The sequence below is a fragment of the Carex rostrata genome, chromosome 3 (assembly GCF_964058835.1).
Source record: "Carex rostrata chromosome 3, lpCarRost1.2, whole genome shotgun sequence".
Taxonomy (NCBI): Eukaryota; Viridiplantae; Streptophyta; class Magnoliopsida; order Poales; family Cyperaceae; genus Carex; species Carex rostrata.
Genome location: NC_135920.1, coordinates 12,541,643 through 12,613,731, shown reverse-complemented (window position 1 = coordinate 12,613,731; position 72,089 = coordinate 12,541,643). Strand labels below are relative to the sequence as shown.

The 72,089-nt window shown below is 33.5% G+C and overlaps 3 protein-coding genes across 6 annotated transcripts; 1 reads left to right on the top strand and 2 right to left on the bottom strand.

Moving 5' to 3' along the window:
• Positions 1-20,866: 20,866 nt before the first annotated feature.
• LOC144551567 (rop guanine nucleotide exchange factor 2-like) lies at positions 20,867-26,655 on the top strand. Its single transcript, XM_078299593.1, has 8 exons — positions 20,867-21,086; positions 22,891-23,205; positions 23,718-23,834; positions 24,159-24,313; positions 24,390-24,464; positions 24,924-25,214; positions 25,549-25,884; positions 26,247-26,655. The coding sequence occupies exons 2-8, from the start codon at positions 22,935-22,937 to the stop codon at positions 26,361-26,363; spliced, it is 1,362 nt and encodes a 453-aa protein (XP_078155719.1). The 5' UTR covers positions 20,867-21,086; positions 22,891-22,934; the 3' UTR covers positions 26,364-26,655.
• Positions 26,656-27,149: 494 nt separating this feature from the next.
• On the bottom strand, positions 27,150-39,691 carry CCT (RNA polymerase II transcription mediator). Of its 2 annotated transcripts, none has more exons than XM_078299587.1 (13): positions 39,489-39,691; positions 38,863-39,214; positions 38,543-38,602; positions 38,344-38,449; positions 37,790-37,861; positions 37,068-37,121; positions 36,884-36,991; positions 36,585-36,734; positions 36,154-36,495; positions 33,772-36,050; positions 29,927-32,551; positions 29,247-29,577; positions 27,150-28,058 (listed from the first exon to the last, which is right to left on the bottom strand). In XM_078299587.1, exons 2-13 carry the CDS (start codon positions 38,979-38,981, stop codon positions 27,591-27,593), a joined length of 6,714 nt encoding a protein of 2,237 aa, XP_078155713.1. In that variant the 5' UTR covers positions 38,982-39,214; positions 39,489-39,691; the 3' UTR covers positions 27,150-27,590. The 2 variants fall into 2 exon arrangements, with proteins under 2 accessions (XP_078155713.1, XP_078155714.1); XM_078299588.1 differs by having other exon boundaries at positions 36,154-36,489.
• Positions 39,692-61,122: 21,431 nt separating this feature from the next.
• LOC144551566 (uncharacterized) lies at positions 61,123-66,977 on the bottom strand. Of its 3 annotated transcripts, none has more exons than XM_078299589.1 (7): positions 66,615-66,977; positions 65,021-65,200; positions 64,515-64,576; positions 63,123-64,317; positions 62,628-62,758; positions 62,195-62,438; positions 61,123-61,929 (listed from the first exon to the last, which is right to left on the bottom strand). In XM_078299589.1, the coding sequence occupies exons 2-7, from the start codon at positions 65,157-65,159 to the stop codon at positions 61,424-61,426; spliced, it is 2,277 nt and encodes a 758-aa protein (XP_078155715.1). In that variant the 5' UTR covers positions 65,160-65,200; positions 66,615-66,977; the 3' UTR covers positions 61,123-61,423. The 3 variants fall into 3 exon arrangements, with proteins under 3 accessions (XP_078155715.1, XP_078155718.1, XP_078155717.1); XM_078299592.1 differs by having other exon boundaries at positions 66,619-66,907; XM_078299591.1 differs by having other exon boundaries at positions 65,959-66,625.
• Positions 66,978-72,089: the final 5,112 nt, after the last annotated feature.

The following is a 72,089-nucleotide window of genomic DNA, read 5'->3' as shown; positions in this document are numbered from 1 at the left end:
GAAATTCACACAGTAGTCGTATTTTTGGAACATCAATTATGGTCATGGATCTCCAAAAATTTTCTAAAAAAATTAAATGAGAAAAGAAAAGGACAGTAGAATAGAATAAATATATTTGCTAAAAAGAAAAGCATAGAAAAATCAACAAAAATAAAAATAAAAGCGCACAGGGTCAAAGTTTTAATATTTGTAAAGTTGGATCTTATACTAAAAATACCTTTGTACAGAAATTCATCCAGTAATCGTATTTTTGGAAAATTATATATCTCGAACTTTGCCCCCTTTTCTAGAATTTTCTTTGCTCCGCTGAAGTTTTAATTTGTTGTTTGAGTTAAATTTATATTAAAAATTATAAATTTTTTGGGAATTTTAATTGATAATTAGAATTACAAGTTAAAACATTGAAAATTAGAGATTAGAGTATTAGAAATTATAAATTAGAGTATTTTTTTTTATTTAGTACCTGATTAGCTAATGGATTCAAATTCAATTAGCTATTTAAACTCGATTCATAATTTTATTTTTTTGCTCCTGATAAAAATTCTGAATTCACACCTGCCTAAGGCCTAAATCCAATAAACACGGTTAGGTAAAACAAAAGACTTCGTTTTTATTATAAAATATAAGCGATTACTTTAACATAAAAGGTGATAAAATTTGCTACACTCTGTTTTTATTATTATTATTTATTATTGTTTTTGTTTTTGAAAAGACATCGTCCATATAAACTACCATAAATTAAATGGTCCATATTTTAATATCAGGCGCAGCTAATTTTTATAAATACTACCATATGCAAAATATTCTAAGTAGCTCACAGAATCAAGCCTTATTCAGAGATTATTTACATGAAGAAAGGCCGAATTCTAATTTCTCATTTTTATGGGCTTGGTCAAGTTCTGTTGTTAGGCCTCCTGTAATCATATTAATTCTAGCCCACTGTTATATTACAATACAAAATAAAAATTTGAAAGGAGGATCACTTGATAATAATTTTCGAAAATAGAATTTAAATTTAAAATTTAATATTATAAGTATGATATATATTATTCGTATTTGTTTTGAGTTTAAAAATCATCTGCATACCTCATGTTTGAGTTTAATTTTGAACTATTTAATCATAATTCAAACCAATTCAAATCAAGCCTTTAATGCAAGGATCCTTTAAGATTCGTGCTAATATATAACAAATGGACCGGATTCAAATTCTAAGAATAAGATACCTTAGGCGATATGAATTCCCTAGATCCTGGAATGTGGGGAGTGCATGTGCATCTAATCAGAATGGTGAGACATAAGATATATTAAAGATTTGCATATGACATAAAATGCATCGGACTTTTATACAAACCTAATTGAAATTAAAAGGTATAAACTTGTACAATTATGATATTCACGTTCTTGGTTTTCACTTAAACTTGACAATTGAAAAATTGTCCGTACAAACCTAGTGGTTTGCTGTCGGGTAGGGGCCGGGCGGTCCGGGCAAATCCGAGTACGGGCACAGGTATCACGGGTACTACGGGCCGGGCATCACGGTTTTTTTTTTCAAAAACCGTGTCATGTCCGTCTTATACTCGTGCCCGTTGTACCTTCGGGGGACAGGGCGGTCTGGTCCGGATTTTTTTTTTCTGTTTTTTTTTTAAAGTGTCGTATGAATATTATTACGTGTTTATATAATAATTGCATTTTGAATTATATATGTACACTCGTGATATTATAATTGCATTTTGAGTTAAGTCATTAGCATTTTGAAAAAATTATAATACATATAAGTCTGTGCCCATTTTTTTTTTCTAATGAATGCAATGAAGAGAAAAAATTGTATACGTATACATATACATATACATGTATAATATATGTATATACATATACATTTACATATACATATACATATACATATACATGTATAATATATGTATATACATATACATATACATATACATATACATATACATATACATATACATATACATATACATATACATATACATATACATATACATATACATATACATATACATATACATATACATATACATATACATATACATATACATATACATATACATATACATATACATATACATATACATATACATATACATATACATATACATATACATATACATATACATATACATATACATATACATATACATATACATATACATATACATATACATATACATATACATATACATATACATATACATGTATAATATATGTATATACATATACATATACATGTATAATATATGTATATACATATACATATACATATACATATACATATACATATACATATACATATACATATACATATACATATACATATACATATACATATACATATACATATACATGTATAATATCTGTATATACATATACATATACATATACATATACATGTATAATATATACATATACATATACATATACATATACATATACATATACATATACATATACATATACATATACATATACATATACATATACATATACATATACATATACATATACATATACATATACATATACATATACATATACATATACATATACATATACATATACATATACATATACATATACATATACATATACATATACATATACATATACATATACATATACATATACATATACATATACATATACATATACATATACATATACATATACATATACATATACATATACATATACATATACATATACATATACATATACATATACATATACATATATGTTTATTTGTTTACATATTGAACATATTTATTAAAAAAAAAATTGTATATGGAGAATTGGAGGGAAATTTGATTTAAATTTTGATTTTTTATTTTTTATAAAAAAAAAGGTATCACGGGCACGGGCACGGATACACAGGTACAGGGGCACGGGCACCAAGGGCACGGGTATGGCGGGCACGGGTACATTTCGATCCGAGTATGGTCGGGTTTTTTCCCGAAAAGCCGTGCCCTGCCCGTTTTATATCCCTACCCGTGTACCCGTTTACTCGCCTATACCCGGGGCTGGGGCACGGGCTCCCCCCGGTAGTGTCAAACCACTATACAAACCTAAGTGCGAAGCAAAATTATGTCATATAACGGTATCAAATTTGTCTGATTAACAATACTTATTACTTCATTAATTTAGTTTTTTTTTTTAAATTGTATCTTATTCTGTTTCATAATGAAATGGGTTTAGGAGCCTACTATTTTTCATGGAAGATAAAAATATTTTATTGGATAAAAAGTATATTATTTTTGTATAATAAAAAATTATCATACGGACTCAATACTTAACCTTCTGACAAAAAAAAAAACATTTCCTCGAACTAATCATTAGTCACCTCGCCGGGTGCATTAACAATAAATAGATGTGTTAATTGGTTAAACGTGCCTAGCATGTCTACCAAACCCAATATTCCAAAATCCAAAAAAAAAAAAAAATGAGAAAAGAGAAAAGAGAAAAGAGAAAAGCGATAGAGTGGGCAACCACGAAGTGGTCACCACTCACCACCATTGTTTTCTTACTTAAATAATACACGATCTCTTCTCTCTATTTTTTAGACACTAGAAAGAGGTCAAGAGGAGCCTATATAACCTAAACAGATTAATTGGGGTCAAACTCCATATCAAGATACACGCTGACAGCTTTAAAGATTCGTATGATCAACGCACACAGATCTTGATGAATATTGAACGACTCCGACTGGATGTCGGACCGCCCCTACTCCAAATAATTTTATAGAAATATGCAGGGCCGGTCCTGAAGATTTTGAGGTCCGGGGCGGAATAAAAGTTTGAGTCCTTTATATAAGGGTGTAAATGAATAAGATATTATCCGATTTCGTTTGGATCTGAATCCGGAAAATTACTTAAATTATCTGATTTGTATTTGTATCCATATACGAAAAGTTATAACAGATAAGGATATTGTTTAATAATTAACTATCTGTATCTGCATATATATTCGTATCCGAAAAGTTACAACGGATAAGGATACGGTTTAATAATTAACTATCCATAACTATATGTATCTGACCGTTTACATCTCTACTTCACAAGAAATGATTTGTTAAATATCAATGATCTATTACTTATATTTTAGTTGCATGACATTGATAAATGATCCTTAATGTAGCTGGTTCAAGACTCTCTTTGTTTTTTTGTCCTATATGCTTAGAAAAAAATATTATTGATCTTGAATTGATATATTCTAATTAACAATATAACATTATGAGATGAACAGTGACTAATATTTTAGTAATATGATATATGTTTTGTATCCAACAAATTTATTATGAAAAATATTAGATCTAATTAATGAATGAAAAAAAAATTACATATTGATATTATACTTTACTAGAATGTATATTAGTATTTTTTTAATTATCCGAATTATATTTATATGCGTCTGATATCTGATCCGTATTCGTATACATTTAATATCAATTCCGTATCCGTATCCGGAACTATCCATATTCGCATCCGTATTCGAAAAATTATAATGGATAAAGACACGTCTGATCCGTATCCGACCGTTTACACCGTTACCTTCATATACATATATATGTATGTATAATTGTGTATATATATATATATATATATATATATATATATATATATATATATATAGAGGTGGGCTACGGTGAGTTGCGAAGTAAAACGCGTTTCTACTTCATGCCGTATTTTTATTTTGAAAGTCCAAACAACCGATCCGAACCGTTAGATGTTTAATCCATATTGAAATGTGCTTGGAGACCAAATTTTACATTTTTTGAAATTTTTTTACTATTTATTAAGCATTTTTGAAAATTGCTGTTTTGCTGTAAACAGTAAAATTTTCTGGACCATCAGATCAGCGACTTTCAAAATTGCTTAATAAATAGTAAAAAAATTCCAAAAAATGTAAAATTTGGTCTCCAAGCACATTTCAATATGGAGAACAAGATGAACGGTTCGGATCGACGTTTGGAACTTAAAAATTGCAAAATATGAGCGTGAAGTAAAATAGTCACTTTACTTCGCAACTCACCGTAGCCCATCTCTCTCTATATATATATATATATATATATATATATATAATTTTATTAATATGTCAATAGATTATTCCTATTTATAAAAAAGTTTAGAGCTTTTATATATACAAAGTTTGATTTCTAACATTTTATTTATTTTTAATATATACAAATATTTTTTTTTGTAATATATACATACTAAATTTTTTTTTGGGACCCTTTGGATCCTGGGGCCCGAGGCCATCGCCCTGGGTGCCCTGCCCCAAGACCGGGCATGGAAATATGTTTGTGTTTGAAATAATTTTACAATTACGTACTATTGTGAAAATTGTCCAATTAATTCTATTTTATTCTTTACTACTTTCTAAACTGTTGATTTTGTAGAACGAGAGAGCGCGCACACACACATATAGGTTGGCTACTCTACTTACATATATAAGCATATGAAGGTATATGCTTATAAGTCATTTTTTCGTTTTCAAAATCTAAAAAGTCGATCTGAACCGTTAGATGTGATCTCTATATTGAAATGTGCATGGAGACCAAATTTTATATTTTTCTGAATTTTTTTACTATTTATTAAGCCACTTTGAAAATCATTGATCTAATGGTGACTTAACAAAATAGTAAAATCAGAAGCCACCCTCATATGCTTATGTAAGTAGAGTAGCCAACTCCTGGAGAAATGCTCTATATTAATACAATGAAAAATGTGTTGGGTGGCTTGACCCACAATTCATATTTAAAAAAAAAAAAATCAAAAACAAGGTTGATAGCACAAGTACATCAAAACAAAAATTGTTAACAAACATTTTGCACTACATAACAAAAAAAACACAACATCACTCTTCATCATATACCTCCTAGGCATCCTTGGTTCATTCTCAGGATCCAGCATCACTGTGTCTTGACGATAGATGCTCAAAGTCACATCCAGAGGATTTTTATTTTAAATATAATCAATTTTAATTATTTTAATAGAACAAACACCATTGATTTGGTTTTCATAAAAAGCAGCTCCACCAGTTCTAGAGATTAGTGGATGGAGAATTTGAATTTTATTCTAAGGAATTTGGGTTAGTAATTTCTACTTATTCCTCCCTCCACCGATCCCTAGGATCGGTGGAGCTGTTTTTTTTATAAAAATCAACTCCATGATGCTTGTTCTATTAAAATAATTAAAATTGGTTATATTTAAAAAAAAAAATCCATCCAGAGTCCAGACTCCTGTCCGCACATAAAAAGAGATAGAATGTTAACAGTGATATCCTTGATGCTGTAAATATTTAGATCTGTACAAAAGCAAAATACTTTAGGACAGAGAATAATTGATGCTGAATAGATTGTATAATATCAAAACATACACAATTAACATAAGTGATAGTTTTTCTGATATAGCCTGTATGCTGAACATTAAGCACCTGAATCAATTTAGAGAGAAAAAAATGTTAATTAACAACAAGAACACAGTAATATCACCAAGTATTGCTTAAACTCAAATTGGATTAAGACATATACTAGACAAAAAAAAAAAATTAACGCCTTGCTCAGACAAAATATATTTTTTAGATTTTAGACTGCACGACATTGTTATTATTTTAGAAAAAGATGGAAGTTTAGTCTTCCAACTTTTAATATTTATGAAGCATCTTCATTCAGGTTTCAAATTTGTGACCTTTCACACCGAAGACATTATCTTTCGCAAATATAAAAGCCTAAACTAATTTCCTACAAAAATAACCTTTGAGCAAAACAAAAATTGTACGAGGAAAAAATGGACTGTGCTTTTGTGTATAGCAATGGAGAGGCGGATGAACCAGGGAAGGATGTACATAACAGTAATCTGTATTTAAATAAATAAGAGAGACATCTGACCTTAATCCTGTCCAGAATTTATGCTCCAAATTAAGAATTAAATGGAATTAAGTTGGGGCAGTTGTGCGCTGTGCGTTTACTTCAATTTCTAGCATTGCAAAGAAGAAAGACAAGGCCAAAAAGGACAAAGTGGTCCTCAAATTAATTTGCAGTGTATTAGTTATTAATATTTTTTTAAAGAAAACTTTTAGTGAAAATTAAATCTTGTGTAATTTATATTTTAGAAATCCAGCTTTTGTTATGCTTAGTAATTATGTTTTTAAATTAGACTCCAGATTATAGCAATTGAACCAAACCTAGCACATGGTGCCTAGTATTAGAGCAATTATGCTCTTGCCTTGCTTCTCTCAAGCTAGTCATTGTTTATGTTTGAGTAATGCATTGTAGATTGTAAGAGAAGTAATGAAAGATGAATCAATTATTTTTACATTATCTTCTTTTACAGTACCATAGTTATATCTTTCTCTTTTATTAAATACAATATAAAATATAATCTATCTTCCAACCACCAAAAATTCAACTACACATCTTCCAACCACCAAAAATTCCTTTTTACAGTACCTTCATTTCTCTGTTTTTACTTTTTTTTTTTTATGGTTAGTGGTTAAAATTATCACTAACAAATATTTGGATAAAAAATAAAAGCTATTTACAAAACTGTTTTTACTTCTCAACTCTGCATTAAAACAAACATATGCTGCACTTGTGTCGGCTCCGCAAGTCCGCATACATTTTTTCATGAAATTAAATCCGGATCTCCTCAAATTCATCTAACTAAGAGCATCTACATCCCAGCAACTCAAATGAGTTTCTAAATAATTGTTAATAACTTTATAAAAATTAAGATATCTAAAGTTTCTAACTCTCGTATTTCTGAAATTAATTTTAGAGTTTCTATTAAGCCACGTCAGCAACAAATTAAAGAGGAAAAATAATTTGAGCCAATAATTTGGTCAGCATAGAGCACTTATAAATAATTTTTGATAAGAAATTTTACTGCATAGTTTCTAAATAAGAACTCTTTCACATCCCTGAAACAGAATTAAAAACTACCACATCAGATTAGAAACTCTAATAACACCAGAGATGTAGATGCTCTAAGATCCTCAAATTCAGCTTGGACGGTATTTATTCTCTCTTTTTTGTTGTTCTTGGTTGGATGATGAATTTACTCTTCGCATTGATATGATAAATTTGAGAAACTTTTTTCTTTGTTTTTCCTGTGGAACAAAGATTAATTTAACATTTTTTTTCATATATATAAACATCAAAGGACGATCAAAGCCACAGTGGAGCGCAGGTCCAGATCCTAATTGTAATTAAATTTTGAAACTAACTGATTTGAAAATATAAGAAGAGATTTTTTAAATGTTAAGTGTTAGCATTAGAATCCACCTAATTAAAACAATTTGGGCAAAAAAAAAATGAAAAAAAATAGAGTTTCTTTCAGCACATGAAGAATCTAGCACAATAAAATATATTTTGAATTTATAAATGAATAAAACATTAAAAAAAAATATACGAGTTGTTTGATATCCAAATTAAACAATTAAGCACTTGATTAAATTTTATTACGGCCCACAGAAAGAAAAGCAGGCTACGATAATATATTATCTTGATATATATATTTTTTTCTTTATAATTGACCAACTCATTTTTGATACAACAAGTGGTATCATGCTATCAACCTTTGATGAGGTAACAAATACCTAATTTTTCTTCTTCGTTTCTATGATTTTAAAATTTTAATTATATATATGGAAATTTAATTGAGTTTTATTTTTTATTTTTTTATATAGTCTAGCCACCCTCAATAAATGACAAATATTTAGTTGCAGTCTAGTGGTTAAAATTTTATTTTGTGATTGAGAGGTCTTGATTTCAAATCTCATTCACTACAATTGTGCATTTTAATTTTCAGCCACCTTTATTAAAATTTTCTAGTTCGGTCTCTGTTTTTATGCTCATCTTTCATGTCAATGTTATTGATTTTAATCTACATTATAACTATGCATCCATATTGATAGTTATCAAAAAAATTATTTTCCTCAATATTAACAGATAAAACAAAATGTCAACGGTTACATTCTAAATTTCTAATTAAAACAGAGCTTTAGTTCTTTCAAGGTTTTCATTTTTTTTTATAGAACGAACTCCAAATTAATTTCACAATTATAGGTGCATTAATATGACAAGATCAACATTTAAATTTTTTTATTTTAAGTATTAAATACCGAAGCAGAATAATCCTTTTAACATTTTTTTCAATTAAACCAAATAAAAGATCCAACTGAACCATGGACAAAGAAGTCAAAGATTGGAAATTTGGAATTTATACTTCAAACAAAATACATTCCGTTATTATTCCATTGTATATAATTCAGTCAAATTTTAATCAATTTTAATAAATTGTGAAAAATTAACATTAAATGATACGCTTAAGAAATATTTTGAAGGCAGTCTAGAAACATTGTAATATCCGATACATAGCGGATACAACAATACTTAATTTAAAAAAAAATCAACAATAACATGTATTTTTATATTAATTTATTTTTAATAGTATACAATGTTTTGTAAATTCTAACAATATTTTTCCTAATAATATATATAAATACACAAGTTAAACACACACACACACACATATTTATATATTGTATGTGTATGTTATACACACGCACGCACAAATTGAAAGTTAAAAAAAAAAAAATACATGTAATTTATGATTTTTTTTAGGTTTTTCGTGTATAGATATACACATGTACATATGGGGTAAGTCAATTATTAAAAAATGAAAGAAAAAGATACATTACGACATATATCATAAAAAATTTATACGGATATCTGTATCTAACAATATGAAGTATATATATTACATAGCTCGCCTCAGATGATCATGCCATAAAAAATCTTCAAGGTACATTTTTTTTTTTTTTCGAATTGGAGATTAAATTGCGCTAAATCCGCTTTAGTCGCCGACAAGAAAAATTATGCGTAAAGGGTACGGAGTCATTCATTAAATCATTAAATGTGGATGTGAATTTTTGTCTTGCATAGCTCTGCCTTTGAGCATAAGCCGAAAGCTAAAAATATATATCATAGTAGTAAGACCGATTTTTTTATTTATATCCAAAAATTAAATTAAATTTCAAAAACTAACCGAACCGGATGTCAAATTTTAAATCTACCCAAACCGGTTAACCGTTAACCGGACCAAATTTCCGGTTAATGGTTAACCGGACCTTTTGAAATGGTTCGGTTAACCGTTAACCGGACCCAAACCATGGGTCCGGTTAACGGTTAACCGGATTCGTTGGTTCGCTGAACCGTTAACCGAACCCAATTTTTTTTTTTTTTTTTTTTATACTTTTTATACTTTTTTTTAAAACAGAAAATTTTCAATTTTTTTTTTCTATTGAAAATATACATGAAAATTCGTATTTAGATTTATCAAATTTACACCAAAAATTTTTGTAAATCAAATATGAAATTTAAAATTATAGAAAAATACACATACACATACACATATACATATACATAAATAATATATAGTTACCAATTTTTTTTACTTTTTTTTTACTTTTTTTTACTTTTTTTGAAATTATAAAATTATTTATTCTGTATCATGGTTAATTTTCAGATTTAATTTACAAATTTTATTCGTAAATTTGATAGATATCAATACGATGTTTATTTTTGTAAATCGTATTTAATTGAGATTCATTGTTTTGGAGATTTTTTAAATGTATCTTTTGGAGATGCATTGCAAAACAATAATCTTGTATAGGGAAATGGGAGATGCAAAGCAAAACCATGCATCTTTAGTTGTTTACGGATCTTATACAACTGGGTTGGACATTTATTTGCTCCAAATTAATCACAACCATTCAAAGAACCATTTTTTCTCAAGAATTCTCAGAACTTTTTTTCGAATTTGATGGTTCATGATTAGTGTTTTTCGGATTTGATGGTTCATGATCAGTGTGCACCATTTTTATACTTCTGGATTGTACATAATCCATTTCTGGTTCAAATGGAGGCAATAGACATGTCCATTACTTTAGGAATGGAGGGGTCTATGAACCGGTTCAACCTAAATAGACTTGGTCCATACCTTACTCATGAACTGCGAAAAAAGAGAACTTTTTTTGCTCCCACCGGGGCTTGAACCCATGTCACTTGGGTGGGAGCCAAGTAGCCTAACCACTATACTAGATTAACTTTCTTGTTACCATCTTGATTCTTGTTTATTATATATACGACTTGTATAAATTTTCTAGTCTATATAGTTTCAATGTTTCTTGTATAGTGAATAATTTTTTAATATTCTGTCGGAATATTTATTTTATTAATATTCTATATAATCTATATACACTAACCCTAAACCCTAAACACTATATATTCCAACATATACATATAAAATAAAATTCGTATTTAGATTTATCAAATTTACACAAAAAAAATTTGTAAATCAAATCTGAAATTTAAAATTATAGAAAAATATACATACACATATACATATGCATATAAATATGGTTATAAAAAAACGAGTTTAAAAAAAAAAAAAAAAAAAAAAAAAAAAAAAAAACCGGTTATTGGATAACCGGACCAAAACCATATTTCCGCTAAGCCGTTAACCGAACCCATACCATTGGTCCGCTAAACGGTTAACCGAACCCACCGGTCCGCTAAACCGTTAACCGAACCAAGGGTCCGGTTAACTGTTAACCGGAAATTTGGTCCGGTTAACGGTTAACCGGTTTGGATAGATTTAAAATTTCAGTGTCAAACCAGTTAATTTTTGAAATTTAATTTAAATTTTGGATAAAAATAAAAAAATCGGTAGTAAGAGTTGTTTGTATTTTGAAAAGCTTGACTTAATTTGTTTTCCTCCAATATTCTAACTTCCATTTTTTTTTCGAAATAATTATTTTCACTTTTCTTAAGTGACTTTGGTCAAATAAACAAGCACATGCACATTTCACCATTAAATTTAATATATGTTTCTAACCCTTCGTGAATAGATACTTGGCAGCCGCTGCCAAAGTTTCAAAAAAAAAAAAAAAAAAAAAACCCTTCGTTAATAGTAGTATAATTACTCTGTTTTTAGAACCAAAACTAGAAAATTGAGATTAGAGGAACTAAATAAGTAAGAGTCATATAATTTTGTTTTATGAGAATGACTAATAGTATTATTTTTTTTTTCTAAATATTAAAATTTTTAAAGGATCAAAATAAAAAGAATTTAATGGTTATGCGGTTTAGGAGAAATTAATTATAAATCATAATGATTGTTTGGAAAAGGATTGGTGACCTAATAGCAATACTAAATAATATTCATAGCATGATGGTGATCAATCAAAACTAAGTATTAAATGTTTATACAGTTACAAGTAGGGCTGCTAATGAGTCGAGCCGGCTCGCGAATTAATGAGTTGAGCGGCTCAATATTTCATAACGAATTGGACTCAACACTAAAAAATGTCCTAACTCGACTCGGCTCACTTTTGAAAGAAAAAAAACTCAGCTCGGCTTGACTCATGAGCTCGCGAGTCGGTTCGTGAGCCAGCTCATATTACATGTTAAAAAAATGATCATTTAATTATTTTAAAGAAATGATTGAAGTGGGATAGAGATATTCTTGTGACTTTAAATTACATGTTGAAAAACTTTGATTATTTTTTAAAGAAATGATCTAAAGAAATTTGAAAAAAAAGATCATTTTTTTTTAAATAATTCCAAAATGCCGACTCATGTTACATGTTGAAAACTTTGAAATTTGAACAAATTTGAAATCTGAAAAATTTTGAAATCTGAAAATTTTGAAATCTGAAAAAAGTTGAAATCTGAAAAAAATTTGAAATCTGAAAAATTTTGAAATCTGAAAAATTTGATATATGAAAAAATTTGAAATCTGAAAAAACTTTGAAATCTGAAAAATTTTGAAATCTGGAAATTTTGAAATCTGAAAAATTTGAAATCTGAAAAATTTGAAATCTGAAAAATTTTGAAATCTGTAAAAATTTGAAATCTATAAAAAATTTGAAATCTAAAAAATTTGAAATCTGAAAAAAATTGAAATCTGAAAAAAATTGAAATCTGAAAAAAATTTGAAATATGAAAATATTTAAAATCTGAAAAACATTTGAAATCTGAAAAAATTTGAAATATGAAAAAATTTAAAATCTGAAAAAATTTGAAATCTGAAAAAATTTGAAAACTGAAAAAATTTGAAATCTGAAAAAATTTGAAATCTGAAAAATTTGAAATCTGAAAAAATTTGAAATTTGGAAAAAATTTGGAATTTGAACTTTTTCCAAATTTCAACTTTTTTCAAATTTCAACTTTTTTCAAATTTCAATTTTTTTCTAAATTTCATTTTTTTCCAAATTTCATTTTTTTTTTGAAATTTCAAATTTTTTTCAGATTTCAAATTTCAATGTTTTTCAACATATAATATAAGCTGGCATTTTGAAATTATTTTAAAGAAATGATCGTTTTTTTTTATTTCTTTGGATCATTTCTTTAAAAAATAATTAAAGTTTTTCAATATGTAATTTAAAGTCACAAGAATATCTCTATTCCACTTTGATCATTTCTTTAAAATAGTTAAATGATCATTTTTTCAACATGTAATGTGAGCCGGCTAGCGAACTCAAGAAAAAAAAAAGTGAAATAAATTCTATCTAAATTGTTTTTTTATAAAAAAATAAAATTAAAAAAAATATGAATATATATTTAAGTGGGATAGAAATTGAATTGAATATATATTTAAATTTTATAATTACCTTATAGGATAATGTGTACGAAATAGTCATTATTCATACTCTTATCTATTTAATTAACGGAAAAAAATCTTATTCATATCCATATCCAATATGTTAAAGAAAAAAAAATTATCATACCCGCCTTATCAAATACAATATGGATCAGATAAACGACTAAAAAGATACCATTGATACCCCTACTAATACTAATACAAAGAATAATTGCTCTGCAAGTAGCATTAATTGCGTTTTATATTGAGCACTAGCTCTAGTGAGCCGTACCGCAACCGATCCAACGGCCATCGAACTACCTCACTTTTTTTTTAATGCAAATGAATCTCTCGCTTGCACGAACTCTTAATTCAATATCAATGGTATTATATCCAAGAAAAACAAAAAGAAACAGCTGGCAATTGGAAGTCTCTGTTCGTGCAAATTAGTCAGCGCAACAATTGTTAAATTGAGGAAAGTGATAACGGGTCGGGTTTATATCCCACAGGTAAATATAACCAAAAGTCGACAAGAGGCTAAGGAAACATTGGTGAAAACTAAGCTAACAAAACTGAAGCCAATTGGAATTTGGTTCAAGTATTTTAAGTTTTAAGATTCAAAAACCCGACAAGATTGGTGGGATTTGTGTCGTGTCGCTGGCCTAAATGTCGTACAGTTGAATTTTGAAATATTCAACTGGTCGAATTATTTTCAAATATTTTACAAGACAATCTTTATTTTTCAAACTTTTTATCAGTTGAATTTTGAGATTTATCCAGACTTAAAAAGGAAAATCTAAGCTAATAAATTTAGTAATCCACTAGATAAAAATTAGTATAATTAAGTTAATATATAGACCCGCCATTTCCAACCCAAGTTTGTACTAGAATATTGAACTTATATTAGAAGGAAACAGCTAACAGTTTCTGGCCCTCAGTCCTCCGAAAATTTCTGGACTTTTTATACTAATTCTATAAACAAGTTAATTAGATTTTGTAATATTATGAAAATAATCATATAAACAAGTTCAATGGATGTTCTGCAAATGAAACCGCGTGGTCCCAGATGAAAACGCGTGAAAACTGTTGAAAACGCGTGGTCAACGAACAAAGTACAATTGAAGTACAATCGGCAGTTAAACTGGGAACCACCTTCTAGAAGATATTTAACGATCACCTTCTAGAATGTATATATCGAACCGGGACCAAATTTAAATTCTACAAATATACCCATTTTTTTTTTTAAATTATCTTTTTATTTTAATTATTCGATAAATTTTTTTTGGGCACCTTCTAGAAGGTCTCTATTCAACAGTTTGTACGTACACATATTATCCTGTGAACATACACATATTATCCTGTGAACATATATATTGAACGAGAAATGACCTGCAGCTTTCAAAACTTCGATGTTGTTCATCAATGCTGATGCCCCTCAACGATGATATTAAATAGACAAACGACACTAAAATTACAACAAGAGGAGACGCTGATCGTCGATTCTGCGACTCAATACTCGATTGAAACAAAGAAGAAAAAGAAAAGAAAAAAAATCAGATCAGAAAAGGAAAGAAGGTTCAAAAAACGATTCAATTTTCAAAAAAAAGGAAAGCGGTAAAAAAAGGAAGGGCTTAAATAGGAAAAATGGCGGCTGTAGTAGTGGGGACTGCGTCGTTGCCAGTTATGGCAGTTGAAAGCGCGTTGCTGAAAAAATGCGTCGGAACTAAGCTAAAAATGAAAGGTTTTTATACGCGAGGATTTTCGGGAGAATGTAACCCAAAGGGCGTTATCTTTTCTCTATATTAGAAAACAACATATGAATCATTTTGTAAAATAAGAAATATGTTATGATAATTTGTAAGATTTTCGATTTTTATTGCAAAAGTCTTATGATCATTTAAAAATGTTGATTTATATTAAAGTAGTCTTATATATTATTATCAACGGTAAAAAATGGTGGATGTAAATTCAAATCACCATCTTTCTCATGTTCATATCCATAGTTAGATATATAAAGTATTATTCTTTAATTAATTTTCTACAACGTCGATGCCGGTGTTAGTATGCATTTAATCGATATCATGTTATGTTAAGTGTGGATAATGAAAAATTAGTATCAACATCATGTAATTAATAATGAGATGGATTAAAGTATTAATGTAGAAACAATTTGGTATGAGTTAGAATCTTAAAGACTTTTTTTTTTATATTATAAGGACTGAACAAGAAAATAATAATATTTTAAGAGCCATTATGTAATTTACTCTAAAAAAAAATAATCCGTAAATTTGCTATACAAAAATTGAAGTTCTTATAATTTTATTTTTTCTGAAAATTTTAAAAATGTATTAACGACTGCATCACAGTAAAGTAGTAAACATATCACTTGGGAATTTGAGTTCAATTGACCTTCTCACCCAGAGAATTATAGTTGGATCCCTGATGATTTCATTTATTAATAAAATCAATTATCTTAATCATATATATATATATATATAGAGTTAGGCTAATATGGCATTGGTGTTATTTCAAACTAAATAACACCACATCTTAAACCGTTAGATCTGCTTTAATATTCGTACAAAATAAAGTGCTTGAACAGTAAAAGCAGATTGTACGAATATTAAAGCAGATCTAACGGTTTAAGATGTGGTGTTATTTAGTTTGAAATAACACCAATGTCATATTAGCCTAACTCATATATATATATAGAGTAAGGCTACGCTACTTCGCGAATTAAACGTATTGTTTTAATTCGCGCTCATATCTCTAGTTTCGAAGTCCAAATAGCCGATCCAAACCGTTAGATGTTTAATCTATATTAAAATGTTCTTGGAGATCAAATTTTACATTTTTTGGAATTTTTTTACTATTTATTAAGATGATTTGAAAATTGTTGTTTTTTAATAGTGCAGAATTCTAATAAATATAATGATTGTCAAACCATCTTAATAAATAGTAAAAAAATTTAAAAAAATGTAAAATTTGGTCTCCAGGCACATTTTAATATAGATTGAACATCTAACGGTTTGGATCGGCTATTTGGACTTCAAAACTAGAGATATGAGCGCGAATTAAAACAATCCGTTTAATTCGCAAAGTAGTGTAGCCTTACTCTATATATATATATATATATATATATATATATATATATATATATAGTAGAACTAGTGTGCTCTTAAGCTCACCAAAGTTTTGGTGAGCTTAACTCTAAAACTCATCAAATCGATTTCAAATGACAAATCCGAACCGTTGAAACCCGCCTACCTTACGTGTGATGCATCTACATGTGAAATTTTTAAACATTCGAATTAATTTAGTATAAAGTCAAGCGGTCAAAATTAGAAGGTTAATAAATTAATTTTAGTGCATTCATTTTTGAACGTTTTTTGACCGCTTGACTTTATACTAAATTAATTCGAATGTTTAAAAATTTCACATGTAGATACATCACACGTAAGGTAGGCGGGTTTCAACGGTTCGGATTCGTCATTTGAAATCGATTTGATGAGTTTTAGAGTTAAGCTCACCAAAACTTTGGTGAGCTTAAGAGCACTCTAGTTCTAGTCATATATATATATAGAGAGAGAGAGAGAGAGAGGAGGGTTCAAATGCCTCCATGTTTTTGTGCCTCCATCATGCCTCCATCTCTCTCCATTATTTTCAAAGTTCAAACAGTCGATCCGAACCGCTCAAGCTAACCTCCATACTAAAATATGTTTGGAGACCAAATTTTATATTTTTAGGAATTTTTTACTATTTTTTTAGATAGGTACAAAAATATTGTTTTTAGATGGTTCAGATTTACTGATTTTGTACCTATCTAAAAAAATAGTAAAAAAATTCCTAAAAATATAAAATCTGGTCTCCAAACATATTTTAGTATGGAGGTTAAGTTGAGCGGTTCGGATCGACTGTTTGAACTTTGAAAATGATGGAGAGAGATGGAGGCATGATGGAGGCATTTGAACCCTCCTCATATATATATATATATATAGAGGTGGGCTACGGTGAGTTGCGAAGTAAAACGCGTTTCTACTTCACGCCGTATTTTTATTTTGAAAGTCCAAACAACCGATCCGAACCGTTAGATGTTTAATCCATATTGAAATGTGCTTGGAGACCAAATTTTACAATTTTTGAAATTTTTTTACTATTTATTAAGCATTTTTGAAAATTGCTGTTTTGCTATTAACAGTAAAAAATAGTAAAATTTTATGGACCATCAGATCAGCAACTTTCAAAATTGCTTAATAAATAGTAAAAAAATTCCAAAAAATATAAAATTTGGTCTCCAAGCACATTTCAATATGGAGAACAAGATGAACGGTTCGGGTCGACGTTTTGAACTTAAAAATCACAAAATATGAGCGTGAAGTAAAATAGTCGCTTTACTTTGCAACTCACCGTAGCCCATCTCTCTCTCTCTCTCTCTCTCTCTCTATATATATATATATATATATAGGAGATAGGCTAATGTGCTTCCGGTAGCATATGGGTCAAAATGCTACCGGTCCAAATTTGAAATTTCAAAATTCAAAAAGTCGATCTGAACCGTTCATCTTGTTCTCCATATTAATATGTGCTTGGGGACCAAATTTTACATTTTTCTGAAATTTTTTACTATTTATTAAGCCACTTTGAAAATCGCTGATCCAACGGTGGCTTAACAAAACAGTAAAACCGTTGGATCAGCGATTTTCAAAGTGGCTTAATAAATAGTAAAAAATTTCAGAAAAATATAAAATTTGGTCTCCAAGCACATATTAATATGGAGAACAAGATGAACGGTTCAGATCGACTTTTTGGATTTTGAAATTTCAAATTTGGACCTGTAGCACTTCGGCCCATATGCTACCGGAAGCACATTAGCCTATGTCTATATAGAGTAAGGCTACACTACTTCGTGAATTAAACTGATTGTTTTAATTTGCGCTCATATCTCTAGTTTTGAAGTCCAAATAGCTGATCCAAACAGTTAGATGTTCAATCTATATTAAAATGTGCGTGGAGACCAAATTTTACATTTTTTTAAATTTTTTTTACTATTTATTAAGATGGTTTGACAATCATTATATTTATTAGAATTCTGCACTATTAAAAAACAACAATTTTCAAACCATCTTAATAAATAGTAAAAAAATTCCAAAAAATGTAAAATTTGATCTCCAAGAACATTTTAATATAGATTAAACATCTAACGGTTTGGATCGGCTATTTGGACTTCGAAACTAGAGATATGAGCGCGAATTAAAACAACACGTTTAATTCGCGAAGTAGCGTAGCCTTACTCTATATATATATGACTAGAACTAGGGTGCTCTTAAGCTCACCAAAGTTTTGGTGAGCTTAACTCTAAAACTCATCAAATCGATTTCAAATGACGAATCTGAACCGTTGAAACCCGCCTACCTTACGTGTGATGCATCTACATGTGAAATTTTTAAACATTCGAATTAATTTAGTATAAAGTCAAGCAGTCAAAAAACGTTCAAAAATGAATGCACTAAAATTAATTTATTAACCTTCTAATTTTGACCGCTTGACTTTATACTAAATTAATTCGAATGTTTAAAAATTTCACATGTAGATGCATCACACGTAAGGTAGGCGGATTTCAACGGTTCGGATTCGTAATTTGAAATCGATTTAATGAATTTTAGAGTTAAGCTCACCAAAACTTTGGTGAGCTTAAGAGCACCCTAGTTCTAGTCATATATATATATATATAGATAGAGTAGAACTAGGGTGTTCTTAAGCTCACCAAAGTGTTTGGTGAGCTTGACTCCAAAATCCGTCAAATCGGTTTCAAATGACGAATCCAAACCGTTGGAACCCGTCTATTTTACGTGTGATGCGTCTACATGTGAAATTTTTGAACTTTCGAATTAGTTTAGTATAAAGTCAATTGGTCAAAATTAGAAGGTTAATAAATTAATTTTAGTGCATTCATTTTTTTAACATGTTTTGACCGCTTGACTTTATACTAAACTAATTCGAAAGTTAAAAAATTTCACATGTAGACGCATCACACGTAAAACAGGCGGGTTCCAACGGTTCGGATTCGTCATTTGAAACCGATTTGACGGATTTTGGAGTCATGCTCACCAACACTTTGGTGAGCTTAAGAACACCCTAGTTCTACTCTATCTATCTGTATATATATATATATATAGGACTTAGCTATGGTGCTATGGGTAGCTAAGAGGCCTCCTGTGCTACGGCTCAATATTCGACTTTTCAAAATTCTAACGGTCAATCCGAACCGTTCATCTTGTTCTCCATATTAATATGTGCTTGGAGACCAAATTTTACATTTTTTGGAAAAATTTTACTATTTTTTTAGATTTATTGAAAATCGCTGTTTTTCAAACAAATCTGGACCATAAAAAACAACATATTAGCCAAATCCTATATATATATATATATATTTCAACATCTCATTGTAAAAAAAAAGGAACAATTCCCTGTCCATAACTCAATTTTTGATAGATTGAAGCTCAAATATATAGAAATTAGAAAATAAAGAGATCTAATAGAATAGAAGAACCGGATTCATTATGTAAATATTATGCGGTGGGATCCTCTGTTTTTATATCCTGTACAATTAGATCGCAAAGATTTTTTTAGACTTTAGACATCAAGACAAATTCTACATATAACCGATTCTTTCTCCGCTAACGTTACAAAAAAAAAAAAAAGAAGTGCTTTTTCTTTGATATGAGCATATAAATTTTCAACTCGTATTTTTTTCTTTTTATTTTGAAAAATAAATTCTTGGGATGAGAAGACAAAGGAAAAAGGATACCAAGTTCTTTAATAAATTGAACCTTTTCATTTTTATTCTTTAAAGTTTATAATTTTTGTAAATAATTAATACTAGTCTCGTAGTCTCGTAGTCTAAATGGTTTATTCTCTCTCATAAAAAATAATTATATCTAGTCTCGTAATCTCTCTCATAAAAAATAATTATATCTAGTCTCGTAGTCTAAATGGTTTATTCTGCTCTTGAGAACTTGTTATTAGTATTACTTTAGTAAAGAGAAGATTGCAATTATAATTGTAGAGAAGTCGAGCAAGCAGTGGACCCGAAAGATTGTGATTCGTTGGGTCTGACCATGTCCAAATTATTTTATTTAGAAATAGTAGCTCTGTCCCAATTATTAGAAATCAATTAGATTGTAGTTTGCATGCTCCCACGACATTCAATCCTTCCTCTTTCATTCCTTTCTAGAGAGAAAGAAAGAGCAAAAAAAGGTAGAAGAGATTTAGAGATCCAAAGCACTGAGGCAAAATTTCAAAAATCAAGTTCTTTTAACAAGAAAGAAGATTACAAGGCATTGAAATTGGAGGAGGGAAGGCTGGAAGCGCTTTCAAAATTTAAAATCAAAGCATGGAATTGTGCTCCAAATCAACTTCATAAAGGTGCAGCTTTATCATTATTTTCTTCTTTTTACAGCACTCAAATTATTTGTTTGCCATGCTTGATTGATTGTCTCTTCTTTTAATGCTTTCAAAACAAAAGAAATAATTCTTCATTGGGAGGAGGGAAAAAAAACAAAAAATGGTTTTTCAGCTTGGAACTGTTTCAAATCTGCATATAAAGGATGTATAACAAAAATCTAAAAAGAAGTTTCCACAAAAGTATATGCCACATTTTTTTTTTCTTAAAATGTATATTTCTATCTAAAGTTAATTTCCCTTCCTCTCAATTAATCTCAAAATGGAGATGATCTTTCCTACCCCTCATATAACAGGCCTATGAGGAACCAAGAAAATTTTAGAAAGCTGCTTCCAACCAATGCGATTTCCATTTATTTTCCAATTTATTAAATGTATTAAATATATTTGTTGCAACTGCATGTCTGCATGTATTTAAGTTTCCTTAATTTTGCAAACACAATTGTACAAAATATGTCGCATCGATTGAGATGTCTATTGTTTTGATGGGAACAATACAACATTTTCTTGAAAATTAAACAAACGAAGAATCATCTCCATTTCAGAAAAGGAATGGAGGAGATGGGTAAAAACCATAAAGTCTCAAAGGAGATGGAAGGTCTTTATTTTAATCCTGTCTGTCCTCATTACAGCAGCATATCGCTTGGTTTCATCTCCCTTGTCATTTGATTTTGGCTGTCAGGCTTGAAACATGGATTCTAACTTTCAAACCAGAGTAAATTATAAAATGAAGGATCTAATTAAAAATAAGTCCTTCTCGTTATTCCCAAACCAGTCCCTTAATTATGTTTGGTCATATATATATATATATATATATATATACACTACAATATGGGATAGTATCCGCGACGGTATACCGACATTATCCCTCACGAATATTGTCCCATTTTTGTAATATATGTATCATCAATAACAAAATTATGAATTGAATCCTACCTCTTTACGTATAAATGCTGGTTCATTTTTTATAAAACTTATGAAAAAAATAAATACTAAAGTTATTAAAGCTCTTATTTAAAAAAATATATACATGAAAAATTTGTAGCACACTTGTCTTTAAGAATTTCAGAAGAATTTTGATGTCACTAATTTTGAGAAATATTAATATTGATGAAATACCATCCTTCCTTCTGCCTTAAATTTTTCAATACTAAAAAAGTTTCATTCTTTTATGATAATTGCAGGGGGGATTTTGCAAATATATACATGACATATTCCTAATTATATGACACATAGGTCTAATTAAAAGCTGTTAACAGCTTAGAAAAATCATGGTAAAAAACATCAAACAGTAATTTGAAATCTCAGTTTTACCCATAATTTACATTCCTTGAAATTTAAGTACCGAGCAGGAAAGTGAAGTAAACTTTTTCAAATCACAATAATAAAGTTTGGTGACTTAATTAGTAATTTAACCAACAGAGGCTTTTTACACAAACTTCCAAAAAACATGACTAAACAGACGGTCCTATGGGCATCGGACCGGACCTCGTATGAACAGTAGAATTGCGTCTAGATTCGAGGGTGAAATTCAAAATAAATCATCCGCGTATATCTTAAAGTAGATCTAACGGCTCAGACTGGCCATCGGACCGAATATTTGTCCGTTGCCCGATGGACACAGGTACCGTCGAAAAATTCCACAGGACACTCCCTCCTCTCCTTCTCTCTCCATTTAAATCACTGTTTTATTAAACAAACTTTTGTATTGAATATGTAGTACTACTGTTCCATTAAATTCCATTCTCTCTCTCTCTTTCTCTCACAGGTGGGCAACCTCTCCTAAAAAACCGCGCCAACCATCCACCGGAAATGGACAGCTCCTCCCAGTGCGACGAGAACTCTTCGTCAGAGACCGACCTCGACCGCTCGACCGTGATAGACTCAATCGATTTCAGCCGTACGATCTCCGACGTGTCGTCTTTCTCTGAGCGCAGCGAAGATCATAGTGGTCCGTATGAGCCCCACTCGCACCACCGTGGCCTCTGGCCGCCGCCACGGCGACCCTCGACGGGGCTCAACCGCATGAGTATGAAGCAGCGCTCCACTGATGTGTTCCTTAAGAAATCACCAGCTGACGATGGTATGCTAACGCTTTAATTTTGTTTGAATTTGAAGTTGGTTTTGGTGGGATAGAGATTAGAGAGTTAAAACCTTGTTTTGAGCTTGTAATAGTTCATATGTGGCAAGGTGACCTGCATTGGGTGCTTGACCCGTTATACAGTTGCTGCTACATATTGTGCCACATTGTGTGGTGCAGCTCGTACTAATTGATTTAGTCCATTTTTGTGGCATTTTGTCAAGTCTTTTGTTTGGCGTTATTTTTTTTTGTTGGTATAAACTTGAATATGGTATGTCCTTTTAAATTTTCTGACATCGCCCTTCATTTATCATACGGTCAAAATCAACTTCATAAGTTTCTTCTCTAAAATTACGTATCACCCATTACTCTGATAACTGGGGTCCACATTTCACTAACTTGACAGGCATTTTGCATAATTTGGTTAAACCCAAGTTGGAATGCATTTCTAATCTAAGCTATGAATAATCAATCAATCTTCTGATATATATCGAGTATCGACATTGATTTACCAGAGTTAGAACTAGTAAAGGAGAAGTTTTCAAAGCTTTTGTTGGGGGAAGACATGTCAGGAAATGGAAAAGGAGTCTGCACTGCAGTTGCTATCTCAAATTCCATTACAAATCTCTATGGTACAGTGCAATTCCCTTTTCTTTTCTTTTTTGAGAATTTCTATATAATTATACTGTGATGATCCTTTTTCTCTGTTTTGAGTTTGACCCCCCATGCTTTCAATTGAGGTTAAATTAAGAATTATCATGGTGCGAGTGTCTTTATTCGGAAAACTTACAACAGTACATGTAAATTGAAACTGAGCTAAAATGAGGGCTAATTGTATGGAACTGAGTAGCTACTAGAAATACCTATTGTGAAAATTTAGATAGCAATATGGGAATCGTTTAGTGATTTACTTAATGCAATATATTATAACCTTTTCTTTTTCTCCAATTTCAAAGCCACTGTATTTGGGACCCGGCATAAATTGGAACCATTGCCACTTGAGAAGAAATCAATGTGGAGACGAGAGATGGATTGCCTCCTTTCTGTGTGTGATTACATAGTTGAGTTCTATCCCTCTACGCAAACCATGCCAGATGGAACTGCTGTAGAGGTCGGAAACAAAACTAAATTTTATTAATATTTTTTTTTGGATCATCATTGGTAAGTTCTTTTTGTTAATGAATTAGGTTATGGCAACCAGACCACGATCAGACATTTACATCAACCTCCCTGCATTAGAAAAACTGGATGCTATGCTTATCGTAAGATTTCTATATCACTATTTTGTCATCTTTTTTTCTTTTGAGAAATAAAAAATTGGTACTGGGCACACCATGGAAGACATGGGCTAGAACTTAAAAATAGAGTAAATTCTTTAACCAATAGAGGAATAGTTTTCTTAGCTCTTACAGAACTTCAAGTATAACGTAAACCCTTGCAAAAAGAGAAATATCATTGATGCCCTTTAAATTATGAAAAATATCTCGTTTTTCCTGCTCTCCTTAATTCCCTTCAAAAAATTAAAAATAACATAAAATATCCATCTCATTTCTGCTCAATAACATACAGAGACATTGAGACAGTAGAGGGTAGATTTTACATCTTTCAAACATATAGGATTGCGAAATTTTGCACAAGTGCATGAAAACCTAGGTAATGTGATGATTAATCATTTCTTATGAATAACTCAAGTATGCTTGTGAACTAAAAACATGTATCAGGACATCTTGGATAGTTTCCACAAACCAGAATTCTGGTACATTGATGATGGAAAAAAATCATTTAGTTCTGGATCATCATCTTTCCGGCGGCTGAGTCACCGAAATGAGGAGAAGTGGTGGCTTCCTGTCCCTTGTGTACCTCCTGATACAGGCCTATCAGAAAATGCACGAAAGAACTTGCAACAAAAACGGGATTGTGCGAATCAGATCCACAAGGCTGCTGTGGCGATAAATACTGGAGTCCTTTTTGAGATGGAAATCCCAGATTCATTTTTGGCTACTCTTCCCAAGGTAAGTTTTTTCTGACATTGCATTGTCACTTAGTTAAAAAGATTGGTTGCGGCTTATTTGGTTCTTCACCTTTCGTATGTTACTATAACAAACATGAAGTTAGCAAACTATATATATTATTTTATAAAGATATTGGTTAGCTGGGATGAAATTTGATGTTTGTTAAACACCATTTCTTTCAAATTACGTTTTTCGCATTTATTATACTACAATTTTACATTTATATTGTTTGAATTTAAGTTCATTGTACTTGAATAACAGTTAAACACATGATATGATGGGAGTTTCAGATTTAACCCTATAACCTTTGCTTTCCATTTTTTTTGTTTTTCAGAGTGGAAAAATTACCTTAGGAGACGCTTTGTACCGGTCAGTAAGCTCACCAGAAAGGTTCTCGCCAGATCAGCTGCTTGATCAACTTAACATTGGCGAAGAGCATGATGCCTTGGAATTGGCTGATCATGTAGAGGCAGCGATGTATGTGTGGCGCAGGAAAGCAAGCACTCACCATTCCAAATCATCCTGGAAAATGGTGAAGGAGCTCGTATCTGACGAGGACAAAAACGTGATGCTAGCTAGTAGAGCCGAGTCTCTGTTGCTTTCTATAAAGCAGAGATTTCCTGCACTCTCACAGACCACCTTGGATACAAGTAAAATCCAGTATAATAAGGTAAAACATGAAACCAAGGAGGTAACATGGAAAAAGAAAAAGAAAACTATTGTCATATAGTGCGTGTTCAGCTCATTGGAACAGAGGGGTAAAGCAGATTAGTTGCCAAACATATTTGAAATTAAATGAAATAGAGTGCAACGAGTCGTAATACAGTGGAATTTTTGCAGTCAATAGGGGAGAGGAGAGGGTTGTGAGGAATTGGGTCTATTGCACTTCGCCAAATTGAGTTGAAAAAAATCTATTCCCATTCTGAAAAATTTAATGAAAAATTATCTATAAAAATTTACAACACATTACATTTATACAAGGTTACTAGGATTTGAATCGCTGTTGATAATTTTGTGTGTTTGATGACACAGGATGTTGGGCAGGCAATCCTGGAAAGCTACTCCAGAGTGCTAGAGAGTTTAGCATTTAATATTGTTTCATGGATCGATGATGTGCTTTTTGCTGATAAATCTGCTAGGAAAAGTTGATTTAAGAAGGCCTTTTCATGCTACTTTGTGAAGTTGCAGCAACTAACAATAGAAAACGAGGCGATTTAGTTTAGACCTCAGGCAGGTTATATTTTGGATTGATGTGACTGTAGTTATTATACTGACAGATTTTGGAGATTTATACTATCAGACAGTGAACAAGATTTTGACACGCTTAGTTGTCTTGTAATATATGGGCCTGTAAGCAGATAGGTGTCTGTTGTTCGTAACTTTGAGATTAACAATTGTATTTAAGTTTAAAATTTATACAACCTACTGAAATCAGCTATCACTTTGTAGTACAATTGTAGCATAATGGTGTAAAAAAGAATGGATGGATTTCTTATACATAATACAAACATGAAAAATAAAAAGAACAATTGTTCATATGCACCAGCATCAGATCAGGAACCAGCTCTAGACTGCACTACTGCAGTTGGTTTCGACAAAAACAGATTCTGCTTGTAGCAACTCTTTGGTAAAGATTTTAACAAAGCAATTTTGGCTTCATGCAGCACACTAACCATATGCAACACTTTTTTTATTATATAGTCCGTACACTGCATGAAGCCTAAAATGCTCTGTTAAAATCTTTAACCAAACCATTCGCCCCTCCCCTACCCAACACACGGACAATAACCGCTACCTATCACATAAGAGTTACACAAGTAGAACAAATTAATTAAAAATTAATCTAAAACCTGAGTCATTTTGATACAGCCACACCCACAATGGGCACTAGGAGTAAGAAAAAAAGGAGAGTGAAAGAAGGAAAAAATGAAAAAGAAAAAAGAGTTGGGCACATGGGATTAGCTAATAACAAGCATCATCACCTAGGGCCCTAAAATACATGTTATAAGGTTACAATTGTTTTTTCGAATCAATTCTAAGCTTTGCTACACTGAAGCTGATCACGCTTTACGCATTCTGTTTCCCTAAATAATACATCCTTCAAAAGAAAATGGATCAAAAGAGAGAATAAAAAACATGCTACAACATGATCTGACAATGGTGGAACCATAAAATTTGTTATATACAACCAGCTTGGGGAACTTCAAAAGGGGACCCAACTCCAGTAGTCATAGCAATTCTCAATACAACCCGTCCCTCATTCTCCCATAAATTCCAGTATGGTATCTTCTCCTGAAACAACAAAGGTGGGCCGGAGTCGCTGAAGAATGTGTATTTTTGTTTTTTTTCTTATGTTGCCATAAATGTACAAGAGAGTCAGCTATCGTCGTCTAGCGATCCAATGTAAGTGAGGTCGGCTCTTCTCACTCGAACCGCACCCTTGAGCCAGCTAGAGGCTTTTAAATTGGAGTGGTCACCCCCAGGGACACCCATGCTACTACCGCCTCCACCACCACTGCCTGATGTGGAGGTAGAAGAGCCAGCTGTGCCATCTTCAAGTAAGGTCCAAGGATCGATCTCCATCTCCGATGGTTCTTGGGAAGGCAGTGGGGCCTTGCCTCGGCCTGATGGAAGATTGGGGGAGTTCCAACTTGGAGTAGAGGGGTTGATGCTTCTTTGTTGGTGACCTGGGGTGGGGTTGCCAGGCAGAAGGAATGGAAGAGAAGGCAGTGAGAGAGGAGGGAGGCAGGGCAATGAGAAGGGACGTGTTGGAGGGAGATATGGCATGGCCGACTGAATCCGCCTACGGATTGTCAGCGGCAATTCCATCTTGTCCAATGCTGACTGCAATATGAAAACGCAACAATGATATCAAGGAGAGAAAAAGGCATATTGTCTGTCTTAGAATACGTTTACCACAGTTTGCTCATTTGGACCAGTAGGTCCCGGTAACTGATCTAGTATTTTACCTAAACATGACTGTTTCAGTAACTGAAACATATCAGTACCATGCTTTAAATTAAAGACCAACTCAGCTATATGATTCTGAAACTCGGAATAAGAATCAGGATCAGCATGTAGTTTGGTGGATCAAAACTCAGCTGACTTGGACCGAAAGCTCGGACATATAAAATTGTTCATATGCATAAAAAAACTAATGAAAAAATTTAAGAGCTAATAATAGTTGAAAATAATGTTGAGACAAGGAATTGACTGCTCTCATGCATTTGTTTTATTCAAAACAGAACAATGTGAAAACCTGAACACAATATATCAAATAATTACAAACACATAATTGTGCAGCTTATTGTTTGGAAGGATATTTGGTTGATGCTTGAATTTTTTATATCCAAGTTTACCAGAATTTTACATGATGTGAACCTGCAGCTTGGATCTGCACACGTGAGAATTAGACTTGCATGACAAAACTTGCCTCCAAAATCTCCCCTAATTAAAACATTTTGACATGCTTCCAACAGGTTTCTCTATGCCATTTAATTGTTGCTACTCGTGCAGCATGTCATGAGAGTTTATTTAACACACACACTGCACTTCTAAGAACAAAAAACCTATGTTGCAAAGCTATTGTTCCTTTCCAGATCGAATTTCTTCTCCCAGAGTTCCCCGTCCTCACATGATTCCCTCACCAAAATTCAAATTCTCTTGAATTAAAATACCAAGGTGAGAAATGGGGCTAGGATTAGGCTTGAATCTTAACTTAGGATTATATTAAATTGAATTTGGAATGAACAAAGCCAAGGACAATAAAACTTGAATCAGCCCACATACTTGGCTGATACTTACCTACCCTTGGCAGATTCCAAGTGGAGAGTTTTTTAACAACACTCAACTAAGCACCAAACTAACCTCACTTCAATCCAACTCTGTAATAACCGAATGAAGAAACAAAATTGAAACAAAAAAGGAGACATTTGGTACCAAAGGCTTGTGGCCGTGCTGAATCCTAGCAGGCACTGGACCTGCCCCAAATAGTAACACCCTACAAATCTTTAATATTTCTTATAGACTAACCTGCAAATTTTCTGCTGCCTCACGATCAAATGCAGGAAAATCTCGTGGAGATTTGATGGTTGCCTTGGAGGGGGGCAACTTGGGCTTTAGCCAACTCGGCTTGCAGCTCCCTAGCAAAGCATGAAGCACACATACAAGCCTGTCAAAGAGACCCTCACCAGGCCGGTCTGACAAGCTATCAGCAGAATAAAAAAGAGCTTCAGAAGGATAAGACCCTGCCTCCCTTTTCATGGGGGTAGGTAGATCGGCCTCTTCGTACACAACTCGTGCGCCGAGCAGACGTAGGATGATGCCTGCAAGTGTCTGCCTCATGTTCCGGCCAGATGGATCCCTGCTAATATTCTCAAAATTAATTATCTCGGCACCATTCTCTAATGCCAGGTACTTATAGTGATTTCTGTTTTGGTCTTTTGTTTGGCCATTTTGTCACACTTTGCTTTTATTATTGCCTATGTGCACCATTGTACAAAGTTCGGATAATTGAAACATAATGCACATTTGAGTTTTACTGTGGCAAAATAGACTAAATAAAACTTCTCGCCACACATTTAAATTTGATTCACTTTAGGAACCGAACAAAACAAGGTGGTCAGATAGTACCCAACATGTCTAAGATTAAATTTTGACCTAAACGAACTAGAATGGAGAACAGCAACCATGAAAATGTTAAATGTAATTACCTATCTGCATAGATTACAGGGAGCAATCTAATGAGAAATTGGAGGCGCACCCATAGCGCTGATCTCAAAGAAGCCACAGGAGGAGGGGAGGAGTCACTAGCAACTACAGGAGGCCTCCGGCCAATAACCGGGCTACCACCCCGCATTCCTTTTCTAGTGCTTTTGCCGGAGGGAGCCCCTTCTATCCCCGGCGAGCCCGTATTAGCCTGCTGTTTTGTTCCATTGTTGTTGTGTGTTATTGCGCCAATCTGCATCTCAATAGCACCCATCTGCTTAATCAGCTCGGCAGCAAATGCATTACGCAACTCACTAGAACTCCTGTCTATGCAAGGGAGCATAAGCTCTGTCAAAGCTTTCTCCGTCACCCGGTGATGGATGGATTCGGGTCCCTCTGAATCTGTGACCCGATTGTTGGAAGACTTGCCAGATCTTTTAACATCTACAAACTCGTCAATGACCTCTCCTTCTTCAATAGGCATAATTTCAATCTTCCTCTTGGTGCCTCTACCGGTAGTAATGCTGTTGTTGGTGTTACTAGTACCTGTCGAGGCTTCAGGTGAAGAGCAAGACCATCCCCATGGTTTCCAAAAATGGGCTTTTGCAGAGAGCCCCTTCCTGTGGGCAACATACAGAAGCTGTTGTCTGATGGATTTACGGCCCTGTAGAACATCAGGACCCTGTAAGATCCATTTAGTGTCCATCACTAAAGACTCCTGGAGCAGCTTTCCGAGGAGGTGCACTACCTCTGAGTAAAGAGAGGCCGCATCTGGCCTGACTAGCAACCTCGAGATGATTATCTCGGTAAACTTTTTCTCACTCTCTGAATCAGCATTGGGCGTCAGAGACCGGAGCGCCTCCACAAATGACATACTTTGGGTCTCTATTTTCTCAATAAGGGCCTGCTCATGCAAGAGGAGCCGCAGCTCAACCCACTGCCAGTGAAACTTGGCTGGCTGGAGAGTATCCAGTATATGAAGAAGCCGCTCATGGAGCTTCGCCTCATTTTCCATGTTAGCACTCGACTCAAAACCCCGAGATCCATCTTCCTGCGGTCTTGCAGAGGCCGGCATCTTGCATTCAATCAGAGCATTCAGGAACAGCCTTGCCCGCAGAGGGATGAAGGCTGTAGCTCTTAAATGTTTATCGGAACCATGCAGCTCAAGCAACGCAGCGAACTCTGAATCACCCGAATCCGAGGCCAGGATATCATAAAAGCTGTGTGTATTCCTGAAACATACATCTCGGAATGGCTGGTGTGTGATAGCATCTCCAACAGCAGTAGATAGGTACTGATAAAGCTGACCATCTTCACGGGTTGCCCCATTGTTGGTGATATAAGGTTTCCATATGACCATTGCAAAAATAGAGTACGCAGGAGGGAGAATCAGACCAAGTGGCAGCATCCTTTGCATCCTTGATAGAGCTAAGATGTATGATTCTCCGAGTATTTCACAAACCAAACCATCACACACTGTTCGACAGTTGCCAATCAAGAGTCTGAACCAGTGAACATAAACCTCGATAGAACAATCAAGCTTGAAAGCACCTGAAGAACGTGAAACACCATTAGTGTTCGATGACCTAGTATTTCTGACAAACTGCATGGTATCCAAACCCTCCTTCAACCTGAAAACTGTGATCAGGCGGTCTAAGCTGACCACACCATGAATAACAGCCCCCAAAATGAGTGCAGAGACTGCAGCTGCAATCTTTGTGGGCCGCGAGACAAAGCCCTTTGTGGGGTTGCTATGAAGATCGTTCGAATGGCTCCCAAATATGTCGTGAGAATCAGGGGACGGCTGACACTGGTTGCGGTGGGTTTTGGTGGGAGCAGAAGCAGCTGAGAAAGCTGAACACGCTTCTACGGCCAAAACAACCTCAAACACCCGGCTGAGGCGATCTCCAAGAGATTCCTTTAGCAGGAAAAGAGATGCAATATGAATGTTTAAGATGTGCCGTACACAATTCAAGGAGGTCGCTGTAGAAGGGGGATTTTGGTAATTTCCAGAGGTGAAATCAGGGAGCTTTGCTATGGCCTGGCCCACATTGCCAACAATTGCTGAGACAGCTGCCGCCACTACAGAAGGATCTCCCTCAGGAAGCGTACTACAGTTCTGGCGGATGCACTCCCCCAGGCTAAGCACGATATCATGTGCTATCTGAAAGCTATCATCCCACTTCTCCAATAAGGCCCCTTGGGGTTTTGATGGTGTGAAAACCTTTCTTTCTTTCCCATAGAAGTAGCGGGACGCCTCCTCCACACTGCGATTCACAATCTCTTTCATGTTTGGGACATTCCGTGACGACCTTCCACCAAGCTTCTGCCGGATATGATCATCAATATCTTCTCCGGACGAGACTCCTGACGAAGTGATGGAGTCGCCATCAATTGATCGACCTGTGTCTAGTTCAGAAAGAAGTCTTTGATCGGAAGTCGCCCTGAAATTCTTTTCCCACCTTGCCACACTAGCCACGTCTCTGTATTTCTTCAAAATGTAACGGGTGTATGCAAAAGCAGCTGAACAAGGATGCCTTCCATTTGGCATGACACCTCCAGCATTCCGGTGCATCACAGCAGCCAGTACTTCGGGCAAGAGGTCAGTTGCAAGCAGTACATTTTCATACCTGGACAATTGAAGACATTAGACCAATTCCAAGTGATTATAAACATAAGCTTAGTCTTAAGAAGAACATAAGAGAATTTCATATTCTACAAGTACAAGGAAATAAGATGATGCTAAACATATTCATAATAAAAGTGCATTAAAGCTAAAACTCAAAAGAGACTGCAAACAGCAAGAGATGAAAAAACAAAAAATTAATTTAAAGTATCAGTGCAAAATGAGCATATCCCTATTAACAGACAAAGCTAAATACACAATATTTGTTCCAATTCTAAATTTTCTCAACAATCTCAAAATGTTTGTCAAATCTGTCATGGCACTTCAAAAAATCAATGCGAAAAAGCAATTGCAAAGCAAAGCCCAAAAAAGCTAACCAGACAGATAAGTCTGGACACATACTAATAAGGTGTTACCAAGGAACAGAAAGTACAAAGCAAGAGAAATGCTACTTGAGTGGGCTGTTGGTTCAAGGGTGGCAGAAATTACTGGCTTTAATTTCAGTGACATTATTGATTATACTTAGGTATGACCTAAATGTGACAAAAAAAAATTCCTGGTTAAGTGTGATGCATTTGGAGAACTAGAAATTAGATGCTTTTCTCAGCACATTACCAAAAATACTAGAAATTTGGTTATACAAATTTGTTCAATATTGAACTTCTGACAAGATATGTGTATTCCACCATGAGGAAACTACTAGCCTGGAGAGAGGGGACTAGCCACTGGTAGCAGTACTAGCTGGTTATATGCTACAAGCTACCCAAAATATAGTTATTCTGAAGTTATTATGTGCTTGAAAACAAGACACATGATGTTGGCTTTGTGGATGTACTAGTTGCTTATTTCTTGTTAGTTTCTGCTATTTGCAACTAAGTACCAGTTTACTGGTACATAGGATAGAGGGTGAGTTTATATTGGTTTTTTTATCAATGATATAAAACATTTTCTGAAACCTTGACACTACCAATGCTAGTGTCATTGTACAGTTGACAGGTAGGGTGAGCCATGTATGGGTCAAGTGTCTCGTTTGGGATGTGGGTCTGTGTGGTTGAGATGAACACCTGAGGTGGGGTTTCCTTCTTTATCAAGTAAAGACAATTTGATGATTTGATCTTGTTGGTTTAAACTTGTTTCATGTTTTAATGAACCAGGTAGCCATCATGCTACTTTCAATCAATAAGAAGAGACCTCTATCAATACAAAAAGGTAAAAAATCATTACCGTTGCAGTGCGGAATAAATAAATGCTTCCTCGACTTGGCAGATTTGGCTCTCTCTGTTCTTTGATTGAATTGCATGCCTACCAACCTGGATGTTAGCACTCACCCTTGCACGGATTTTGGGAAGCAACCAGACTAGGAACTTCACCAATGGGACCAAATCACAACATTGGTCCAGAACATACATAACCGACAACAACTCATCCTCACTCATTCTCCATCTAACGCTGCACCTTTCGTCATTCTGCGAGGGGAAACCAGAAGTGCTGCTCCCAGGCTTGTCCATCACTGTTTCATTCCCTTCAATAAGCTGTCTTAGTGATCTCAAAAGCCATATCGAAACAGATTTCTTCTCAATCATCCTAAGCCTCTTCAAAACCTTCCCAATCTCAGTAAGGTTAACTGCTCTCGTCCGATCAAACTCCTTGGAACTGTCACTATCTGTTGTGGATTTGTGGTGGGGGCAGCTCACCTTGTTATCACACACATGGCTAGTAGAAGCCCCCTGGCTGCTTTCAATCCGAGCAGCTGCCAACTGTGCTAGGCTCTGAGTTTTACGCCGCCCTCTTGAGCCCTGTTTAGGTACCTTCTGCTGGGGCAGTTCGACCTTGAATGATGGTTCATGGGCCTTCACTGCTCCTTTCCTTACCCACCATATATCCTCATCCTCCAATTTACTTGAAGGGATGCTTTGGAAAGAAGGGCTCCGATTGTCTATCTTCTGCTTCTTAGCTCTACGGCACTCCTCACACCCTTGTTTCGTCTCACCTGAATCAGCTTTCAAATCAGATGCACTTAACGGCCTCTTGATACTTCCCTTCAAACCTTCACTCTTTGGTTCCATGGATGACAAGCTGATATTTGGGAAATGCAGCAAAGTTGATATCAAACCTTTCAGTTCAGTAATTACTGCCTTCACCTTGCTCCCCTCACTCTTACCATCTCTACTGCTGGGACGGTGGTCGTTTTGCTTTTGAAGAGGAAAGCCAGATGGCGTATTGCTTCTCTTAACCACACCACCCTGTCCCCTTGAAAGCTCACGCACCACGAGGTGACGTTCACTTGAGTATACAGCAACAGTGTCATTCAAAGTTGTTTTTTCAACCACCCTGGACTCTTCCAGCACATCCAACAGGCACAATGCAGGCAGTTGCTTCAGGATTCTATGGTGTCTCCTTTTTCGTTCAGCGTCTAGAGGTGTACCTTCCCTGTCCATAAGGCCACTAACTATAAGCTGCCTCACATACGCCTGAGGATAGAAAATGCCAGTACAGATGAGTTCCGTGACAAGTGCATCGACCCTTTTGTAACCTGCCGGGCTGCTGACCTCATGTTGATCCAACCAACACACAATGATGTCATGTAATGGACCGGGACTTTCGAGCATGTTAGTTTTGTTCTTTCTCTCACCTGAATTCTTAACTTGATTAGGAGTATGATCCTGAGGGGATGGTGTCTTACTGGCTCCATGCCGACCGCTACTCTTGGGGTTAGAAACCTTGCACAACTCATCCATCTTGTTCTTCAAAAGCAACACCGCCATGTAAATCTGAGAGAGATCTTTCCTCCCCGTGAGATTCGATGGCATAGCAGTGCGGCAATCCCGATAATCACATGTTGCCCATTCACAAAGAAAAAATACCGAGCATATCAAAGATAACTCGACAGTCCCAATCCAAATTAGAGAGGATTGTAAACAAGGGCTCACCTCAGAAATCCACCTCTCCTCCATTAGAGAATCTGATAGATCTTCAAAGAGAGAGGAATAAGCCAGAGTTAAGTTGCCCGACACAATAGCCTTGTCAAGAGCTTGTACAACCTTGGCTGCACCTCGGCCTTGAAGGTTGGGGTTCACAATCTTGGCTAGATCAGATGCACGTTTTTCTATAGAGGAAACTGCATGGCCGCATGACAAATACCGAAAATATGCATCCTGTGTCTCAAACTGAACAGCTTCAGAAACATCAAGCACGTTTTTCAAAGAGGCTCCTCGGTGGTGCACCTCAGGGGCAACAGGTGCCGGTAGAGGGAAGCAGTCCAAAGATACAAAAGTGTCTGGCACAGAAAGGATCAAATAGCGTAGCATTTCAGCAAGAGTAGCAGTCATCGATGCCCTTCTCAAACCATCAACGGAACTTGAGCCACTTGATAAAACATTGCTGAGGTAACGCACAGCTATTTCCACAAAGGTGCGTGTATATGTCTGTGATAAGGAAATGTAATCTAGCAAACCTAGAAAAAGAGGCAACAGGAGTTCTAAGATCTCAAATGAATCCTTGTCCTGTAGGTATCATTGTAAAGGAAAGATATTAATACTCGAAGAGCATAAGAAAAAATGAAACAAAAAATATTATAAGGAAAAAAAAAACGATCATCATATATACCTGCAGCTGGTTAAGGATGCGATCAATAAGAATAGATGGTAGAAGCAACCCTTCAGCAAGATGCCACTGCACCAATCGAACCATATACCACCATTTGAAGTTAAAGGATGGCTCCTCAGTGTCTGAAATGGATGGGGACGATTCTGTTTTCAGCTTTGATGAAGAATGCCCGGAGTTCAGGCCAGGGGATGGCTGATCTCTACTAGACAGAGTTGCACCATCTTTTGAGCTGAACTCTTCCAAGAGCTGTTCAAAGTAATCTGCCACGTCTTTTGTCCACTGTTCTGTTCTGAGGAATTGAGACTTTTCAGGTGCTCCATTTGGTACATTACGAACCTGAACCTGAAATTTTATTGATTTGTTTACTGCCAAAATAGGAAGAAAAAGATTTCATAGTTATGAGGGCAATGACCCACGAAAGAAGTAAATACCTGATTGAGGTATGTGACTTTAACAAACCAGGTTGCTCGAACTAATGGGATATTATGTCGAGTGATGATGTCAAATAGGGATTTCCTTCGAAAACCATGAGGCACATGCTCTGACAATGAGCGCAGTCGTTTGTGCGGTTGAGATAGGGCCTGTTAATTTCAATAGAGCACAAAGCAATATCATAGCTACAAATCTTGTGGATAGAGTCACTTGCATCACTATAAACAGATAGTGCAGATCAAAATGCAAGACACAAAAAGAAAGAAATTACAAAGACTATCAAATTTATGTCACAAACCTCAATCCATCTCCTACGAATATCTTCTCCAGAAGGCTTTTGTTCGGGGAACGCACCAGGTCTTACTAATAAGTGGCCAGAGAGGGGTACCCCATAAACTTGCCCAGCCTGCAGTTATAGAAATCCAGGTTAAACATGAATCATCCCGAAAGAGGAAATTGCGGGAAGAACAAGAGATATTTACTTTTCTCTTCTGAGCACGTGACTCATTTATGGCCCTGAAACGCTTCCTTATTGCCTTTGGACACGTTAAAGGAAAAAGAAGAAAAGGTTAGCTATAGATCAAGTATGAAACAGAAGTGAAGCAAAAAAAAGAACATGGAAAAAAGAAAACAAAAGGATTACAGGGTCATAAGCAGAAACTATGTAAATAGCTACTGCCAATAATGTATTTCAACTTAGGACCTATGTACAACAGTATCTACATGGAATAATTGCAGCATATGCTGCTAAGCCAAAGTTAAGCCCATACAATACAAGCTGTCTCTACACAAATATTAATATTTCTCCAATTACAACAAAATAAAGCCTCCAATTCCACAAGCAAGCCTCAATTATTCAAACTTCAAAACCAATTGCTGATTAACTGTGCAGCCAGACTCAGCTGAAGACACATTTGGCCTAAATTTTACCTAACAATATATACCTAATTTGCCATTATGTAATAAAACACATAAAAAGCAAACAAAAGGACAATGAAATAACGGATGAAAAGGAAAATCTATATGGGCACTCATTCTCTCACCAAATCTTACCAGGAAATATTATTACAATATTGGTGAATGCAGACCAAGAAATATAGAATAAGGAAAGATGACAACCGTGAGCAATAACAAGTAATGTAGTAGTAAAGAACCTAGTCAATTTGACTTATTCCCAGAAAATAGCAATGATAAAAGAAATTACCTCCCTACACTTTCCAATGAGCTCTGGCTTTAGAAAAGTAACAACCTGACTCAATACAATCTCTCGTGCTTCCTACGGAAACCAGGAAAACAGTAGTTATTAATAGCAAGTCCATTTTTTTTGCACTCATAACTGGAGCACATGTCTCAAAAGTATAAAAAAGGCATATGTATGGTCAACGATCTTAGCACCTTAATGACGTACTTCACTGGTCATCATCTCACCAGTGCTTAGAGATCAATTTACCAATACTAAAATGTTCATTTTGCATGACTTAAATTTGAGTTGCTTGTTAAATTCTTGAATTGGATTTTTACGAATGTGCTAAATTCAATAGGATTCCAAACTGCCAATAGCACAGACAATTATTCTATAAATATTCTACTACGTAGCTCCCATAATTCAAAAGAAAAAAAAAACACTTCTTATTTCCTAATACAAAAGGCTTTTGGTAACACCAACATTACAAGTTGGTCACTCAACTTCGATTAAGAAAAAAAAAAACATACATGATAAAATTTATAGAAAGTACTGTACAATTAAAAAAGCAGTACCTCAATTCCTTCAACGGTCTCCTTATATCCAGATTGTAGATATTCTCTAGTTAGGGTTTCTTCAGGACAATTCAGGGTTTGCGGGTAGAAATCAGGAGGCCCAAGTCTAACAATTATTAATAAAAGTACAACAGCAATTAAGTTTGGTAAACAAGTGCATGAGTGAGATCCTTTGCATAAATTTGGGGACTAGATTTACCTAGAATTAAGGGGCTCTCTGTCACACTTCAACTTGTATGCTGGTATCTGTGATTGTCGCCTGAAAATAGGAGTTAAGAACAGCAGGATAATATGGGCTTAAGAACAGATATATAGTAATAAAAGGGATCCTACTTGGCTAAAATCTTGAAAAGGCAGCTGTTTTGACTTTAAAATCCAAATCAATATAGCTCACTATACTAATTCGCTTGTCAAAAGTCTACAACAGGTTCAAACCAGTCAGTAAGTTTAAATTTTCCATGAAAAGGCCTCCCATGGATAAAAATTAAATATTACTAGACTGCAAGAAGATGTAATCACCTGGAATTAACAGGATAGTTTGGGGGTTGAAATGACGAGTCTACCCTCGAATTATCCCTTATGGTAGGTCCACCAAGTGAGTTTCCAGCATTACTGCTGGCTGAAGAATACCTGTGCATCTCTCCTGAAAATTAACGGCATTACTGCCTCCAACTTCACCACTCAATTCTCCAGTCCATACCAAAATAACATCTCATTTATTCTCACTCATGTAAGGCAAATTTATTTCTTCTTTCGTCTCTAGAAGCAAACAAGCACAGGTTAAATTGTTGATCCTTTTCTCTACCAAAGTACCTTCGTGTCTGACAACCTAACTCCGCTACAGAAGCATTCAGAGTTTCTGCAGAACAGCCTGCAGAGAAATTAAATAACAAATTTGTAAAATATAAAAAAGTAACACAAGTAAAAAATTCAAGATGAAAATGCTTAACACTGTAAGCATGCTCACAAAAAGCACCAATCCTACAGATCCTGATCTGATATAAAGCTAGAGCAATTAACTTGACTGGAATTACAAAAATAGATCCCAAAACACTACCCCCGAGCTTTCAACTCTAAACCCTTGAACTTCACTAAAAATCGAAACATAATCTCGGAGAAAGGAGAACGGGGGCAAGGACTGGAACCTTTCCAAAATCAGCGAGAGAAAGCAACGGTTAATTCCTTGAATCACGCTAAGAATCTCGCGAATCGGGGTTAGGGTTTCGCAAGCCCTAAAATCTCCGAACCCTAGAAGCTGGATAAACAATAGAAAAAAGGGAATAGATAGAGCGGGACAGCGCGAGAACTAGAGAGAGAAAGAGAGAAGAGAAACGGGTACCTTTGCAGAGAGAGAGAGAAAGAGAGAGGAAGGCGCAGGTGTTTGACTCTTTTTAACTCGTTGATGATGACGAGAAATGGGCAATGGAGTAGCACAAAATAGTTACTCAAAATATGGGGGCTGTATCTCTGATGTGTGGCCCCGCGTACTGTTTTTGGGTGAACACTTTAGATTTGGGTGGCCAGAGACTTATTTTGTATTCGACGTGTTTGTGTTTTTTTTGCACTAAGATCTTTCTATCATCGAATTCACATCAGCTTAGGTAACAGAAAATTTGAATTTAGATCCGGAGTGTTTGATCTATTTTGACATAAAATATTAAAGAATTTTTTATATTTTATTTCGAATTAGTACGAATTATTATCAGACGGTTTACGAATTCTCTGTCGTCTATTGTTCTTCTTCTTCTTCTTGATTATTTTATTTTGATTGTGAACTATTTTCTCTTTCTAGTTTCTTTACTTTAAATTATCGAGAAATTATCTACTTATACAATTAGATAGAAACTAGGGCTCATGCATGTATGATATTAAATATTTTTTTTTATAATCAGCAATAAATTACTACTGACAAATATATTGATAAAAAAAATCATTTATATGAATAAAATTCTAAGGTAGCATCTCAAAATAAAACTACTAGCTGACTAATTAAATAAATAAAATGCTAGTAACACATCAACTCGCGAAGATTGCCGCAAGTAACGTGCAAAAGTTTGCCCCATAATTAGCTCTATTCCTACCCAAATTGCGATCAAAACAATATGTAAATTGTTGTATTATTGATTAATATATGCACCTTAGTATATAAAATATGTCGATATTAAATATATTATATTAGACTAGTATCATACCCGTGCGTTGCAACGGGTACATATTATAAGAAACAAATATATCAATGAAAATAATAATTATCTAAAAATTAAAACACATGTTAATAGAAAATTTATATGATATGTATTTTTAATTAACTTTAATTGTGATCTCTGATAATAATTTGATGATGTGATGATTTTTTATTTTTAAGTACCAATGATATCAAATAATAGCTCGATTCGAATCTAATATCAAATATCATACAACAATTCAATATCAAAATATAATATGATATCAAAAAACATGAATAAAAAGTGTTATTGTGTGTATGTATAGGATATACATACACACACACATATTATAAGAAAAATATATATTTACACACACATTTCAATTTATATTATTATTTATTTCCAATTTAGAACACACACACACACACACATTGATATATCTTATATCGAAAATATATTCTAAATTGCCACACCAATATGTATAGAAACCAAGGTTCTAAATAGCGTTTATCGCGTCATAGCGGGAAGCCGGAAAAAAAAGCTATAGTGAATAGAGTCGCTATAGCAAAAGCTATGCCACATAGCGTTTTTTTTATTTTTATAAAAATTATATCATATATTTTTACTAAATATCAACATTATCTAAGTCTCATATAACAATAAATAACATCAAATTGATTAAAAAATTATAATATTTATATTGAACCAATACAAAGTCCAAATTGCGACTCAAAATATCCATAGTAATACTAATATCATAAACTATCGATCTTTTTCTATTCAAAATATCTTTAGCATTATGACATAATCTATTTTTTTTCTATTTAAATTTCAAAATAACCCAGTCATCATGGCATAATTAATTATCTTAATCTGTTCAAAATATTCAAACTACCATATAGTAAGTATCATTTTGTTACTTCAAGAAATATCTTAATATATTCAATTTGAGCCTTTATTTAAAGCCCATATAAATTGAAAAGAAAAAAAAAACAGCTCATGTTGCATAGCGCGCGCTATTTGCGCTACACGCTATGCGCTATAGCGGACCGCTATAGCGCCCGTAGCTCAAATAGCGCGTTTTGATACCATAGCGTAGCGTTTAGGGTCCAAAAATGCTATAGTGCCGCTATAGCGGCACTATAGCGCGCTATTTAGAACACTGATAGAAACAAATAAAGAGAAATAAGGAAATAAAAAAAAATGATTTTCATTGTGATCCGTATAGAAACGAAGAAGGAAACAATAAATAAGAAAATGAAAGGTGGAGTCTTCTCAATTGAAGAGGAGAAATATGGAAACAAAAAAAATAAGGAAACGGATAAATATATCGCTAAATTTCAGAATTTATTCAATTTTAATTGTAACGTATCGTGTGGCAGCATATGTGGTAGGTATGTTTTTAACTAAATTTAGACTTCTATACATAAAACAGATGCATTTAATCAAAAGAAGACAAAATATGTAATTGGAGAGCTGAGATCAAATTCGAAGTTTCATCTCTCAATCGTAGCTGTTGGCGGATCGGACACCCAACATGTTTAATAATAGAATAGAGATAAATATTTCAACATAACAGTTTTGCTTCGTACTTATACGAATCATATGCAATGTTGTTTAGATTATACAATCTATGCATGATATTAAATATAATTTATTTTTTATGATCAGCAGTGAATCATCACTAACAAATATATTGATAAGAAAAAAAATATTTACATGAATAAGATGCTAAGATAGCATTTCAAAATAAAATGACTTATTAAATAAATAAAAAGCTAGTAATGCATCAACTCGCAAAGAAACCGTTAGTAATGTGCAAAAGTTTGTCCCATGGTTAGCCCTATCCCTATCCAAATTGCGACCAAAACAGTATGTCGATTATTGTATCATTGATCAATATATGCACCTTAGCATATAAAATATGTCGATGTTAAATATTTTAACATATATAGCAGTATTGCTTCGTACTTAGACGAATTATATGCAACGTTGTTTATATTATACAATCTATGTCATGCATGTTGGGTTTCATGGTTTTAAGGGCAGCGAAATTGCTCCTTTCAAAAAGATAAATGTTTTGGACTCAGATGATAAGTACCATTATATCATAACCCCTAAGTAACATTTGTCTCGTGTTAATTTCATGTATCATGATATTATGAACAGATTCAAGGTAGGAACGTGTCATCCTTGAAAATTTATTTATTTCTTGATTATAAAAAAAAAATTCAATAATTATGATTAACTCCTTAATCACACGTGTACATGTACCGTTTAATTCATCAAAGGGACTAGTAATATCATCACTCATTAACACGAGGAACATTGGTATTCTTGATAATTATTTTCCTTATGCACAAGAGATACATACTGAGATAATATATGCATGGTTGTCATTTACGATTAACGTTAAATAATACCACAAGCATGCATTTTTCATGTAGGAAAAACAATCATCTCATACCTTAGAATTTCAGACACAAACAAACACAATCCTTATTAAATATTTTATTTGGAGTCATGTTCAATCCTCTGATCTACATCAGGTATCCATTTAATTAAATTGAACTCCTTATCATATGATATGTAGAACATAATCATCATTTAATTCAAATGCTAATTTTATATCAGTAATTAATGTTTCTTGTTTATTACCAAAATTAGAGACATTTCATAATATTTATTAATTCATTTATAGAGTGAGTTCACCAAATTCAAGTTCTCAACCAGAGTGTTATATAAATGATAAAATGCACATGAAACAAAATGATGTAAAATTGTAAATCATCCAATTACATAAACAAAAATTATAATACAATCATTCTATAATTGACTTCTAGATCACAATGTTAGCAATGCATACAGTTGGAATGTTTTCTACACTTTAGCAATCCAACATATTTTTGATAAAATAAATTGGTATACATATAAGTTTAATTAAGCAATATTCACTAGATGCAATATGTATCTCTAAGATATAGAATTCATCTGTACATAGCTTATCTTCTTGTATAATTTTTTTCAATCAAAATGAAAAAAAAAAGTACGAAGAATAGTTTTATTATTGGTATTACAACCTTAAGCCATCAAAGTCTTATTAAATAAGGAATAATTTAAGTCAAGGTATAACTTTAAACATCAACCGAACATAAATAATTTAAGTCTGCCTAAATTGAAATAATCAATTTAGACCTCATTAACCTTAGTACTCAATCAAACACCACCAACTAAAACAAAAGGAGGGTTCAAATGCCTCTTTTTTTTGCTTAATAATAATTTAATCTATATATGGAAAATATTTTATGAAATAGCATCCTTCGAACCCTTGCAATGTGCCGCTGTTTGCCATCCATATATGTTTATCAAACCTCCCAGAGACCGGAGTAATAAATGACCGTCATTTATTCTTGTAACAGTTATAAGAAACTTATCCATGAAATTATGAAAAACTTTACTCAAATTAAAAAAAAATCATGTAGAATTATTCTCGGCTCAAATCAGTTATGAATCATGTATTCATGTTTATTCTTATGCTTGAGTGTTTTGAGTTGCTTACTTAAATTACATAAGATATATATTATTATAGCATGAACTAATTTAAGATTCAAGCAAATTCAAAATTCAGACGGAAATTTCTTGTAAATATATATAGTTAGATAGGTTGAGTTTCAATTTTTACTCCAAAAAAAAAAAAAAATTCAAGCAATTCCACAAATATATAAATGGAATTAGATAGCCTAGTTAGGTAAACCAATACTTGAATTTAAGCATCGGTACTGTAATTTTAGATAATCTATATTCGGTATTTTTTCCTGAACAATGAAAAAAGTAGAACTAGTTTGATATATTCTCACGAACTAACACTTGAAAATCACAAATAAAAAAATTTAATTTAATTCCTAGACCTATTTAATTACTTCCAATTTTTTCTTCTTTCTAATTCCCCTTTGGATCCAACAACTAAGACAACGTACATGTCTCAAAGTTTAAGTCTTAATCGATCATAAAATTGACTTAATCAAATGTTAATTCTAAAGTAACGACCAATATTTATGTGCGTTTTTTCGTGTGATCAATCTACTAGCAGCCAACGGAAACAAATATGCTGCGATCCGAATTAGATGAACAGTATCCTGAAATTCCTGCCTTTTCAAATTCAATTGTTGATTTATTTTGAGATGCATGCATAGAAAAACTAGCTGTTTGGAGACGCGAGCACAGAAAAAAGTTGAATGGTTAGATTTGTAAAGGCAGGAATTTCAGGGTACTGTTAATCAAGTTCGGATCGCAGCAGATTTCATACCAGCAGCCAATAACCTAGGTTTCTAGCAAGGAAAGAATTATATATATTGTCTTACATTCAGTAGCGGAACATATAAGTCACTCTAGGGATGGCTAAGCCATCCCCAATATTTCCCTTTTTTTTATTAAGTACATATAAATTCAACTAAAATTTGTATTTTATATATATTAGTCATCCCTATGTAAAATAAAAAAATATATATAAAGAACATATGTTACTTTTTCCAAGTATCTAGAGTCCAGTCTTGACACGTGAAAGAAAATAAAAATATTTTTGATCATTTTGAAAAGATGTTGAAAAATGAAAGTGAAAGATAATATAAAAAAATAGAAGTGCTTCTAACTTATTTTCAAAGATAAGATTACTTAATAAAACATGAAGTTACTAAAAAAGAAAGTTGTTGAAATTTTAGAAACACAGTTAGAATAGAGAGAGAAAAAAATCAAAATCAACAAGGTGAAATTAGCGCCGGCATCGACAGTTTTTTCCTCTATTTTATAGCGGCGATAGTTTTTCCTCCATTTTGCGTGGGCATCTGGCGCATCTCTCTATTTCTACACCAAAATTTTAATTAATTAATTCTCTCCTCAGACTCAAAATAGTCAAGTTTAAAACTTTCGTGCAACTAATTCAAGACAAGATGCAAACTGCAATATTACTATTTGTTATGTATACCATATTTATTTATTCTTTAATTACTTAATTTTTTTACCCCATTTTTTCCTACTATTAAGAAAAAGAAAGAAAATTGAATTATAATTATTGGATTATTTTTTTCAATTTTTTGAAATTCAATTTAAATACCTAGGCTGCATTACTTAATTTGTTGTCACTACTTAATTTTTATTTATTATAACTTTTAGATAAATGTTAATTTTAATATTTTATTTTCATATTAAATTGTGAAAAATCATATTAGTTTGTGTTATATAGATTTTTGTTTTTATTGGAATATATTTTAAATATATTATATTTGATCAGTTAGCCTCCCCTATACACAAAGTTGAGTTCCGTCCGTGCTTACATTAGCTTGTAATCTTTCCAGCATGTTTTGAGATTTTTGTTTCGATCATGATAAATCTCAATGCCTACGCAAATAAGATCTAAGAAAAAATAATTATGATAACTTGTTAATAGATATAACATGTTCACATAAATAAAAGTGATATTTCACAAGATATATATTAGGCAACTATCTACCAAAAAAAAAAAAAAAATTGTAGCATTCCTCTTTCTCTGACACTCTGATTAATTCTCGTTATGTTAGTACGTATCAGCATAATTGCACCTATATCACATCAACTTTAAGAACAATACTTGTGGTATAAGAAGCAATAACTTGTCAGACAAGATGCGATTATATTAATAACTACTAATTATAATTAATAGAACTATTTAATTACTAATGCACAATCGCTTAACCCTATATATCAAAGATATGATCATGTGACTTCTTATGACACTTGAAATGCGGCACCAGCAGCTATCTTATGGGCGCAACACAATGAAATATAAGATAGGTGGTGGTGCCAGTATCTGCGACTAGTCGATGAAACAAACTATACGTTCCATCACGACTTACTCAGCGAGACAAAAAGGAATGTCTAACAGTATATTTGGATCCGAGATCTGAGTCGGCCATACATGTTTAATTAGGGGTGCAAACGGGTCGGATATTACCCGTCCGAATCCGGATCCGTATCCGAATGTTTGCGGATTCGGATATTCGGATACGGATAGTTACGGATTCGGATACGGATACGGATTTTTTTTATGCGGATTCGGATACAGATACGGGTTGAGTTTCGGATACGGATACGGATAATTATCCGGATCTGGATATTTTAATTTTTCGGATATCCAGATAGGAATATGCTAGCATGCTATGCATAGCATAGAACCCCTCCATGCAACGGCTCAGATTTTGAGTTTTCAAAATCCTAATGGTCGATCCGAACCGTTCATCTTGTTCTCCATATTAATATGTGTTTGGAGACCAAATTTTACATTTTTTGAAATTATTTTACTATTTTTTTAGATTTATTGAAAATCGCTGTTTTCAGCAAATCTGGACCATAAAAAAACAGCGATTTTCAATAAATCTAAAATAGTAAAAAAATTCCAAAAAATATAAAATTTGGTCTCCAAACACATATTAATATGGAGAACAAGATGAACGGTTCGGATCGATCATTAGAATTTTGAAAACTCGAAATCCGAGCCGTTGTATGGAGAGGTTCTATGCTATGCATAGCATGCTAGCATATTCCATCCGGATATGTTAAGATTTGAGAAAAAATTTTGTGTCTATTTATCTTTTGTATTAGAATATCTTTTGTGTTGGTATTTTTAATTAAAGTTATAGTTATGTTGGTGAATTTTAGTTAATCAGATATATATATTTTGTAATGGTGTAACAAGTTAATTAGATATATATTTTGAATTAGAAATCCGAATTATATCCGTATCTGTATTCGTATCCGAAAATATCCGATCCATATCTGTATCCATTTAATATCCGATCCGTATCCGTATCCGGTTACTATCCGATCCGTATTTGTATCCGACAAAAAAATACGGATACGGATTTGGGTTGAGCACTATCCGATCCGTATCCGATCCGTTTGCACCCCTATGTTTAATCGAGACATATCTGTGTCCAGGGCGGATCCTGAATTCTCGTCAGAGGGTAAAAAATTATCGAATTTGATTTAAATAGTTAATCGAATTTAAATCTATTAACTAATTGGGTACTTGATAAAAAAAATAATACTTTGACTTATATTTTCCAATACTCTGACTTTAATTTCTGATGCTCTAATTTATAATTCGAATTACCAATCATAATTCAAGAAATTTATTTTGATTTTAATTCTAAATTTAAACCGAATTACAAATTAAACATCCAGAGGAGGACAAAAAACTTTTCAAAGGGGGAAAAATCGATCGGAATTGATAAATCACCACTAAAACTCAAAATCCAGGGGGAGCGGCTGCCCCCCTGACTCCGCATGGGTCCACGCCTGTCCGTGCCGACAAAAACGAATCCAATGGATATGAGTTGTACATTGGAGACACAGACACAAACACGGACACATTATGACCATAATCATAAACTTCTTTGATTTGCTTCCTATTGGTGTGACCCGATAGGATCTGTGTTATGTTGGTAAATAGAATTAAAACCCTTTTAACTTCTACAAATCATAAGTGGCATCTGGCAGAATGCATTATGACCATCCAATTTACACAGATGATCTTGTACAGTACAATATCACGATCTAGTAAACAATTTACTCGTGTTAATTCTTTTGTCTCATAGTATCAGATCAGTTTCAATGTAGGTGTGTGTCATCCTTGCAAACTTAATCTTTTCTCAATCTTAAGCAGATTATCAGATATGATTAACTCTGTAATCATATCACGCGCTGATAACCTTACTTCATCAAGAGGCCTAGTGATACTATCACTTGTATAGTAATACGAGGGATAATAGTAGTCTTGGTGAACATCTCCCCTCCGCACAAGTCATGTATACTGAAATGTCACCATTATAGCAACTTTTTACATATAGCGTTAGATAACACTCACGAATACACATTTCTCATGTAGGAAAGACGAACACTTCATACTTTAGAACTTAACACTGAATGAAACATTAATGACACGAACACAATTCATTTAACGTTTCATTTTAGGGTCTGTCAAATACCATGTTTTTTAACATGTATCTATGTGATTAAAATGACAACTCATTTGTCTATGGTCTATAAAACTTAACCATCATTTAATCCACATACTAACCTTTTTACGGCAAATTAGTGTTCTTGCTAATTATCATGGTTAGAGACTTTTAAGAGTATTTATTATCTATATTATGAAGTTCTAAACAATTTCAAGTCATGAACTCGAAATTATTCATAAATTCAAATAAATCTCAAGGAACAAAATGATATCTTTATTAATCATCAAATTCATGAACAAAATATTTAAAATACTATAATCCTATGATTAACTTCTAGATTATTACACTAACAATTTAATAGGAGGAGAACATTAGAAATGTTAGAAATTTTAATAAATTTCATGTTTTTTTAAGATTTTGTTTTTCTCTATTTTTAAAAAAGGAAGGGAAACTTTAGAAGATTTTGTGATTTATTCCACTAATTAGCTCGTCATTAATTATATTAATTACATGTGGTTTCGTTAGCTTAATGAAACTGAGCATCTTGCCTTTTTAATAAAAAAAAAATACTAATTATATGTGACTGTATGTTTGGATGGAGTAAGAATTAGTATAAAAATATTGACATTTAAGTTAGTGGTTGATGAGAATAATGTTAATTTTGGATTATTCAAGTAAATTAGTAAAATTGTTATTTGAAATGTATATTTGAAATAGTAATGGATATAAAGTAATCATTTTTATGAGTTAGCAATCTTTTCACGAACTTACAAATCCGTTAATCCATCATTTATGTGGGTTAGCATAAAAGGTTGTTATGTTACTATTCTTGTTTTCTAATTTGTATTTGGATCGCGAACATTTTTTATAGTGAAACTATTCTTAGGTTAGATCTATTTTGACCCAAACCAAACACACCAAGTTAACCATTGTAAGCAGGGGCGAAATTAGAAAACTTTGATAGGGGTGGCTAAAAATTATAGTGTACAGTTGTAATGAGTGAGATTTGAACCTCAAGACTTCTCAACCACAAAATAGAGCTTTAACCACTAGATTACAACTAAATATTTGTCATTTATTGAGTGCGGCTATACTATATAAAAAGTTAAAAAAAAATTCAATTAAATTTCTATACGTATAATTAAAATTTTGCAATCATAGGGATGGCTTAGGCACCTTTGGCTAAACCTTAGATCCGCCCCTGATTGTAGCTAGGACTTCAAGAGTCTTTTTTTTTTTTTTTATCGTACTTAGTTCAATTTTTTTAGAGTGAGGTTATGGTACTATTCATAGTGCAAATTGGTTTGTAGTATAGATAAGTATACTTTTTCAAAGTCCAAATAGTCAGTTTGAACTGTTCAACATAATCTTCATATGAAAATGTACTTATAGATCTAGTTTATATTTTTACTATTTTTTAGATAGGTAGAAAATCACTTGAATAAAAATTCTATACTTTTTACCTATCTAAAATATTAGTAAAATATTCTAAAAAAATAAAAATTTAGTATATAATTATATTTTTACATATGAAAATTGTGTTGAAAGATTTCGATCGACTATTTAAACTTATTTAAAAATGAAGATATTATTCTATAGCACAAATCAATATGTGCTATGTATATGTATAGTACCATAGCCTCACTAATTTCTTTTAACATATATGTCGTATTTTATGCGCTTAGATTATTATCATAACACAAAACTAGTAATTTTGAACAGGTAACCATGAAAAATAGGACCGAGTTACTTGTAACAAAAATATTATCCTGATAAACACATAGCTATTTTTTAGTTTACATTTTATAGTTTTAGTTAACATATACAGTTACAATTTTCAATACACAGCTAACGATAGTGAAATGATCATTATTATACTTTTGTATCATTATCAGACGCATCTTGAGAATTGTAATTATGTTAATATTAAAAGGAGGTCGCTGACTGTATACAAGAACAATATTTTTATTAGCAATAATCAATTTTATGTTAGAAAACAGTCATTTTGTCATTATTATTATCATTATATATAAATATAACTAGTTTACTGTCAAGTGTTACAATAACTAAATATGTGACTATGTTCACATGTCGTATAACACTTTAATTACTGAACGTATTTAGAAATAATAGTAAGGTGGATATTAAGAGGTGACAACACATTTTCTAATATTAGTATCTTATTTAGTAAAACTAGAGTGTTTCTAAGTTTATCATGGTTTTTTGTGAACTCAACTCTAAAACCTATCGAATTGGTTTCAAATAACACATTCAAACCGTTAAAATCCTTCTATCATATGAGTGATGCATCTACATCTGAAATTTTTAAAGTTTAAATTAATTTAATACAAAGTCAAGTGGTCAAAATTATAAGGTTGAATTAATATATCATATGAGTAATGCATTTAATTTTTGGACGCCTTTTGACCACTTGACTATATACAAAATTAATTTAAAATTTTAAAATTCTTACATGTAGACGCATCACTCGTAAGGTTAAATGATTTCAACGGTTTGAATTCGTCGTTTAAAGTCAATCGATAGATTTTAGAGTTGAGTTAAAAAAAAAAAGACTCGGTAAACTTAAGAACACTCTAGTTTTACTGTATCATTTTATCATTTGTTTTCTATGGTCATCATTTTCTGAAGCATTCCAAATTTTTTATAATTACAACGCCTTTGGATACACTGATTGTCCTTTTTTATCTTTTGTGTTCCTTTGGATATTCAATCATTACGTCGTAGGTGCTTTTGCAATTTGCAATTTTGTATTGGTCCAAGCCAATTCTTAATTAGGAGATTTAATCGATCTAAAATGGGCCCCTTTAATAATCTTTCTCTATGTACATTCGTTGGGGTTTGGGCCCAGCTAAATCACCGAGAAAAAATATTAAAAGTCTTGTCTGCTTTCAAGCTAAAGAAAAGAGCCAATTTATACGCACAAAATAAAATTTATACTCCATTTTTTCATAATAATTATTGAAATTAAATTTAAATTTGTTCATTCAAGTAAGTATCAGAAATCAACGTCAAAACATTTTAAGAAGGGGCGTCCGAATCTGCTGCAATTCTAGCAAGATAACAGGATCATGTTATCCCTTTCCCTCTCTATCTCTCTCATTACTTTTTTGCAGAGAGTGAAAGAGGGAAGAGAGGGATAACCATGTTATTTTATTAGAATTGCAGTAGATCCAAATTCTAAAAAAAGGTCCAAATCTACGGTAATTTCAGGTGAAAATAAGTCTACTACGTGTGAATACTTTTACAAAGATTGAACTTTTAATCTCATGACTATGCTTCAAAATTACTGTTGAAATTTATAATCTCTTATATAATTTATAATTAATTTAATATAGCTTGAATTTTCTAACAAGAAATACATAGGAAGAGGAAAGGGTGGAGGACCAGCTGTGATGGCAACAATGAGAAAAGATGACGAGAATTGCGTTGGTGTTGGTGGCTCTCAAGATAGACCTACAGCCAATTGCTCAGGCACCCAAATAGTTTTAAATATTTAATTATACATATTGAAATTTTTTTTTTTAGTTTTGATTTATTTAAGTTTTCTCGTAAAATGTTAAATGAGTGTGCTTGTAATCCAGTGGTTAGAAACTTAGAATACACTTAATTTTTTCATCCCTCAATTTAAAGTTATTTAGTTCCACCCATGTGATTTCCTGCTCATGTTGAGGAGCGAGCATTGGATATAAAAGGTTTATGACTATTGATCTGATTTTTTCTCAAAGGTACATGAGAAATTTAGTGAGTAAAAGAAAATGAAGTACGAGAGTATTTCTCTAAAATTATCCATAGACAGTTTTTTCTTTAACTCCTCCTAGGAACACATTTGGAAGTAGATAAAACTCTAATTGATTAATTCTTGAGGCACAAAATGCCATGGAAAATGACATCAAGAGAGAGAGAGGGGGGGGGGGAGAGATCAGTGAATTTGTGAGAGAGGATAGAGAGAGAGAGAGAAGGAAAAAATAGAAGCACACAAGGTGATAATTGCAAAGAATCTGGCGAGCAACCCATCCAAGCAACCGGGGTGGCAAGTGGTTAATTAGAAGGAAGCGTGGATACCTCGACCAATGGAGAGCAGGAGGAGTTCTTACTCCAGAGGTCTATCTGCCTAGGGCGAAAATATACAAACCTTACCAAGCTCATCCCACCTATGTAGAGGTGGTGGCTAGACGCAACAACCCACCCCAACCAACCGCAAATCCAACCCCAGCTGCAACACCGGCCTCCACTCTGGCAAACACACCAGCAAGCAGCCCCCCCTACATCACCCTGCTCTCCAGCTTACTACTTATCCCCTCACAGCCCTACACCGTTATGCTTCCCGACTTCACCAAAGTTTGTTGAATGGAAGGGCAGATGCTTTCGGTGATGCCGGACAGGGCACTCCATCGCGATCTGCCGCAACCCACCTAAATGTGGTTGATGCTGGAAAAGTGGGCACACAGGAAACTCTTGCAAGGAGAAGGACAAAAAGCAAGCACCTATGCCAACAGGGCCACTAAGCAACACTGAAAAGGTCAGGCAACTCACATTCAATGAACTCCTGACGGGCCCGAGGCCGCTCAACCCGCCGGCTCTACCAGTGGATATACCACTCAAGGTAAAGTGCTTCATTGACATTGACTGTGATAATGAGTACCAGCATGAGGTTAACCTAACTGCAACAGTCAGTGATAGTTGACGCAAGTATCATACCAATTAATTTTGAATTGTCGGTTGACAAGATCGCGGAATGGGTAGCAAAATCAAAATTAATACCTGAGCATGAGGTCACAATTACTGCAATGACGAAGTAGAGATTTCTAATTATTAATACCGGAAACACTCATAGAAGCCATCCCTTACGAGGTTTGGGAAGAAGGGTTGTCGTTCAGTTTGTGGGATCCGCTGGAAGAAGGTAAGAAGAACATACCAGAATTCAAGGTATTACTTGAGCTCATAGATATTCCACCAAAATTATATAGAGAAAAGGCAGTGGTAGATGCAGTCGGTAAATTTGGAGTTTACTTGGGGACGGTGGCACAGCAAAACCCGGCTAGTATTGCAAACTGGACGGCTATTGTTGCCACTGAGAAATTAGAGGATATTCCCCAAGAGGTAACCATGGTAGCAATGGGGATTGAACATGAAGTAGAGATTAAGGTGATAAATTGGTGTGAAACTCAATTGTACAAGGAAGAGGATTTTCCACAACCGGCTAGAATATTCAATAAGCCGGCCAAACCAAAGGAGAAAGGGAAGGTGGTTCAGACCTTTGATGGTGATGAGGATGAGATGGAGGAAGGAGATGAAATGATATGTATGTCATGCAATGTATTACTGGAAATTTGCCGAGATAGAGATGTGGAGGCATTGCCTAAAAAACTCAAGCAGATTTTAGAGTTAGAAAGAAGCGTTGCTGGCCAAAGCTCCGGTAAGCCAAAGGGGCACCTTGAAAACCTGGCACAAAAAGATGTACAAGGAGAGACCATATAGAATCAAACTGCCAATCCAAAGCAAGACAATTCTAGTGATGTGGGTCATTCCAGGAGGAATTTGCAATCCGACACACAAAAGGCAATTGAAATGGGGCCACAACCTGAAATCTTAGTCCTTGGTTTGGAAGGACAAACGGCTACTGTGCTAAAGGAGGTAATTGAGGAACAGGACTACACATCAGCCGTAGATGTTGATGGGTTGGGTGAGGAAAAAGAGGGAGCAGAGGTAGAACAAGATGAGGTGGGAAGCGGGTTAGCATGATGAACAAAACGAACCTGCTACTATCAATATGGCAGAGATTCGACAGGAGGGGTTAACACAGGACCACACCAACTCAATCCCATGTGTGGAACAGGGACCGAATTCGAGTACGAAGTACTGTGCGCGGGACTCAATGCCTGACAAAGAAGGATTTTTGGGGCAAAGTTCGGGTACAGAGAGCAGGGGGCAATTAATGAAGGAACTTTGAGTGGAGAAGAAGGAATACAGCTCACTGCCCCCATTGTGCAGCTAAGGAAATCTGTAAAATAGAGAAGAAAATCTCTAAGTGTTGGGATGAAATATGGGCATGGGCCATCATCAAATGAAAGAACAACTGGAGAAAAGAAAAGAGATGTGGATCTCATTAAAAATGCTAAAGGATTTTTTGAAGCCCATGTTGACTATAATCACTACAAAGAAGTAGCAAAGGGCTGTGGAGTTAAGTCAGATGATGTAGTAAGAATAATTGAGGAGGATAATTTACACAGAGCCGTGAAAACACACTTGCCGCAGTCAGAAGAGGAAGAAAACAGTTAGGAAGAAGAAAATGATGCTATGCGCACTAACTCACATCTCCATTTTGATGACTCAGAAGATGACAGTGAGTCGGATGAGGTCCAGGGGGACATGTAGAAGAATGGTAGTGCTTAGTCCAAGTGCTTGTTATTTTATTTTGTTTTTAATGTATCTCAAAAAACTTAAAATATTGTCGTGGAATGCAAGAAGATTAGGTGATGTGAAAAAATATAATGTTGTTAAGAATGTTATTAGGAGGTCAAGATGTGATATTGTGTGTGTCCAAGAGACAGTGAAATAAATTTGATTTTGCTTATGCGGCGAGTGTTTTGCCAAATTTTTTTGAAACAAGATGTGTAGTAATTGATGCCATAAACTCAGCTGGGGGGGTGTTTATTGCTTGGAAGCATACATATACTCTGATAAACTCATTTGCAACAAGGCACATGACTACAGTGGTGTTGAGTCAACAAGCAATGGGTACCACCTTTGCAGTCATGGCGGTATACGGACCGAGTAGGGATGACCAGAATATGAAATTTATACAGGAACTCAGACAATTAGCAGACAATGTAAATCTCCCATGGATAATGGCCGGAGATTTCAATTTAGTTCGTTGGCCGGTTGATAGATCCGAAAATATGAGAAATTTCGGACTTATGTTTGAGTTTAATGATCTAATCAGAGATCTTAATCTTATGGATGTTCAGTTACAAAACAAGGACTACACGTGGTCTAATATGCAACCCGAGCCTATTTTTTCCAAGTTGAATCTAATTTTCCTTTCTTCAGAATGGGCACTGATGTACCCGATTATTAACCTCACGGCTTTGGAGACAATCGTCTCGGATCACGTGCCGATTTTGTTACATTGCAAGACTCCACAAGCGTGTAAGGCACTGCTAAGGCTAGAGAGATTTTGGTTCCAATATGAGTTTGCTCATAAGGCGGTGCATACCATCTGGGGAGCTAATTCAACAACAGAGCAAGGAGGGGGCAAAGAGGAATTTTGAAATGAAAGTTGAGAAGCTGCACCAAACAATGAAACAGTGGCATAGAAGCTGATTTGTGCAAATGGATGATGAGTAACAATATTGCAAAATGTCAATACTGTTCTTTGATAGAATAGAAGAAAAGATGAAGCTTGATAGGAGGGAATTTGTATTTAGGCAAAAAATCAGAGAGAAGGCATATGAGCTAGCGAATAATCAGGAAATTAAATGGCACCAGAGGTCACGATGTAATTAGTTGATAAATGGAGATCGCAACACTAGATTCTTTCACGCCTATGCTTCCTCAAGGGCAAAAAAGAATGCGGTCAGGCAGCTTGAGATAGATGAAGCGCAGATAGAAGAGCCTTTTACACACACATGAAGGCGCTCCTTGGTACACAGGTACACTCTCTCCCCTTTGAACCAACTGCACTATACTCAGAGCAGTAGCCGGATTTAAGCCATTTGCAACAGCCATTCACGTAACTTGAAATTCACAATGCAGTCAAGCAGTTAGCAAATGACAAAGCGTCGGGCCCGGATGGCCTTTCACATAAGTTCTTTAAGGATAACTGGCAAGTATTGAAAGCAGATGTGTTTAAAATGTTTGATGAGTTCTGGGAGGGATCACTGGATCTAACAAATATCAATAAGGCAAATATTGTCATGATTCCGAAAAAACCAATGGCGGCTACAATGGGTGACTATCGTCCGATTAGCATCATTAACATGATACCAAAAATCATAAAGAAGGTGCTATCCAATAGACTAAGGTTGGTTCTACCGGACCTTGTCTCATTGAAGCAAACGGCTTTCACTCGGGATAGACACATAGCTGAAAACTTTCTGCCAATAAGAGAAATTTTACACCATGTCTCGAATTCGGGTAACCATGCGATCTTTGCTAAGATAGACTTTGCTAAGGCTTTTGATTCGATTGATTAGGGTTTCCTTAATGAGGTTATGAAGGCAAGAGGTTTTTCGTTGAGGTGGATGGGATGGATCCAAACAGTGTTGACTACCTCTCATTCCAGAATTGTTGTTAATGGAGAAAATACATAATTCTTTCGACACAAGCGCGAATTATGGCAAGGAGATCCGATCTCTCCAATGCTATTCATAATAGCTGTAGATGTGTTCCATAGGATGATTAGGGCAGCAAATGATCTTCTATCCGAACCCCTGACAAACAGATGCTCGCAAGCCATATACGCGCTTCAATACGCGGATGATACCGCTATTATAGCAAATGCAAGCTCCAAAACTCTTATCACTTTTAAGATAATCCTAAGATTGTTTGCGAACATCTCGTGATTGAAGGTAAACTATGACAAGAGTAGCTTTGTGCCTTTCAATTTGGATAGAAGAGGGGTTTGGGAGACAAAGCTAATCCTAATGTTTAGTCAGAAAAAGATGCCGATTGGTAGACAAAGCTAATCCCATGTCGATATATAGGCATAACAGATCAGATTTCTTACCTTTAATTGAGAAGTTAGAGAAGAGAATGGAAGGATGGAAAGGTAAAATTATATCAAGGGGAGGGAGATTGCAATTGGTTAATTCGGTACTCTCAGCCGTATCGGTATATTATATGATGTGCTTCAAGCTACCAAAATGGGTCATACAACGGATTAATGCAATTAGAAGGGCGTTCCTGTGGGGAAGAAATGAAATGGAGGGGCGAGCTATATCTCTACTAAACTGAGAGGCGATATGTGCACTGTATGAAATGAGAGGAATAGGAATACATGATCTTCACAAACATGTCTATGGACAGAAACAGTAACGGTACTGAAATGGACTGGATTATACGAAATGGGTCCGAACTTCTGGATGGTATATGGTTCCTTTTTCTGGAATGCATTAGTGCGACTTCTACCAATTTTTAGATGGTCTACTAAATGGGAGGTTGGAACAGGGGCGGCAATATCTTTCTAGTTTGATGCATGGCATGGCAATGCATTAATCACTAGGCTCGAATCGGGTCAAAAGCCCACCCAACCCAAGATCTCTCTTAAAGACGCAGTGCCAATTGTACACCTCTTGTTACCAGAAATTCAGTTGAATATACGCCTTCAAGAAGGAACAGATGTGATGTTGTGGAGATGGACACCGACACGAAATTACACTGCAAGCTCGGTATACAAGATACTGGTCACGGGAGGGAAGATAAACTTTGATCATGCGTATGTATGGAAGCTGCTAATCCCCCCAACAGTTCGAATATTTACTTATCTAATGATAAAGGAAAAAAATACTCACTGGAGAGGTTATGGTAAGAAGGCATATGGGGGTTCACAACACTTGTCTGATGTGTCTTAATTGTCCATCAGAATCAGCACTGCACCTGCTGTTTCTATGCCCCAATGCAGTGCAGATTTGGTTTGAGGTTGGCCACACTATGGGTTTAGAGTGATGATACCAAGACAGACAATTGAAGAGATTGTAGTGCGATCGAGGCAACAGGTTGAGATGGAAGGGGAGAGGTACCGAAAATTATGGGACTCTCTATTCATGTGCACGTGTTGGTAGATATGGAAGCAAAGAAACAATAGATCTTTTTATGGAATTCTAATGCCAATGACAGTTGTGGTTAGTCGAATTGTGGAGGAGACCAGTCTATGGATGTCATGCTATGACCCGGGAAGACATGGAAAGTATCACCATCTGATCAGAGAACCAGACATGCAAACATGATGTACTGAAAACTTTTACTGTTATAATAAAATCACACCTAAGCAACCACTGCCAGATTTTCAAAAGAGAGAGAGAACGAAACACGACTTACAAGTAGCGAAGAAAAAAAATGCGACGTAACGTAACGTCATATCACTAAAATAATAGAAGACAATTACGTCACACGTGGTCACGTCTTGATCACATGTGATGCGACTAGCCACCCTTTATTTTTGTTTCCAGATTTTAAATTTATATTAAAAAATATAAGAAGATGCTAAAATATAAAAATATATTGCAAAGTAAATTAAAATAAAGAAATAAAAATATAAAAAAATTGCAAAAAAAATTTAAAATAAATAAATAAATAAATGTTGGAAAAAATAATCGCATGATATGGTCGTTTTTATTAAAGAGAAATACATTGTAAATGAACGTAATGTGACTAACACATGTACCGATTTTTTTAAAAATACCCACTCAAAAAATATTTTATTAAAAATAACCAGGTTTCAGCAAAATTTTAAAAAATACCCAAATCGCGGATTTTTTCCGCGCTCCGGAATTTTTATTTCGGGCTGCGGAAAAAATTCGCGCCCCAAAAAAAAAATTAATTTTTTTTTCCGAGCGCGGATATTTTCCGTGGGCCAGATTTTTTTTTTTTTTTTTTTTTTTAGAGTTTGGAGTTAGGAAAATAATGTTTTTTTGGAAATTTTTTGTCCAACTTTGCACCCCTGATTAACATATCAAAACACCTTCAAAAATCATGAAAATTTACCGACATGCATTCTTGACTTCATAGAATAAGACTGTGAAGTTTCATAGAAAATCTCAAAACAAATCGTGAGATATCGGCTCTCAAAAATTGCCCGAACTGCTGAAGGAGTGCTTCTGAGCCCAACTTTGCACCTCTGGTTAACATATCAAAGCACCTTCAAAATATATGAAAATTTACCGACTTGCATTTTTGACTTCATAGAACAAGACTGTAAAGTTTCATATAAAATATCAAAAGAGATCGTGAGATATCGGCTCTCAAAAATTGTCCGAACTGCTGAAGGAGTGCTTCTTAGCCCAACTTTGCACCTCTGGTTAACATATCAAAGCACCTTCAAAAATCATAAAAATTTACCAACATGTATTCTTGATTTCATAGAACAATATTGTGAAGTTTCATACAAAATCTCAAAACAGACCGTGAGATATCGGCTCTCAAAAATTGCCTGAATTGCTGAAGGAGTGCTTCATGATTGAAGGTGTTTTGATATGTTAATCAGAGATGCAAATTTGGGTTTAGAAGCATTCATTCAGAGAGAGTTCAGTTTTGTTATGTTTGAATTTTGATTTGTTATGTTCAGTTTTATTATCTTCTTAGTATATGTTTTATTATGTTTCAGTTTTCAGTTTTGTTATGTTTCATTATCTCATGGTCTATTTTGATATTTTGTATGAAACTTCACAGTCTTGTTCTATGAAATCAAGAATACATGTCGGTAAATTTTCATGATTTTTGAAGGTGCTTTGATATGTTAACCAGAGGTGCAAAGTTGGGCTCAGAAGCACTCCTTCAGCAGTTCGGGCAATTTTTGAGAGCCGATATCTCACGATCTGTTTTGAGATTTTCTATGAAACTTCACAGTCTTATTCTATGAAGTCAAGAATGAATGTCGGTAAATTTTCATGCTTTTTGAAGGTGTTTTGATATGTTAATCAGGGGTGCAAAGTTGGACTCAGAAGCACTCCTTCAGCAGTTCGGGCAATTTTTGAGAGCCGATATCTCACGATCTGTTTTGAGATTTTCTATGAAACTTCACAGTCTTATTCTATGAAGTCAAGAATGAATGTCGGTAAATTTTCATGCTTTTTGAAGGTGTTTTGATATGTTAATCAGGGGTGCAAAGTTGGACAAAAAATTCCCAAAAAAACATTATTTTCCTAACTCCAAACTCTAAAAAAAAAAAAAAAAAAATCCGGCCCGCAGAAAATATCCGCTCTCGGAAAAAAAAATTAATTTTTTATTTTTTATTTTCGGGGCGCGAATTTTTTCCGCGGCCCGGAATAAAAATTCCGGAGCGCGGAAAAAATCCGCGATTTGGATATTTTTAAAAATTTTGCTGAAACCTGATTATTTTTAATAAAATATTTTTTTTAGTGGATATTTTTAAAAAAATCGGCACATGTAACATGACATGATGTGATAAAACCGATAATAACTTAACTAATTAAAATACTATTATAAGGAAATAGCGAGAAAGACTATGTAAGTGTTGGGCTGAACTTGATTGGGATATTGGGCTGAACTTTGGTGCTAACATATCATTTACATATAATCCATCAATCAGAAAGACAAAAAAATTAGTCGGTTCTTTTGAAAATGAGAAAAAATATTATTTGTCCTTGAAAGTTTCGGACAGCTAAAATAACTAACTAATAGTAAAAGCATTGTTCTAACAGTTTATCACTTTGTAATTGCAAAATCTAGATAGTTTAGTTTTACCCATCAAATTTGGACAATTAAAAAGTGATGGGTAAGCATGTGTAACTTTGTAATTTCTTTCTAACAGCTGATAATAATTTTAACGGTTATCCAAATTTGATCGCTCATGAATTCCTATCCATCAATTTTATATCTAAACTTAAGAATTATAGGGCACTATTTCCAAAGATAAGAAAACATTTTAATTAAACCAACCTCTCTTTATCTTCTTATGTTAAAAAAGAATAACAAAATCAGTAGAGCAACATTTATTTAGCACACACTAGCACACTCATACTTTGTGAAGGCAAAAAAATCAATCTAAGGAAAACAACTTGAAGTTTCTGCCAAAATAGAAACTTCATCTTTGGTATCGATGGCACCGTGCCATTCAACCGAGACCCTAACAAATACACATCCCATTATGTCACCATTAGCTATAGAAGACGCTCTATCTATGGTCAATATACATATAAGAACACTCATTTACTAAGTAGAAATTCACAGCCATAGATCGAACACTGTTTCTTCTAGCAAGTCATCTATTAACTCATCCCATATCTCAGCAACAATGCCTTCAGTTTCCTCCCTTTGGTCACACCAATTGCCACGATCCAAGTCATTTCTAATAAGGTGATCTAACACGAATGCGTTCTTATTTCGGAGATGCCAACCAACCCCTTGACACACTTCATGTAAAAGGTTTTTTCTTCTGACATGCACTTGTTGTGGAAATCTGAAGTATCTATATTGCATCTCTGTCAGAACTTCACATATGCAATCAAAGAGGAGCTTTGAGTCGTCTTCTTGGTTGGGTGATATGTCTAACTGATAAAAAAATGAAGGTTCTAGAAGTTCTTCTTCCCGGTACCATCTATCTAAGCTCTCCTCTTTACATAATCCAGACGATTCCAGAACTGATTCTATGAATTCAGACCTTGCACTGACATCTTCCAGTAATGATGTTAGATTTAACCGGGCTAGTGACAGGCTTCGATGTAACTTATCTGCATATTATTAAAAAAAGGAGAAAAGGTAATGTTTGTTTAAATTTGTCGTAACATGAATGCATACTTAGGTTCCTTGATCAATACTTAATTCAGCAATGGAATTGCCATTTAGGTAGATTGGTTGAATAAACCTCAATTAAGATTCAGTTTAACCTAATTTAGCTTCAATTTAAGCTAAAATTAATATTAAGCACCAACAAGGCTGATGAAAGATACATCTGACATGGTAGAACTTGATATAAATAGAGAAAGAAGTCAATACCGTGATCTGTGATTTTGCAATTTGGACTTGGCACGTCATCAGAAAAAAATGGCTCAAGAACAGATATCGGGCTGGGCTGATCTGTCTTTTCAGTATAGCTCTCTTTACATGAGTATGAGGTGCTCGGCTCTGGACTGTGACACTCTGGCTCTTCTATTATACCATTTTCCACAGAATCAGAAATGATGGGGTTTAATTCTTCAATTAACTCTTCCTCTGACTGTTTGAACTCCTCAGTCAATCCCTTCAAGCAATAAATTTCAGTTAGGTATAAATCATTAAAAATGTAACATGGTTAATTTGATAATACATTAAAAAAATGAAAACTGCATATTCTGAAAAGAAAGAAAAATTGAAACAGGAAAATCTTGAATAATAGTAAATACTGAAAATGGTGAGGAATTTTTTTTTATGTACTAGAACTACTGCTTACTGGCATGGGATCTTCCTTTGATGTTTCACTTGAAGTTGTGCATTCACGGCTGATAGCTTCCTCAGGAGCATCAACAATAGAAATGCTTTCGGCACTATCTTCAATTTCAATCTCTATAGTATCTACAGTTCCTACAAGTAATTAATAGCTTTCTCTCAGGTAAACAAGATTAAAATTTAGTAGAATTTGCAATTTAAGCACTGTAAACCTGTTTTGTCCCCATATATTCCCGAGCAGAGCCAGATTCGTACTACTACCCATGCTAAAGGGTCAATTCACCCAAATTCACACAAACTTATCCCAATTAATCCTTATCTGTACAAATATGTGTACATTAACGTCGATTTGAGCTCAATTTTTGCACAAGTACCAAACAAACCAAAACAAGAAAAAAAATTAAGCACAAAGGGCTGAGGTATTCAGACTGGTACCAGCAAATTACCTGCCTGTAACATACATGTCTTTGTGAGAACTAAATTCATTTATAAAATTTACCTTTGCCTGTCATTTCTTCACGGAAAGCATCTATATGTGTCTCGGAATTGGTACTCTCATTTTTTATACTTATCTCTTGATTCTGTTCTTTGACAGAAACAATGCTCTCTAAACCCTCTTTTGTCAGGAATACACTTTCAATGGAACTTTCATCTTTCTCTATCTTCTTCTCCCAATTCAATTCTAAATTACTCTCCGTTAGAATTTTTCCCAACGGTATTGACACGTGCTCGCTTGTCAAATTTTTAGCTTCGTTTCCATTTCTCAGTATCTCAGTTAGATGCTTCTTGGCCTCTTCATAAAATGAAGACCCAACTGTTGCATGCACCTGCCGGTAAGGTTTGTTTGTACCATTTACAATTTTAAATAGGTGTGGATCCTTTCTCTCCTTAACAGTCTCCCCAATTATTTGTCTAAGTCTCCTTTTGACCTCTCTAAATGAAAAATGTGAGGCGGCTTTTGCATCATAATTTGGTTTTGTTGCTTTTGGTTTCAGAACCACTATTTTACTGACCATTGGTGAATTGCCGGTTTTATCCTCCTGTTCCTTTCTCCTGGAAAACCTTTTCATGTCTCTTTTTTCATTAATTTCTTGAACTTTTTCCTCTTCCTTTCTCCTGGAAAACTTTTTCATATCTATCTTTTCATTTATTTCTTGAACTTTCTCCAAAACATGTGAATCAGGGTCTTGTAAAATTTTCAGAAACAATTCCTTATTTGAACCAAGTATTTCCAGTGCATTCATGAATTCTTTCGATTGAGAAACTCCAGTGTTGCTTAGGTGCCTCTCACCAATTATTGTTCCATCTTCTGATACTGTGCTGAGGTCATTAAGCTTGGAATAAACAACGGATTTAAGAGTCGGGCATAAGCCGCTTTTATTCTTACAAAGTTGGCACTCATTATGATATCTATAAATCTCTACTAGAAATGAGGCTATTACTACCTCGAGGTCACTACTTTCAATTGAATTAGTGTTGTTAGAGTTAGAAATAGGGTTAGGCTTTGGCTTCGAATTGGATTTGGGTTTTCTTTTCTTGGATTTCTTATTGTCAGGCTCGATCTTGTGCCCCCAGTCAGAAAGGATTTTATCAATTTCGTCACTGGGTATTTTTCTTTTCCCTGTTTTGCCCCGAGTCATCTCCTTCTCCATTAGTTTCTTCACTGTGGGCTTTGTTTCTGACAGGTCAGCATCCTGAACAAGTACCAAATTAATTTTGAAATTTTCTTAAAGATGCGACAGATTCATTTTTTTTCTGAAGGCTGACTGAGCCTCTCTCTCTCTCTTTTTTTCTTTTTTGGGAAACACAAGCCTAAGGGGACTAACAATACTTTTTCAGCAATATTTAAAAAGAAGGGGGGGGGGGGGGGGGGGGGGGGGGGGATACTTACATCATCTTCCTCATTTATTTCATCAAAATCGCCTGATTTAATGCCTTTTGAATATCTATTGACTGTATGGAAAGAGGAACCATTCATTATTCAATTACTAAATTGTAAAGCAAGTATATAAAATTATAAATTACATTAAATAATAACTCATTTCCGAGTAGCATGTTATCAACGCAGGATTAGCTGCTCAAATAAATTTTTCCTTCCTATCCAAAAAGGAGATTTTTTCCAAACTAATTAGCTATCCAGCCAGGAGACCACCATCCTTTATAAATTGATAAATTTTTCCCAAATATACAATATATATTTTTTTTACCGAAGTTAACTGCCCATTAGTTCTTTCTACCTGCTCAATGCTAGTTGCATGCAAAAGAATGTCCTAACTTAAGTACATCTCAAAGAGCATAGCTCCCATTCTTACATAAACACACATGTACACACATAAAAGAAATGTTCTCATGCAGCCTAAATTGACTGATTTGCCCTTTTAACAAATTAAAACTTACTGAAATACTGACGGCTGCCTTCTCTTTGGTCAAGAAGCATCTTTGGGTCCCGCCTGAAGTGAAGCATGCGAATGAGGCCCCACATGCAACCAATGTTTCCATTGCCAGCTTCCAGCCTACTACTGTTTCTTTTGCCCATTTTTCTTTCTTTCGATAAAAAAAGAAAAGCTTACACTCTTCCTGAAAATACATCATGAATGTTAGAACCTCGATATAAGTTCAGAAGAAAATCAGATGTAAAAAGGGAAATTTTGTGTATATTTTGTAAAATGAGAATCGCCATGAATGCAAAGTAGGGGAAGCATCGCTCTGTGGTAACCCTGTAAAACTTGCATCTCACCATTAAACATGCCAATACTACCAACTCATCCTCTATTTTTTATTACACCAAGAGACGATAGAGTTTTGTTTGTTTATGAAGATATAAGAAACAAAAAGTCTAGATGATAAGTTCAGCATTAATGGAGGTACATTAGATATATCTGATGCTGTATGGGGGTGGCTCTTAGATGGTACTTCAAATTTATCAAGGGGCACATATGATGCTTATTATTATTTTCTTAACATAAGATTCAATTGTACAGAGATAAAGCAAGTATGAAATTTGATAGAGAATTTTTTAACTCTGAACCTTCAATTGCTCATGTACAAAATTAGGAAACATGTAGCAATAACTATTTTTCTTCTTAGAATACTTAAAAATAATAAAGTTTGAAGAAGTACTCTTTAAATCTCAGAAAAGTATTCTTTAGAAATTACTAGCCTTCACAGTGCATGTATTGGGTGTTGCGATGAGCCAAATAAAACACAAAACAATAGATTTTACAAAGGGCCGCGTATGGAATAAATCAAAACAAATCAAATCAAATAATGAAAGAACAGAAACTTTTTGAAAAAAAAAACAACAAAAAAAAAATGCAAATTATGCGATTAAGTACCTCGAGTTTAGAAAATTCCCTTCAGGGTAAATCAAACAGCTTCACCCACTGGCATCCAGAGGTGGCAAGGAGGAGAAAACAGGGAAAAGATATCGAATTGCCCCCAAATCCCAATTCTCTTCTCTCGCTTTTATTTGCTCTTCTTTAATTGAGTAAGAATTTTTTTCTCTCTCTCTATAAGTAATAGAACCTTAAATCCTGAGCTGTCCCCATTTGTTCTTGCATTAAGGAGAAAAGAAAGGTATCAAAACTTAACTTCCACTATTTCTCTAACCCCACACCCTTTTTCTCTTTACAACCTTGCCTTTATATCTAAACCACTAAATCAATTTTGAGACAAAACAAACACTAAATCGGATACCAAAACCACCGAAAGTTTAAAAAGGAAAGCTCCCTTTTTTGCATTAAATTACACAAGGAAGACAAAAACATGTACGATATATGCATGCACATCAATTTTATTTCTCCAATAATACTAGTCGATAACAAATGAAAAAAAAAAATGGGAAGGCGTTAAACATCTCACATGCATCGAATTACACAACGAAATCAAATGTCGAATCTTTTGATTTCGTTCTACCTTGATCGATTCGAATCTCATCTATTACAAAAAAGAAGAACCACATTTTTCGAATTCAGAAAGAAAGAAAAATTACCTACTAAATTTACAGGATACAGACCCGCAGGTGTCTGGTTTTCATGGACTAGTGATGGCGCGTGTACGCCATTGCTTGATACATCTAGAGAGACGCATCAACAGATAGAGAGAGAGAGAGAGAGTGAGAAGGGATTTAGGGGCCGAAAGCTTTTTTTTTTTTTCTTTCCTTTTTGTTTATGAAGTTTTAGTGGCACAAGGGAAAAGATCAAAAGAAAATAAAATTGCGAAGAAGAAACCGTTGAATGTGCGATCTAATCCTTTGTTACTTTTTCCCGGGAAAAGTATAGCTGGGCCTGGTTGGGTGCAAGTCTGGTAGCTTTACAGCACCCCCTCTATCTAGAGCCTCGATGTATTTTTCTCCATTCCATTAACATCAGATTCTCCACGTTTTGATACGAGGCACCAACGCGGGACGACCAAGAAGGCCAAAATATTAAATAAAGAGAGTATATTTCTTTTTCTTCTTAATTAAGATATAAAGTTCAACATCATAATTGCTTAATTTTTTTTCTTAAATTGGGTTTTATCTTCTTTTAATAGGAATATACTATATCTTTATTTGTTTTAGAACTTATCTCTGTTTTTTTTTTAAGTTTTAGTTTGTTTTTTTTGATAAAGTAAGTTTTAGTTTGTTATTTTTTAATTTAACAAGTAGAGTGTTTTTGATTAGTAGTATTACCAAATATTATAAAACAATAGTTTCTCATTTAAATAGTGACATGTGGAGTGACTTTTCTCTTGAAGTATAAAATAATTTTGGTTGAAATTTTAATCCTCATATTTCAACATCATCATATTGCTGAAATCACATTTGTTAATTCGATAATTTACAGAGTTACAACTTACAACTAAAAAATAATTCGAAAAAGTTTTCTGTCCATGGATTATTATATGTATATTTAGCAAAACTGTTAGAAATAATATTCAAAAGAAGGTTAAAAGGTACTGGACCTCTCCATTCTATGACAAATTGACAGCGGAGATAGTACGAATTATAAGGCAGTAAAGCTTTTAGGTGGGCTTTACCTTTTCTCTGTTCTTAAATGATCATTCGTTCCATTCTCTTCTTGTACGTAAGCGTGATTAAAAGAAAACAAATATGATTCAGGATTTTTTATTCTTTTCAAAATTTATACATTAGAAAAGTTGAAAATCTTTTCTGGATATCTCTCTTTTTTTTTTTTTTTTTTTTTTAAGTAGCGGTATTACTACTTATTTTATTGAAATCAAACATACTTCATATGGTATTGAAAATAAGTACCAATATCAAACACGATGAATCTCAAGTCAATAGGTCAATAGCCCTAGCCCTTCTTCGGTATATATCGAGTCCTGAGTCTTTAGTATCAACATCTAAAAGACCGAAAACATGCAAAGAATATTCAACTAAGTAATAACCACTATCAATCAAACAAAAACCACTAAACAAGCATATCAAGAACCACACAGTCGGCAAAACGGAAAGACTACTAATCATCTAATAAATCTTCATCTGTCAATTCTTCTCTAAACATTTGATCTGAGAGGCTACCAGCTCCAAAACCTTGGATTTCTGGATATCTCTGTTCTTTTGTATTTTTGTGGGACAAGACTATTGCAAAACACGTCAACACCTAGCATGTTAATCTTACCACGTTTATCTGAGATATTGCAAAATTTGAAGTGATTTGTAAAAAAATTGAACCGTTCAAATTCTTAAAGCACGAATTTCAAAGTAACTCATTTCTTATTAATATTATTCCGTACATTACAATTTACAAACAGGCTCCGAATTGAAATATGATCTGATTTTGAGATAAAAATGAAAATTTCAGTTATCTCAGAGAATACGGACTAGACAGCACAGAGTAGTTTTTCCTTCATACAGCGGACGAGTCATATACAAGACTGTTTAATTATACAGTCCGTGCACTGCATAACATCAAAAGTGCTCTGTTAAAACCTTTACGCCTGGAGTCGATGTATTTCATTTTTGTGCTTGTTTGTTATTTTGCCTTCTCATCTCAACTAATTAATTAATTCTCAAGCTATACACAAAAAATTGCTGAATTTGATATTATTATTATTTTTAATCAAAGTACGCTAATAAATGCACTGTTGCCTTTTGTTGTCCGACATTCCCTTTTCATGGATATACAATACATACATCGTATATATCGTGCTTTCGTTGACGACGCGACGCGTGCATCCGGATTTTTCTTGATTTCAGGCATTTATTATATTAAAAAATATATAATACAGAGACGTGCAATAATGATGTACATGTGATTTTTTTTTTTTTTTGAAAAGAATTACCACCGTAAGACATCATTATCAAGTACACATATTTGATGTCACAATACATTAACAATTACAAGATATGAATGGTTGATTTAATGAGCATCTATAACTTATTTTTTTTAAGTAATATATAATATATCTTTTTTAAAGAACTTTACTGTAAAATTTCGTTATTCCATCTTGTAGCAAGAAAGCAATACCACCGTATGACATCATTATCAAGTAGACATATTTAATACCACAATAGATCAACAATTACAACTTACAAGAGATAAATTATTGATTTAATCAGGGTTCTAAATAGCTAGCTATAGCAGCGCTATAGCTTTTCCGAACCATAAACGCTAAGCTATGAGATAAAATTGCGCTAACTCAGCTACGACCGCTATAGCTATAATAGCTGACCGCTATTACCGCTATATGAGACCCGCTATAGCTACCGCTATGCTACATGTTTTTTTTTTTGCAATTTATATGAACTTCTGTACTTCTATTCTTATTTCTAATGCTACATGGTCTTTTACGATAAGTATACTAAACCAAACTATATGCTTCTATTTTTATTTGTGATTTATTCTATCATTCTATATCGAGAAATATTCAAATACTAATTCTTCATTTTGATTACTCTTTTTATAGTATTCATTTGTAAAATTATTATCGTTCATTTCAATTGAAAGCTGATTTTGATTATTATTATAATTATAAAATGTTTAAATATGTATATTGACTTCATTTACCTTATAAAATTAATTGCTCTTTGTCTATTATAATATGTAATACCATAAAGTATAAACTATTAAATAATGTTACTTTTTAGATTTTTTTCCTTCTTATTTGCGTAATTGATAGAAAATATAGACTTAGATTAGTTGTCATTTAGTTGTTACATAAATTCTCTAATATTGATTATGTTGATAATTAGTAGAAATATATAATATAAAGTTTGAAAAGGGAAAATCGCTATGTGTGATAGCTTCCGCTATAGCTACGCTATTTGCAATAGCTTTTTTTTTTTGTCTCCCCGCTATGCCGCTATAATCGCTATTTAGAACCTTGGATTTAATAAACAATTTATCAAACATCTTACTCTTAATGCTGGTCTAAAACCAGGATAAGTGAAGTCATTTAGTATTGAAAATGCTTGTAAATTTACAGAAAAAAATCTATTTGGCAGATTTTACTAATTAAAAAAGAAACCCAGTTTTTTTTTTTGATTCAAAAAAGAAACCCAGTTAAAATGTCAATTGTAACATTATGAGAAATTATTCGGTTCTTAAAGACTTCTCATCACTGACTAACTTGTGTTATCGATTAATGAAAAGTGAAAAAAAATCTGATTGATGAGTTGTTTCGACTAATGCTACTACGAAACAAGTTTTTCAACCAAAAAACTCGTTCAAGCTGAGCTCCAAAATAAGATAGGTGACAAGTTTTTCCGAATCTACATGCTTTTTTATATCGAGAAACAAATAGCTAATAAAATTATTTCATATTATTGAATTTGATTTTTTTTTAAATCATAAATCTAAATTTTAATTTAAAAAACAATATAAATATCATGTTTTTAGTTTGATTCAGATAGATATGACACATTATCACATGTTATATTTTATGAAATTAAATAATAAAGAATCTTATTAACTTGCGTTATGTAAATTTTATTTTCATGAATTTAATTTCTAAAAATATTTTTTTACGGCTATATTCAAATTAATTAGTTCACTATAATCGGTAAAACACACTACAAAGACTTCTGAGATTAAGCTTGGGACAGCCTAACTTTTTGTATTTTATTATTTCTTTCATCTCAATTTTTTTTCCTTTTCTTTTACAGTAAAATCCAGTAATTTTATTAATTTAAAAAATTACAAACTAGCTGCTATATAAGATTAGACAAAAAAATGTCTTAAAAACTACTCAGCTGTAAACAAAATAAAAATACACAATAGTACGTACATTCCGTGAACACAATTTTAATCATTATTGTTCGATAAAAATGATTGAAGTCTAGTGATGATTATTGTGTGCATATTTTGTCTCAATTTGAATCACAAGTATTTTCTATTAAAAAGCCGCCTCCTTTCCTTATATTCTCTGTGGTGGGCTGGTGGCTGTTGAAGAGCCTTTCTTCTTGTCTATTTCGTACGGTACTTGATTTTATTTACATCACCCGTTGCCAACTTTTGTCTATTTCGTATGGAACTTAATTGCCTCCAATACGTCGTCAAATAATGTTATATAACGTTGTGTCGATCTGCTGCCTAGTCTTATTCATATATCATTATCGAGTTTAATAACCAAAAGAGACAAAAACCAAAGAAATTCATGCAACCAAAGTTAGGTGAAACGAACAAACCTTTTGCTTTCTCAAAAAAAAAAAAAACCAAAGCTTTTGCACCTGCATTCTCTGCTTTAGGCGTCATAATATAGAAATATAATCAATCATCTTTCCTTTTTTTTGTTTTGCTTTCTTTTTTCTTTACCAGAATCTCAGGAGACCATCCATCCATCGTGGGCATTAGTTAGAGTTGCATTGAATGCAAGTACTAATTAACTAGATAACAAAAGATTTCTTTATTGTACTAAATATACATTTACTTGAAAAAATATTAAAGCAATTTTTTCACAATAAATCTAAATTTACTTGAAAAAAAAATATTACAGTTTTTTTTTTGTTGTTAAAAAGAGAGTTGAGATCAACCCACTTAATTATTTAATATTTTCAAGATTTTTCAGTTGAATTTTAAATTTATAATATTTTAGAGTAGTAATTTTTTCACTGGACTAAAGAATATTATTGTCTTTCCCAAAAAACGAAATTCATATCATTTAAGGTACCTCAAACGGTGAGTTCGAATCTGCCCCATACATTATATCTTGCACGAATCTTAAAGCACATTGTGAATAGTCCGTATATTGGCTCCGATTTAGGGAAAATGCTAATATGCTACACGTAGCATTGAGAGCCTTCGTGCAATAGCTCAATATTTGAGTTTTCAAAATTCTAACGGTCGATTCGAACCATTCAACATGATCTCCATAGGAATATGTACTTGCAAACCAAATTTTACATTTTTTAGATTTCTCTTTTACTATTTTTTTATATAGGTAGAAAATCACTTGATCTGAATGGTACAAATTTCAGATCAAGTGATTTTCTATCTATCTAAAAAAATAGTAAAAAAATTCT

Bases quoted from the DNA above. Each gene is read 5' to 3' on its own strand.
- CCT (XM_078299587.1), bottom strand. From the start codon at position 38,981: ATGCACAGGTATTCTTCAGCCAGCAGTAATGCTGGAAACTCACTTGGT. The intron at 37,122-37,789 runs GTAATTTCTTTT...ACGTGTCCAAAG, and splicing joins TCATTGGAAAGTGTAGGGAG to GCAATAAGGAAGCGTTTCAG. The intron at 36,051-36,153 runs GTATATATGATG...TGATACCTACAG, and splicing joins GCATCCTTAACCAGCTGCAG to GACAAGGATTCATTTGAGAT.
- LOC144551567 (XM_078299593.1), top strand. From the start codon at position 22,935: ATGGACAGCTCCTCCCAGTGCGACGAGAACTCTTCGTCAGAGACCGAC. The intron at 24,314-24,389 runs GTCGGAAACAAA...TTAATGAATTAG, and splicing joins CAGATGGAACTGCTGTAGAG to GTTATGGCAACCAGACCACG. The intron at 25,215-25,548 runs GTAAGTTTTTTC...TTTGTTTTTCAG, and splicing joins TTTTGGCTACTCTTCCCAAG to AGTGGAAAAATTACCTTAGG.
- LOC144551566 (XM_078299589.1), bottom strand. From the start codon at position 65,159: ATGGGCAAAAGAAACAGTAGTAGGCTGGAAGCTGGCAATGGAAACATT. The intron at 64,318-64,514 runs GTAAGTATCCCC...GTACTTGTTCAG, and splicing joins AAATAAATGAGGAAGATGAT to GATGCTGACCTGTCAGAAAC. The intron at 61,930-62,194 runs GTATTGACTTCT...AATAATATGCAG, and splicing joins TTGCAAAATCACAGATCACG to ATAAGTTACATCGAAGCCTG.